Source organism: Cryptomeria japonica, chromosome 1, assembly GCF_030272615.1.
Source record: "Cryptomeria japonica chromosome 1, Sugi_1.0, whole genome shotgun sequence".
Classification (NCBI taxonomy): Eukaryota; Viridiplantae; Streptophyta; class Pinopsida; order Cupressales; family Cupressaceae; genus Cryptomeria; species Cryptomeria japonica.
The window spans coordinates 444913608-444985696 of NC_081405.1; the positions used below are offsets into that span (position 1 = coordinate 444913608).

General features: G+C 37.4%; 2 protein-coding genes across 3 annotated transcripts; both read left to right on the plus strand.

Annotated features, from left to right (window-relative positions):
• The first annotated feature begins 29819 nt into the window (after nt 1-29819).
• Nucleotides 29820-33016, plus strand: LOC131066539 (microtubule-destabilizing protein 60). Its single transcript, XM_058001320.2, has 8 exons — nt 29820-30177; nt 30266-30302; nt 30562-30651; nt 31511-31630; nt 31749-31847; nt 32277-32336; nt 32434-32528; nt 32629-33016. The coding sequence occupies exons 1-8, from the start codon at nt 29927-29929 to the stop codon at nt 32711-32713; spliced, it is 837 nt and encodes a 278-aa protein (XP_057857303.2). The 5' UTR covers nt 29820-29926; the 3' UTR covers nt 32714-33016.
• A 2983-nt stretch (nt 33017-35999) lies between these two features.
• LOC131066524 (microtubule-destabilizing protein 60) lies at nt 36000-39495 on the plus strand. 2 transcript variants are annotated; one of them, XM_059207354.1, is made up of 7 exons: nt 36005-36476; nt 36565-36601; nt 36874-36963; nt 37861-37980; nt 38681-38740; nt 38838-38932; nt 39030-39495. In XM_059207354.1, exons 1-7 carry the CDS (start codon nt 36226-36228, stop codon nt 39112-39114), a joined length of 738 nt encoding a protein of 245 aa, XP_059063337.1. In that variant the 5' UTR covers nt 36005-36225; the 3' UTR covers nt 39115-39495. The 2 variants fall into 2 exon arrangements, with proteins under 2 accessions (XP_059063340.1, XP_059063337.1); XM_059207357.1 differs by lacking the exons at nt 38681-38740; nt 38838-38932; nt 39030-39495 and adding an exon at nt 38152-38326 and having other exon boundaries at nt 36000-36476.
• The last annotated feature ends 32594 nt before the right edge of the window (nt 39496-72089 follow it).

Sequence of the window (72089 nt, forward strand, 5' to 3'; positions counted from 1 at the left end):
CTGGAGAAAGGGTATGCTAAAAATGGGAGACCAGACTGTTGAAATTGATGAAGACCTTATTGCCCAAGCCATGGGCCTCAGAAGGGAAGGACACAACTTCTATAGAGACAAAAAATTCTGTAAGGAGGCCATTGACAGATATCCAAAAACCGAGAAGGAGAAAAAATGCTTGGTGAAGTTAAGTAAAACTTACTACCCCCCCTAGGGATTTTGTTAAACCCTGGTGGGAGGTCCTTTTTGTTTTAATGTGCTACATTACATTAGATGGTAGGTTTACAAAAGTTTATGGCTACCATTTTGTCTTGCTGAATCATTTTAGGCATGATGAGAAGGTTAATTTTCCTTATTTTCTGCTATGCTCAATGAATGCCACTATTAAGGCCTACAAAGAGAACCATATGGGGGATACTGCCATGCATCAAGCTTAATGGTCCTTATTTATGACCATCCCAAGGCCAATCAAATAGCCCTCCTGCAACCCTCTATAGAGTCTGAGGATGATGGGTCTGACTCTATCTTTTCTGTGGATGAGGAGTCTGATAGTGACCCATCGAGTGATTCTGAGGAGAGCTTGGATGTTTTGGATTGGAACTGGTAAGAAGAGGAAATACATTAAAACAAGACCTTCTTCCTCTAGGGGTAAAAAACCTAAAGGCAAAATCCTCCAGATTAGCCCTTCCTCGGAGGAGGTCTCTGAAGACTCAGAGAAGGAGAACCCTCAAGGTTCACTGAAAAAGAAAACTAAAGTTCACACCCAGACTAGAAATAAGCACAAGAGGAAGGAGGAGAATGTGAAGGAGCTGGAGGTTTATAAATAGGAAAGGACCTCGAAAGCCGAACATAACCTAGAGAAGGTGACCACGGGCGAGGTTCTTAGGGTTGAAGACACAACTACTATTTGGGACACCCCAAAAAAGGAATAGGATATCCCTGATAAGGTTGATCCTCCCCTTAACCCTCCTCCAGAGGGTATTCAAGGTTTCATGGATACTATAGAGTGGCTAATAACTAATTACAAGAAAGCTATGGATGACAACAAAAAACTCAGCAACAGAATTCAAATTTTGGAAACCATCAACACTGGGGAAGGGAAGACTATGGCTGATTACATTGAGGACCTGAAAAATACCATTGCGAAAGCTAAAAAACATAAGAGACTCCTTCAACCCCAGATTTGAGAAAATAGAGAAAGATCTGCTGGAAAGGAAAAATATTGTTGATGCTAATGATCAAACTATCTCGAGTACCACCAGTAAAGTCAGCAAAATTGAGGAGTGCCTGAAGAGTATTGCTGAACAAAGTTTAAGCATCCTGAAGATTTTTGCTAGCAACACTTATACTCTCATCAGCAAATTGGACGAAGAGAAGGAGACACTGGATATTGACCCGAACACTGAAGGCATAGAGGATGCTCAAGGGCCCAGACCCCAAACCAAAGGCAAAAAGAAAAACCTAACAAGGACCTAGAAGATCTCAAAACTGTTGGGGCCACCTATGACTAGTTGGTGAAAAAGGCAGAGGAGCTGCTGAAGACTATAGCTGTGTAGTGCTTTCCTTGTTTCTTTGTTGTTTTTATCTTTAGCTATCTTTTTGGTTTGCTGGCTTTTTTGCCAGTCGTTTTGTAAGGGGTTTATAAACTCTGGACTTTTTATTGTCTCATCTTAATCTCCTTTGTTAAAGGTTTTGGGTCCTGAAAACCCGTTTTTCTTAATTAATCAGAACTAAAATAGATGCAACTTGCATAAATACAAGTGAGGGGATTTAATAAATAAATTAGATTTATTTATTTGCAAGGATTAATTTAATTAAATGTAAATTTAATTAAAAAAGGAGAAAGGGGAATTAATTAAATAGAGTGATTTATTTAATTAAAGGCTAGAAAAGGTTTAGGTGAATTTAATTAAATAAATTGAGTAATTTATTTAATCAAATAGATGAAAATGAAAAAATTAATTGAATAGAATTTAATTAACAGGAGGAATGGGGTTTAAAAAAATATTAAATATTTATTTAGGAAAGTGGTTAGATTTATATGTCTACATTTTGCCCCTCTTTGAAGTGACGTGTGTGCACATGTTGATTCAAAGAAAATTGTTAGACATGCTTGCCAAAATTTGATCAATATGATGTTGTGTGTCAAAGTTGTTGATATGATGCTCCAGATGTAGATTTGATGAATGATATTGATGATGCCCCCTAGGGAGATGAATCAAGGATCTAGTAAAAAGTTGTCAAGTTGATGAGCATTTTTGAAGTAATTGCGATATGAGAACATTGACTACGTTGTATGCACATTAGTGATTCATCTCCAAAAAAAACTGATGTTGATGAGGTTTAAAAATAAAAAAGTGGAAGTAAAATACATGCCCCACCTATTAACCCTTTGATTTTACCCTATTAAAAGGTAAAAAGTGACTTTGAAAATCATTTGCACACTTGTCTCTTTGTGATTGTGACATTTGGAGCTTTGACCATGATGTCGATTCCACACTCCTTGCACCGATTTGAGCACGTCAGACGATACCGGAGGCCCATCGCATATGGCCCACCAGTAAGTGGCCAGAATCCATCTTCATTTTTTATTAATTTTATTAATTTTTTCCATGTTTTTCAATTTTGGGTCGGATTTTGTCGGTTTAGCATGTAGGGTAGGTTGTCTAGCGCATACAATAAGAGTGTTAGCGAATAGCAAAACCCTAGGAGGTTTAGCGTCTAAGGGTCAAATATTAGCACAGTCGGGGGGTAGGTTACCGCGTTGGGTGTTTTAGTGCATAGGGTTTGCATAGAAGCACAATGGGTAGACCAAGTAGTGCGTAGGGTGTTTTAGTGCATTGGGTAAACAGGGTAGCACAAACGGTGTGTCAGTTAGCATGTGATAGAAAGATGGCGCATAGGGTCTGTTTGATAGCACATTTGTGGTAAAGTTTAGCACATATGTGGCAGTTTAGCGCTTTGGGACCCTAATTTAGCGCGTAGGCTAAAAAGTTGGAAAAAAATTGTAGTAAGAAATGCGTCATAAGTCAAATGGATTGGATAGGTTGCATAGATGTCGATATGGGCTCATCGATTTCTCTGATATGGTTCATGATCTGATGTGAGTTCTTTTTTGTGATGATGTCTGATTTTGAAATGTAACTGGATTACGATATGAGTCTGTGGTCGATATGGATCTTGTTTTGATATGAGTTGCTGTTCGATATGAGTCAAGTTGTCGATATGAATTTGATTTTGTTATGGGTCTTTGATTTCTATATAGAATTTGATTTCGATATGGGTCCTTGAGTCGATATGAGTCTTGATTTCATTATGGGTCTTTGATTTTGATATGGATTTTGATTTCGATATGGGTCTGTTTTTTATATGGATTTTGATTTCGATATGGATCTTTGAGTCAATATGAATCTTTATTTCGATATGGATCATGATTTGGATATGGGTCTTGATTTCAATATGGGTGCTGATTTCAATATGGGTCTTGATTTCAATATGGGTCTTGATTTTGATATGAGTCTTGATGTCAATATGGGTCCTGATTTTGGTATGGGTCCTGATTTTGATATGGGTCTTGATTTCGATATGGGTCTTGATTTCGATATGGGTCTTGATCTCATTATGGGTCTTGATTTCGATATGGGTCCTAATCTCTATATGGGTCTTGATTTTGATATGGGTCTTGATTTTGATATGGCTCTAATATGATGTACAGATTGATTCACTGAGTGATGCAAATATGTTTTTGATGTGCTTTTGATATGATTCACATTCTCAAGTTGATTTGCTATTGATTTTTGATAGATTTGATGGAATTGAGAACTAATGATGGATATGTGTTGATTTTACAGGTAGAGCTTGGTGTACTAAAGTCTTAGGAGAAATTTTTGAGACCATTGGCACTTATCCCGTGCATGTCATAGGCTGAAAGAGATGTGATTGAGAGATGTGGGTATCATCTTTGGTAGACATGCCCTGGTATATCATTAACTGGGGCTACTGACAGTGTTGGCAGAGAAGTGGCACAGTGATACGAACACCTTTCATTTGGCGACTGGTGAGATGATAGTCACACTAGAGGACTGTTATTAGATTCTGCGGATTCCTGTGGTTGGAGCTTTGATACCTTATGAGCATACTGAGGAGGGTGGCATAAAGGATCTCCACTGTATCTTTCAGGTTGATGAGATTAGTGGCTATGAGATCCCATGGTAGGATTTTTTGGATTTGGGTTACGCTCCACTGCCTTCAGTATTAGCAATTTTCATTGGTGGGTTTCTGTGTCCTGACCGCAGGTCAAAGGGACTAGCCATTGGATGGGGATTGGTGTTGGAGGATATGGTGATGCAAGGACATAGGTTTTCATGGGGGTCTTGCATGTTGGCCCATCTATATAGAGAGCTCCACGAGGTAGTAAATTTGGGATACACTATTTTATCAGTTGGGGTGACATTATTACCAGTGTGGGCCTGGGAGCATATACCAATATTGAGACCGCTTGCAGATAGGGATAGGCTAGTTGGTCAGGCATATGTTTATGGGTATATAGGTGTAGTTGTCTAGCATAAGCTGGGCAAACTAGAGCACTGGCGGAGGGCATTGGATGATATTGATATGGTCATTTGGAGACCGTATATGGATTGTGAGGTGAGGGTGGAGGATGCGCTAGAGATGCCCTATGTATATATGTCGAGGTACTCGATTGGGCAGATGCCCTTTATTATTGAGCATTTTTTGCACAGCCGCATTAATCAGTAGTATGGTAGACAATAGGGGATACCATAGGGAGCATGTTTGTATGCTTGTTGGTGACAGGATGTGCCAGAGTGGGGGCCTACCCTAGATAGCGGAGTAGCTGTAGATGAGTATATGTCCCTGGAGGGACAGACCTCGGTTACGGGGCCAAGGTAGTGGATACTGGGATGACATAGGAGTTCTCAAACTACTTCATGGCACATTTCATGGCACGCATGTATGATGGCAAATTTGTTGCCAGCTTTCGACAATGATGCGGAGGAGAAGCCACAAAGGCGAGGGGGTTTCAGATGGAGAGAGGAGGATGAGGGAGAGGAGGGAGGAGATGGAGGTGGAGGAGGTTGTGGAGGAGGTAGAGGTAGAGGTGGAGATACGGGTGGAGATAGAGGTGGAGATAGAGGGGTGGTAGAGATAGAGGTGGAGGGGGTGGTGGTTTTGATATAGGTGGAGGTCGTGGTGGAGATAGAGGGGGTGGTAGAGATAGAGGTAGAGGGGGTGGTGGTTTTGATAGAGGTGGAGGTGGTGGTGGAGATAGAGGTAGAGGGGGTGGTGGTTTTGATAGAGGTGGAGGTGGCAGAGGTGGTCTCATTTTTGGTGTGGGTAGGGGTGGTAGGATAGGTGTGGGGCTAGCTATTGTGGGAGGGATAGAGGATGACATGCGACTGGCCTAGAGGAGGAGATTTGACATTCTAACTCCACTAATGCCTGGGACAGGGACATGTGTAGGTGGGACCATGATACAAGTACCCATTTAGATCAGGGTACCCACCCATTGACAGGATTATCAGATCAGAGCGTTATAGGTCTTGGTGCAGGAGCTGTAGGCACATGTGTTAGCACATCAACAAAAAATTACATAGCTGTAGGTAGAGCGAGATACGACAGTAGAGTGCTAGGGTTGAGCAGAGGCCCTTACTAACAGGTTAGAGAGAGCCTCAGCCAGTGCCCCCACTCCGGGACACACTGAGAGAGATACAATACTTGGCCAAGGAGGTCAAGTATTATAGGCATTTATACGAGGAGATGGTCCCTGAGATCATAGAGCTCCTAGCTATGTTGCAGAGGCGTCCACTCGATTTGGCTATAGTCATACAAGGACAAAGAGTAGAGGTGTTATGAGGCCTACTTAACGTGATCAATTTGGTGGAGATCCAGGAGCTGGGACATCTGCTACCAGACCGTTTGCCTCAGGAGATAGTCATACCTGAGAGACTTATTTTTTTGTATTGATCACTTTTTTTGTATTGACAGACATGATATCCCTTGTACATTTCGATATATATATATATGGCTTTTGATTTTCTCTTATTCACATGTGATGTGTTATTTGATGATGAACATTATTTGATATGATGATACTATAAGGACTTAATGTTGATTATGTATTTGTGTTTACGTTGATATGAGATGTGATGTTATCTGAATGTTATGATTTGTGAGATGTATCTTGAAAATGAGATGTATGATAATGATAATGATGTGAGATGTATCTTGAAAATGAGATGTATGATAATGATAATGATGTGAGATGTATCTTGAAAATGGGATGTATGATAATGATAATGATGTGAGATGTATCTTGAAAATGAGATGCATGATAATGATAAGGATGTGAGATGTATCTTGAAAATAAGATGCATAATAATGATAACGGGATGTATATAATGCAAGATTTAACATGATATGCAATCTAATGCAAGTTAAAAATCATATGCAATTTAATGCAAGTGTATGCAACTAAATGATCGCTTTAATTATGTCACTGTCATTCCTGTTTAGTCACTTGTTTGTGCTCTTTTTGTCATCATTGAGCTTTTGATATGTTGAAAGTTAATGCAAGAATCATGGTATAATTGAACCATAATGACCTGAGTATATCTTACATGGATTTTGATATTGCAAGATGACACAAGTGTCAAGGTATAATTGAACCAAGATGACCTGAGTGTTGCTTGCATAAAACGGACAAGAGTTAACCATTTTTATGTGCAAAATGGAAAATGTCTTCAATGATATGTTTCCAATCATGTCTTGAGACAAATTTGCACCATATGAATGATCGCCTCATAGACAGAAAACCAAAGAAAATACCAGACTCCTTCGTTGCTTCTCTAGCATAGTGCATCCTCGAGTAGCTCAAGAGATCTAATGATTCAAAAATAAAGATACAAATAGTCAAAAATTCATGCCAAATGTAAGAAAATCATAATTCAGAATAAATCATCCATCGTGTGTGTGTTAAAGTTTCAATTGGATAATGATCCTGTTTTCTAGTCCGATGAGCAATTCTGACAATGGTTTCCCTACTATGTTGCAATCCTTGTTTGTTGTCTGAATTCTACAGTGAGATGAATGTTGCCCCCAGTTATGGAAACTCGTTGATGTGGATATATATGTTGATCACCAAGCCATGGTGAGATCTGATATGGATAACTATTTAGATAATCAAGGACAGTGACTACGTTAAGTATGTTTGGGATAACGCTACTTGTATAAGTGTTCGGTGATGGATATTGGCTTAGACCAAATGGATCAAAGATATGATGTGAGTAATAATACATAGAGGAGTTATTCTCTCACAAATAGTGTTTGTTTCTAGGTTTTCACCACTTGTTTTTATTTCACTCTTTGATATGTTTTTCATATTTTTGTATTTTTCTGATTTTTTTATTTTTTTGCTTTTTGGCTTGATCTATGCATTGGACAACTCAAGTGTAGAGCTTCTTCATATATATGTTGTTGGTTGGTTCATTGAGAACTTCCCCTTCTGAAGTTGACAACTGATATGCTCCTGATCCATAGGCTAATATGACGACAAAGGGTCCCAACTAGTTAGGTTCAAATTTCCCCTTCTTTTCTCGATCTTGTTGATTTTTGGGATTTTCCTTTAGGAAGAGATCACCAAATTTGAAAGCCCTTGGGATAAATTTTTTATTATAGCTTCTGCACATTCATTGCTAATATGCCTTGGGATGATCATAGGCACATTGTCATTTTTCATCAAGAAGCTCTAGTTCCTGCAACTTGTTTACTCGATATTCCTCATCTGGTATGAGGCCCTTCAAAGATACTCGGAGAGATGGGATTTATACCTCAAGAGGTATAATTTATTTTGATCCATACACGAATGAATATGGTGTATCCCTTGTAGGTGTCCGGATACTGGTCCAGTAGGCTCATAGTGTCAGATTGAGTTGTACATGCTAATCCTTGCCAACACCATTTACTATTTTCTTAAAGATTTTCAAGATTGTTTTGTTTGATGCTTCTACTTGGCTATTTCCCCGTGGTTAGTATGGTGTGGAGAAGCAATGTTGGATTTTGAATTGTTCACATACCTCTCATACATCTTGATTCTTGAAAGGATGTCCGTTATCTGTGATGATGGAACTAGGAATTCTATATCTGCAAATGAGATAGTTGAGGATGAATGATGATATTTGTTTTCCGGTTATGATGGTCATTAGGACCACTTTGATCCACTTGGTGAAATACTCTATGGCGGTGCTAACGAATTTATGCCCATTTGAAGAGGAAGGATGAATCTTTCCTACCAGATCAAGTCCCCATTGACAGAAAGGCCAAGATGTGGTGAACGGTTGTAGCTCTTGTGTTGGTGCATGTATGAGGTTGCCGTGAATTTGACATTTAGGACATTTCTTAGCAAATTGATAGGAATCTCTTTCCATTGCTGGCCATTAATATCCCATTCTCAGAAGTTTCTTGGTGAGAGTAGGACCACTTGAATGCATACTTCAAATACCTTTCTGAAGCTCATGTTAGGCAGAGTCAGATTCAAGGCATCAAAGAAGAGTACCATCTAAACCTCGGCAGTAAAGTGTGTTAGCAGTTAAGGTATAATGAGCGACTTGTCAGATGAAGCTACATTTTTAGTTGCGAGATAGGTCGGGTGGGAGAGTATTTTTTTTGAGATAATCATAGATCTTCCTGTATAGAGGTTAATCTGAACCAATTAGGGCATGGATGACTTGGGATATAGAATTGTCATGGGCTGGGAAAACATTTGCTCTACCAGGAACTTGTAACGACTCTATTTATCTGAAATTTTTAGTAGTGAGGCAATAGTGGCCATTGCATTGACAACTCTATTGTCCAATCTTGGAATTTGCTCAAAGGTGATGTGCACAAAGTATTTTTTGAAGTCATCCACCATTCTCTTGTAAGACATTAGCTTATCATATTTTGTCTGATAGTCACCATTGACCTAATTGATAACTAAATGATAATCCCCATAGACTTTCAATTCTACGATTCACCACTATACAACCACCTTGATTCTGGTTACCAAGGCTTCATATTCAGCAATGTTGTTGGTGCATGGAAATATTAGTCTATAAGATCTTGGAATTGTGTGCCCCTCTGGAGTGACGAATAGGATGTCGGAACCTGATCCATGTTGTGTGTAGGATCCATCAAAGTATAGGGTCCATTGCTTGGGGGTGATAGTGAGTACATCCAGTATTGGAAATTCCACTTGTAGTGGTTGTTGGTCTGGTAATGGTGCTTTTGCCAATTGATCTACAATTACCTGTCTTTTGATAGCTTGTCATTCTATGTACTGAACGTCGAACTCACTTAGAATCATGACCCATTTAGCCAATCTTCCTATGAGAGCGGCCTTGCTAAGTAGGTACTTGAGAGGATTGATTTTTGCTACTAGCTTGATTATGTGGGCTAACATATAGTGGTATAACTTTTGAGAGGCAAACACCACTGCCAAGAAAGCCTTCTCAATGAATGTATAATTGAGTTCATATCCATTTAAAGTCATGTTGATGTAATAGATAGCCCTTTCTTTTCTTGCTAGATCTTCTTGTGCTAGCAGTTCCCCTAATGATACTTTTGTTATTGATATATAGAGAATGAGTGGCTTGCCTGCTATTAGAGGTACCAGAATTGGAGGATTCATCAGATATTGTTTGAGTTGGTGGAATGATTCTACACACTTGTCTTCTCATCTAAAAGGTATATTCTTATGAAGAAGATGATTGAATAGGAGACATTTATCTGCCAGCTGAGCTATGAATCATTTGATGGATTGCAGTCATCCCTGCAGAGATCATAATTGGCTAATGTTTTTAGGAGGTGGAATCTCCATGATAGAGTGAACCTTTGTTCGATATACTTCAATACCCTTTTCTGATACAATGTAGCCCAACAATTTGTCGGATGTGACCCCGAAGACACACTTCTTAGGGTTTAGTCTGACCTTGAATTGCTTCAATCATTGAAAGATTTTATCTAGTATGCCTAGGTGTTGTGCTCGAGTGAATGATTTAGCTAGAAAATCATCCATATAATCCTCCATGAAAGTATGCATCATATTGTGGAAGATTGTTGTCATGGGTATTTAATAATTTGCACTAGCATTTTTCAAGCCAAAAGGCATGAATTTCCAACAATATTGTAGCGTCGTAAATTGTACGCACTTGCTAAAGCAGTACAATTTCACACCTAGTTTAGCACCTGCCTTGGCGTAGTTTGCATTTTGCATTGCATTTCTCCTTTAGCACTTAATTAATCAAATTAATTAGGTCTAAGGTCCTATTTCATCATCTTCCACATTGTAAAGGTGGGCCCTTTCATTAAAGTGTGCCCCTTTCTTTTTATTCCTCCAATACATCATTTAATCAAAAACCCTAATTAGGTCCTATTTTGAACTTGGGGGCTTGATTTTGAGGGTCAAAACATCTCGAAATCACCTGTAACTTCGGGATTCTCTCTAAAATCATCATATCCGACGACCCTGAAAATTTGGTGAAAAGTTGATGGGACCGTGGCGCCCGGAGTGCACACGGTCCTGGACATTTTTCCCAAAATTTTAGGAGCACGATCCAATCATAAAATAAAGCTTAACCCCAAGAAATTGGCAGGAGATTCAATCTCTAAGTCGGCCAAAAGTTGAAATTAAGACCTAGGGTTTCATATATAAGAGCTCTCTTTCTTCATTTGAAAGGATCCGGAATTTTTGGTTTCAGGGACCTTCTATGCAGCGAAAGAGTAGATCTTTGAAGACTTCAACAACATTCAACATCCATCTATCAAGCATTTATCAATTTCATTCATCCATTTAGGGCTTTGAAGGCATTGAAGAGCAATAAGGGATCACCGACTGAAGATTGGCTTGTACCCTCCCTTGGGGTTGGGTATGATTTCATGTTGTTTTCATGTCTTTGCATAAGTCTCATTATATCACTTGTATTCATGCTTTAGATCTCTTTACATCTTGATTTGGAGGATTTACATTATCATTTACAAGCAATTAGGGTTTACTTTCTAGGTTGCTCTAGTTTGCTTACTTGCATTTTAGGATCTTGCACACACACAAGGTCTGCACACACACTACTTTTACAATACAACTTGGCTATTCGTGGAGGTGGAAATCACCAAAGCGGGGGTTTGACTAAGGCAAAACCCTATATAGCCGCCCAAAACACCTTTTCAGATATAAGTGCAGATTTCGGGATTCAAACGACGCCGCAAGTTGCAGATCCGAAAGAAGCAGACGGAGACCAAACCATACACCAAGTTTCAGAGAAAAAGACTAGGACAGGGGCACTAGGCACCCTGGTCCCTGGGACAGGGGCGCTGGGCACCCTGGTCCTTCTGTCAGACAGTATTTCCGACAGTTTTCCAGGTTGCAAAATAGCAGTTTCAGGTGCAGTTTCAGGAGCAGAATCAGGACAGTGGCGCCCGCGCCCCTGTCCCAAACATTTTCACTCAGATTTTAACTCCAGGTATGCATCTGTATTCTTGTCTTTTCCTTGTGTTTGCAGCTTTCCATTGTTTAACTTCAATTCTGCAATTTTGTTATTAGTTCATACTTGCACTTTCAAGTTAGGAATTGAACTTGCATCATTTTATCTTTCAATTACAACAAAGGAATAGAAACCCTAATAGGTAGCCTGTGGCTCTCTCTTTCACAAAAAGAAGTAGCCAATTGTGTGATACCTCTAGGCTCTTTCGTATTCTGCAATGTGTGTCAAAAGGTAGGATTAGGATATGTTAACCTAGTCTCGCTTTTTCCCCTACACAAATATGTTCCCCATGGACAGGTGAATGCAGTTTTATCTTGATCCTCTGGGGCTATCTTGATTTGGTTATAGCTAGAGAAGCCATCCATTAATGATAACATTGTGTTCCCTGTTGTTAGATCCACAATAGTGTCGATGCTTGGCAAAGGAAACCCATCCTTCAGACATGCTTTGTTGACATCCCTAAAGTCTGTGCATATTCTGATACTTTTGTTGGGTTTACAAACTGGTACAATGTTTGAGATCCATTTAGCATAGTCTATAGGTCAGATGAATCTGACATCTAATAACTTCTTTAGTTCTCCTTTGACCAACAATGCCACATGTGGATTCATCTTTCGTAATTTCTACTTGATAGGTTTAGCTCCAGGAGAGATGGATAAGTGATGCATGATTAGATATGAATCTACCCCTGGCATGTCAACATAAGACCAAGCGAAATTGATTTTCTTTTCCTTGAAGAACTTGATAAAATCTGGTTGTTCTATTTATGTGAGTGATTCTGCCAGATGTATGGTTTTGACTGCTTCTTCAGTGTCGATATTTATTGATTGAGTTGGCTCAATCAATATTGGTGACCTCTCCTGGTAATGTCCAGGAAGAGTGTCAAGCCTTCCATCTTTAGGTGCCTCAAAAAGGTTTTCACCTTCAGATACATCTTTTATTTTTACTTTTTTGCAATCTAATACTCCCATTAGATGGTTTTCACCATTAGATCTATTGTTTATTTTATTTTTATGACTGAGAGACTTGGCACTCTCCTGATTGCAGATATTGTTATTTTTTTCACTAGTGGAGCATGTTTCTGGGTTGACTGAGCATAGGTATTGGACAATGGATTAATTGTTTAGGAATACTAGTATATCATGATGTTCAAGTTCTTCCTAGTCTATGAGATCAAGACATACAAGCGGTAGGGAGTCATTTGATGGGTTAAGATTAGCTGTCGTAAGTGTCATGATGGAGTCATCATTATAGTCATTTGGGATACTAGTGAGGTCTATGATATTGTTGAGGTTTTCTATGGTATTCTCTTCGATATTTCCTTGTTTGTATTGTCGCTTTTCGTTCTCACTAGCCTCATAGATATGTCATGGTCTGAATTCAAGTGGTCGAGATCCTGAGCCTCGTCCCTCCTGAGAAATGGGTTTGTATGCATGGATTGTATCCACCTCAATATCTTTAGTAACATCAAAACAACTATCCCACTCATATTCATTGGAATTAGTTTCAAAATCACTGCCTCAGGTTAACTCGTTGTATTTGACAAGTATGTTGTATGGTGAGAAAAGATCATTGATGATTGACACCAGTTTAGTAGCTTGTTCTGATTCGAGATCGGTGCTTGTTTGTACTATTTGAATTTGTTTGTATATTGTTTCCCTTCTATGAGTAGCAATTTCTTTAGGTGGTGGCTCCACCATGGTTTGATCAGGTTCTTGCACATGATATACTTTTTAATAGGAAACTTCCTCCTTTTGAATAGAGATATCTTCTTGTTGTTTCTCATTTTCTCGATGCTTTTTTTCCTTCATTATCTTTTCTGCTACTTGGTGCAGTGCTTCTTTCCATGAGTCTTCCTTATATTTTTTCTTTTCTCTCCACTGAGGTTTTTGATGATGATTTTGCTTCTGCACAGGCAAGATATGTTGGCCATACCCAAGTCCTATTTTGTCTCTTGCAAATTGTGAAGGAAGTTGCAGGGGTTCTATAATGCCTTCTTGGCACTTGCCAATAGGTCCTTTTCCTTTGTATCCCATTCGTTGCATGATCCAAAAACCATTTCCATACTATTTTGGTTGTACAACCACTTCTATGGTAGCAGGTGTGACTTCTTCTTCATCCTTATATAGCCAACTAAGGATGTCTTTATCTTCTGATTCTTAAACCAACGTGCCCAGTTGGATAAATTTAACATCAAAATTGGTGATGGGTGGTGTTGCCTGATGTCTTGATGTGGAAGGTTGTCCATAAGATTTTGGTAATGTTGGTAATTTAGATAGACATAAGGGTTCAAAAGAGTACTCCCCCATGCCTTGGTCCTTTATTTCCATCTTTCCCTTGAAGTTCATGGATAGGGACTTTGGTTCTTCTTGATGGTTGGATGTTGAGGAAGCTTGGGCCTCCCTATTGTGTGGAACCAGACTATCTTGAGCTGCCCCCATAGCATTGCAATACTAAAACAGATTATTATCTATAGATATTGAAATTTCCTGTCCATTGTAGGGGAACTTGATACATTGATGGTACGTGGAAGGCACCGCTTGCATTTCATGGATTCATGGACAACCCAATTGTATATTGTATGTCAAGTCTATTTCCAAGACTTGGCACATGGTGTCTCTTTGTGTAGGACCTACCTGAAGGGGTAATATTATAGTTTCTTTGGATGATCTCTCTTCATCATTAGGCTTTGATGGTGATTTAATTTTTGAGATCAATAGACTACTTAGAGAAGCCCAATACACAGATACACTTGAGAGTACAGATATTGAGACCAACTCCTCCACCTATTAATACTCTTTTTACCCAATGTTTATAGACTAATACCTCGATATGTAGTGGGGTATTATGTGGATGATTCAAGGAGACATCATCATGTTCAGAAAAAGATATGTTGTGTGGCAATGTCATATGGACCACCATGGCTTGGAATTGATCAATATCCAGATTATTTGGAATGGTTGTTTTGATAAGTGCTTTCTCAACGATATCTTTGTGTTTTGGGAAAATTTTGAATAACTCAATTATAGATATCTGAGCAGGAGTTCTTTGTTGTTGGTCGACCAAGTTATATTGAGTCTTGGGGAGAGTTGTTGATGTTGAAGTGTTCCTTTACAAGACATATTTCGGCACTCTTGTGGTCACATTTATCGATGTGTGTTCTTGTTTGTCTTTGATTTTTATGACATTCACTTGATTGTCATATGTCGATATGTGATTGATTGTGTTTTTGTATATGTGATTTATACGAGATCCTTTGGTATTTTTGGATGTTGATGCTCCTCCTTTGTCATAATTGGGAAGAGGATTTTTGAAAGCTTCATGGTCACTATTGGTTTTATGACCATCGATCATTAAGTTGCCCTTGTTTATCATGTCTTTAACTATGTTCTTCAGCATCATGCAATCATTTGTGTTATGCCCTTTGTTTCGATGAAAATCACAATAATGTGAGTTATTCCACCAAGGTGGTTTGACTTGGGGTTCAAAGTTTCTTGTGGTTGGTAATGTGATGATCTTATTTTCCAATAGCTCTCAAAATGTTCATTCTAAGGTTTGTCCTAATGGCGTGTATATTCATCGATATGGGAAAGTATTAGTGTTGCTTTTTTGGTTTGTATTGTTCCCTTGGTTATTGTTGTTATTGTTTTGATTGTTCTTGTTGTTGTTTGACATTGAAGCTCCTTGGTTGGTATTTCACTGATAAGTGTTAGTGCCTTGATTAACACTTTTTTTATCATTATTGGATGGTGGGTTGCCTGATAAAGTCAACACTAGTCATTTAGACATCACATTGTTGGCATCGATTACCCCATCATTAACAATGTTTTGTTCCTTGTCCAAAATCTGGACTTGTCTAAATTGTTGTTATTGTTTGAGAAATTAACACCTTCCTTAAATAACTTCAATGTTCCTTTCCTGATTGAAGATTCCTCTACTTGGATACCATTTTCTATCAATTTTGTAAAAGATGGTATGCATTGTAGTTTGAGTTGGTAACTCATCTCACTATTTAGATTGTCTATGAAGATTTCCATCTTTTCCTTTTCAGGCACATCTTATGGATATCTTGAAACCATCCGCCTCCATCGATGTAGAAACACCATGAATTTTTCATTGTTCTTTTGTTTCGTGTTACACACATCTAGCATGGTGATCACGTGTTAGATGTTTTAGGAGTATTGTGTTATGAATTTGTTTACCAACTCATCAAATGATCTAATGGGAGGTGTAAGCTTTGACAACCACTCCATTATTTTCCCTCCAAAACTTCTTGGGAATAATCTCATTAAGTATGTGTCATTGTGAGAAAACTCTAAGCTCATGGTACAAAATTTATGAATGTGATCACGGGGATCACTCTTACCTTCGTATTTGTCATACTTTGGTATATCTGAATTTTGGGGGAAAAGGTACCATGTTCAATCGCCTATCAAAAGGATAAGGACAAATTTAATCCAAAGAGTATTGTACTGTGGTGTTAGACAGTTCAAATAACTGGAAGACAACTGAGAGAGGAGGTGAATCAATTGTCATAGATTACTAGAATATTTAGTAATTAAAACTTTAATACCGAAACCCAAAACATTAATATCGAAATTCTTAAACCAAATACCACAATAGGAATTAAACCAATTAAGCATAAACAATAATCAAAGAATAAATACCATCCACATGACACCAAGATTTATACATGGAAAACCTAGTAAAGGGGAAAACCATGGTGGGAAACCTACCCACAGTCAGGTAATACTTCTATAGTAAGTATGTGAATTACAATTGAGGGGCCTGCACTTACAAGAACGCCAATGACCTAGAGTGCACTGCTCATCACAAAAGGAGTCTCACTGACTACATATAAATCTAGACTACAATCCAGAAGAATGAATGAACTGCAAAGATAACATCTCCTATGCCTGAGTACAGTTCCAGTTAAGCTCAATACCGAAGGAATAAATCCTCTTACATAAACCCAATTCGATCTCCAATGATCGACCAAATCCTCTGCTTGAATGATATTACATTATTTGCACTACCATATCCATATCACATTGGACTTATATCCTAATCATGATATACAATGAGATCTTACAACATATATATACAAACCCTTGACCAAAAATAATCAGGTTAGCCACAAGACAATAAACTAATTACATAATTAAAAATCATGTCAGTGTTAGACCAAACAAATAATATCCAACACCTAATATATCCCGGAAACACATCAAGAGGTCCAATACTCACATGTTAAATTAAGTCAGTCCATAACCTAGATCAACTGGGACCCAATATAGGTCCACACGCTAAAGAAATGATCTCCATTCGCCAAGTCTCGAACATGATCACCATCAACATCATGAATCCATACCAGAAGCTGCACCAACACCACTTATGCATATCATCAAAGATCTTCAACAAATCTGTACTGGTGAAACCCTCACAGAGCCTCAAACCAAACTTCCAAGCAATCAGGATAGCATCCGATTGCCAAACCAAAACCAACCAACTAAATATGAACATGAGTAAGCCAATTCCATAACCAAGTCATAACAAAGCATACTGGATCATGTCGGATCCAAACCAACCAGAAACTACTCAACCTACCGAGACCAAAAGGGTGTCAGTAAAGCATCCAAAATAGCTAGTGTTGACATCAATGACAAAACATCAATGCAACACATAATCATTTCCTCCAAATGACCAATAATCTCCCCCTTGGGCATTGATGGCAACACTAGATGTGAAAAACATCTAAGTACCAAGAAATGCCAAACAAGTCTCCCCCAATGGAAGACAACCAACAATCTCCCACATAAAGATATAGCAAATGAAGTTCTGAATCAAAGACAAAAATCCCCCTACGAATAATATATCTATAAAGATTTGAATTACACATATATATTTCCCACTAATGTATACAACTCCTTAAGTTTTTCTTTTTCACATAAATATCATTCCTCCTTTGACATCAATGCCAGAAATCTGACATAAATATCAAAGCAAAAACATAAACCACTAAAACACAAAGCTGACTATTCCTCCCTGAGCAGTAGCATCCCCACATCAGTGCTGGAATGAATAATATCTTTGATTATGCATATCGAACTGATGCCGAAAAGCATCAATCAGTTCTCTGTCGAAGGGGCAAAAACCCCTAACCTATCTCTCAGGTACTCAAATGGTTCTTTAGGAAAACGTTTAGTGAAAATATTTGCAATCTACTCTTTAGTGTTCACATAAACTAGTCTAACTTCATTTTCTTCTACCTTCTCCTTTAAAAAGTTATACTTGATAGATATGTGCTTTGTCTTAGAGTGAAATACTGGATTCTTTGATATGTCAATAGTAGCAGAGTTATCACAGTGAATAACTACCGGTCCAGTGCAATGCACTTTGATATCCTTCAACATTTGCTTCATCCATAGAACCTATGTACAATTAGTAGCAATAGGAACATACTTAGCTTCAATAATAGATAAAGAAGTACATGACTATTTCTTATTGATCCATGAAACCAACTTCTTTCCAAGAAAGAAAGCTCCACCGGAAGTACTTTTCCGGTCATCAACATCTCCAGCCCAATCAACATCTATATATGCACATAAATTAAAGTCATCATCCTTAGGGTACCATAAACCATATTCTGATGTACCTTGCAAGTATCTAAAAATCCTTTTCACCGCACTCTCATGATTTTCTCTAGGATCACTCTGAAATCTAGATGCAATACAAACAAAATTCATTATGTCAGGCCTAGTTTGAGTCAAATAAAGTAGACCTCCAATCATATATTTGTATCTTGTAGGATTTACCGATTCAGAAACATCTTTCCTTATTAATTTCTCACTTGTAACCATAGGAGTACTTATCGGTTTAGAATCTCCCATACCAAATTTCTTCAACAATTCCCTAGCATACTTAGTTTGACAGATTAAAATACCTTTGTCAGTTTGAGTAATCTGCAAACCTAAGAAAAATTTCATTTCCCCAATCATAGACATTTCAAATTATTTCTCGATGTTTTTAGAAAATTCTATGCATAACTTATCTTCACCTCCAAAAATAATGTCATCAACAAATACTTCAATAATCAGTATATCATCATAAGTGATCTTATAATATAAAATACTTTTATCAGTACCCTTAGTAAAAGCAAGCTTCAAAAGATATTTATCCAACCTTGCATACCAAGCTCTAGGTGCCTGTTTCAATCCATATAAAGTTTTCCTTAACCTGCAAACCATGTCTATATCATCTGATAGTGAAAAACTATCAGGTTTCTCAATATAAAATTCCTCATCAAGATCCTCATTCAAAAATTCTTACTTACCATCCATCTGATAAACCTTGAAGTTTTTATGGGCAACATAGGCAAGAGATAATCTTACAGCTTCAATCCTAGCTACAAGTGGAAAAGTCTCACCATAATCAATTCCTTTCTTCTAAAAATATCCTTTACAAACCAATCTAGCCTTCTTCCTTACAATTTGACCATATTCATTCAATTTATTCCTAAAAACCCATTTAGTTCCAATAACATTCTTATTTTTAGGTCGTGGAACCAAAGTCCATGTGTTATTCTTTTCAATCTGATCTAATTCTTCTTCCATAGCTTTCAACCAATATTCATCTTTACGTGCCTCAATTATTGATACCAATTCAACTTGAGAAATTAAACATACCTCATTAGCTTCCTGTCGTATTCTTGTCATCACTCCATTGTTCTTATCCCCAATGATCTGATCTTCTGAATGATTCAATCTCACATACCTAGGAGTCTTCTGACTCTCTTTTCCTCTTCTCGATTCTTCAGTTACTGTTGAATTTTCTGATACTGCCGAAGTAACTGGTTCAACACTCTCCTCTGATAAAGATGCTACTGGTTCAGATATAATCATTTCCACTATTGGTTCCTACTCATAAACTATGATTTGACTTCTATTTAGCTCATCCACCTTGACATTAGCACTCTCCACTATTCTCTGTAATCTCTTGTTATAACATCTATATGCCTTGATTTCATTATAATAACCAATAAATATGCCTTCATCATATCTAGGATCAAATTTGCCAATAATATCATCTCTCTTGATATAACATTTACTACCAAAGATTATGAAACACTTAACTATAGGTGTATTGTCAAACCATAATTCATAAGGTGTCTTACCGGTTTCTCCTTTGATATGTACTCTGTTGAATGTATAAACCATTGTGCCCATTACTTCTCTCCAGTAGATATGAGGTAGACTAGCTTCCATCATCATTGTTCTAGCAACATCCAAGATAGTTATGTTCTTCCTTTCCACAACTCCATTCCGCGTGATCTCCCAAATATCCTTGCCAAGACATCGTAGATGAGTCTCCATCCAAATCTTCCATACTGTGTAATTTGTTCCATCAAGCCTAGGAATATCTCTTCGAAAGATAGCTCCAGATGAATTGGATGAACATGAACTGTTAGTCGCCATAGGATCTTCCTCAAGCGGTTAAGCTTTCTGTAGAGAGGACTAGAGCTTTGATACCAATTGTTAGACGATTCAAATAACCGGAAGACAACTAAGAGGGGGGTGAATCAGCTGTAATGGATTACCAGAACATTTACTAGTTAAAACTTTAATACCAGAATGCTTAAACCAAATACCAAAATAGCAGTTAAACCAATTAAGCATAAACAATAATTAGAGAATAAATACCATCCACATGACAACAATATTTATACATGAAAAACCCGATAAAGGGAAAAACCACAGTGGGAAGGCTACCCACAGTCAGATAATACTTCTGTAGTAAGTATGTGAATTATAATTGAGGGGACTGCACTTGCAAGAAGGCCAACAACCTAGAATGCACTACTCATCACAAAAGGAGTCTCACTAAATACATAGAAATCCAGACTACAATCCGGAAGAATGAATGAACTGCAAAGATAGTATCTCCTATGCCTAAGTATAGTTTCGGTTAAGCTCAATACCAAAGGACTAAATCCTCTTACATAAACCCAATTCGATCTCCAATGATCGACCAAATCCTCTACTTAAATGATATTACATTATTTGCACATTACATATCCATATCTCATTCCTTATATCCTAATCATGATCTACAATGAGATATTACAAATATATATATACAAACCCTCAACCATAAACAATCAGGTTAGCTACTAGACAATAAACCAGTTACATAATTACAAAACATGTCGGCCTTAGAACAAACAAATAATAATCAACACCTAAGATATCCCAAAAACACATCGATAGGTCCAATCCACATGTTACATTAAGCCAATCTATAGCCTAGATCAACCAGGACCTAATATAGGTCCACACGCTAAAGCAATGATCTCCATTCACCAAGTCTCAAACATGATCACCATCAGCATCATGAATCCATACCAGAAGCTGCACCAACACCACTTATGCATATTAGCAAAGATCCTGAACAAAGCTCTGCTAGTGAAACCCTCATCGAAACCTCAAACCAAACTTCCAAGCAATCAAGATAGCATTTGATCACCAGACCAAAACCAACTGACTGGATATGAACATGAGTAATCCAATTCCATAACCAAATCATATTGGATCATACCGGATCATGTTGGATCCAAACCAACGAGAAACTACTCAACCTACCAGGACCAAAAGGGTGCCGATAAAGTATCCAAAACAACTAGTGTTGACATCAATGACAAAACATCAATCCAACACATAATCAATTCCTCCAAATGGCCAACATGTGGTTCCTTGTTGCATGTCCCGCATTTGTCTTTGAAGTGTTTGGATTATTTGTGTAAGAGAAACCATGGGTGCATTTGTCCTTTGATGGGGAGCTTCCCCTCGTTCATTAAGATTTTTCTGATTGTAGGCATGGTCTTGTTCGTGAGAGTTGTCTTGTTTATGGGTGTGATATTGGTTGCGTATGTTTTCTTGGTCCTGTGCCTCTTTCTCTCTTGTTGTTCTTGATAGGCATGGTTTCTTGCTCTTGTTCTTGAAATTCTCTCATCTATATTCCTTAAGTGTTCTACGTCGAAATCCTCAAGAATGTTGACTCCTTTGCTAGTTAGCATGAGTAGATATTTTTCTTAATCTGCTTCTATAAGTCTTTCTACGATTTTTTGGAAAGACGTGTTCTCTTGAATTTCCTGGAGATGTTCTTCGATGATCTTTGTTTCTCCCATTTTGCATATTCATCAAAAGGATTGGAAAGTCTACAACCCATACTTGATTCTAGTTGTGATTTCTTCTTTTTGTTTCTTTGAGATTGAGTGACAGGGGGCATTAATATATCTCTACCATAAAGAATTCTTCTTCTTCTATTGGGGTTCTTGGTGGAGTTAATGGCTCAGGTCGAGCTTCATTGTAAGTGATAAGAAACTTTGGAAATAAAGAGGGGTTAATCCTTCCTCCACTATTAAGGCATTGGTCGAATGCCTCTTTCTAAATGTAAGCCCTACTTCTCAAAGGCTCTTTGTCAAATTCATTTGTTTTTCCTTGGATATACAACCACATATGACGCAATAATGCACGACGTGACACAAAGATTTGATAGTTGATATAGAGAAATTTATTCCTTTTTATAAGTGCCTTAGAACTAGTTTGTCTCTTCTTCAACTTGGTCTTTTGATGAAGACTTCTTCTTTTCAAAATATGAGGAGTGGTCATACACAAATGATCAATGTTTCATGTTGATGTTTGGATATGGATACTTCATTTGGAAACTCAAGTTTACTTTATCAAGTAGAGGTTTAGTTTGATTCACCTCCATTACAAAGTGTGTCAAATGATATGAGTCAAGTTTCTTGGTGTAGAAACTTAATTTCACAACTTGAGGACCTACCTAGGTATTGTTTTGATAGGATTTGTTGGATGGTGGAAATTTTGATCACTATTCTGATACTCTTTTATTTTGTTGGATGAAATCAGATTTCAAGCTAGTTGAAGATTTGAAAACTATTTCTAAGAGTGCTTTGTTGGATTCATAATTTTCTCACTTATGATTCCTTTTGAAGTTTCGTTACTAGATTTTTTAGAGGACCTAAAAGGGTATCCAAAACTGTTGATAAAAATTTCACCAAGTGAAGGTTTGCTCTTTGTTTTTCACTAATATTAGCCATGCGCTAAGACAGAGACCTGATGCACTAAAGGATGCTCTCAAAGCGCTACAAAATGTTCCAGATGCGTTATGCTACCTCTCAAATGTGCTATTTTATATTGTTTGATAATATAATTACTGGATAGGTTGTGCGCTAATATATCCCTCTTACGTGTTGATGTTTGATATATTTGTGCTATAATATGCTTTGGATGCGCTATATTGATGCTTTTATGTGCTACAGTGATGTTGAGAAGCGCTATCTGAATTCTTACCAGTATGATACTGATCATGTGCTAATGTGTGTGATGAAAGTGCTAACTGTTGGTTGGAATGTGTTATTGAATGGTTGAGACATGCTAGGATGTTGCTCCTACGCGCTAACTGTCATGATAATTTTATTTTGATGTTTTGTTATGATGCTAAAAAATAACTTTTATGATTTTGATGGATGATTTTCTGAAAATGACTTGAAAACACAACAGATAGAAGAGATAACAACTTGTCTATGCTAAACAAATAGTGTATGTTATTTTGAGGATGTTTTTACTAGTTTGGATTACAAAAAGACAGATCAAGCAAACTCTTTATTCAAGGGTCATTGACAACATGATAGCCGACTAGTCTCGATACTCTGTCAGTTCAAACAACCTTGTCACCCCCTAGGGGGCACCCATTTTTTTGCCTTTTGCCAGAAATTAACCCAAAGTGAATTGTTTCACAATTGGGTAGTTATCTTGGGAGATATATGGTGAGTGATCTTGGGGGTGGATTCTTCCCCACCCTTGCAATATGATATTGCTAGTGTTTGATAATTGACTCAGCTCAAAGCTTCTAATTCTATGGTTTTTAATCAAGCTTTCATTCAGTCTTCAATGATCAACTCCCTCAAGGGGGCTTCCCAACCTTTAGAACAAAGGCTTTACATATCTTAAAGATACTGGGGGAAGACTAATCACTGAGCAAAACTATTGGAGGTAACTTTCGTCAGCCTCCATATTTGACTATAGTGGGTTGGAACACTTGGCGGTAAAGTCGTATCCCAATTAGGTCATTCCCCTCTCACCGGCCTTAATAGCACCCTAAGGGCAACTCAGGAGGCAGGCCTTCTAAAGGATTTAATTGCTTGAAGTAAAAGAAAGCATAAAGAGTGGTTTGGCTTTTTGGTCACCCAATTAAGGGGAGAGCATATACCTTCCACTTTTGAGACAAGGCAAACAATGTTCTTTTTATCCCTTAAAGCAATTATGATCTATCTTCTATTTGAAGATGTTGCTCCAACAAGCATGGTGTCCTTTTTAGTCCCGCAAAGCAATTTGTTTGTTTAATCTAGGAAATGAAATCTTGGTCAACTTAAAATAATGCACATTGTTTGAAAGTGAATTGCTTTGTAAGAAATGGACAAGTTGATTGTTTCTTTTAATCTTGCAAGAAAATGCAGATTGTTCTTTTTACCTTTTGCAAGAAAATTGAAAATTTGTTGTTCTTTTTAGAGCCCAAAATGAATTTTTTTCCCCTAATCTTGCAAGAAAGAAAATGTGAAGTTTGTTGTTCTTTCTAAATGTGCAAATTTGATTCTTTATAAACCCAAAGAAAAATGTTGTTGATTTTAAGCCCAAAAGGAATATGAGGTTCTTTTTAATCTAAAGGAAAAATAAGTTCTTTGTATCCAACATTAAAAATCTAGAAAGAAATCATAAATCCTAATTCTGACTCCTCCAACCTGCAAGAAACTGTTAAAATCTGCAAGGAAAGAAGTTAGAAAATAAAATAAAAAACATATGGTTGGCTAACACAAGCCTAATTTTTCTACCTTTGTTACAAACTTTTTTTTTTCTCTGTCAGAGCCACATGCTAAACTTTCAGGCATACACGCCACAAAATTGTATTAAAGCACTAAAATAAAACCCCTACGCGCTACTTTGATGCCCAAATGCACTATACTGATAATCCTATGTACTAAGATATTAGAAAAGGTTACACGCTAAAAAGAAGTTTAAATGCACTGAGAGATGGTTCCTATGTGCTAAACAGTGCGATGAATGCACTAAGGTTTGCCACAGATGCGCTAGAGTATGTTCCAGATGCACTAAAGGAGTGTTCCAGTGCATTTGCAATCCTTAATCTACACAAAAAATGATGTTATTTTTGGGGATGAGCCCCACGGTGGACACCAAAAATGTACGCGAGAAAATGCAGTGACCAAAACAAATAACTCGAGATCAGAATACCCACATACCAATGAGACTCTTGGTGCAAGTATATGAACTAATTCAATTAGTTTAACTTCCCAAGGGATGCCCCATTGTTCTCTATCTCACAGGATCCCTAAAGCCAATGTTTTGCTCTTAGATCATTGAGAAAGTGACTTAGGAATGACAACTCCAAGAATGAGTGATATTTGATCTACATGCATGAATGCATTTCTAAGATCTATATGATCTGTTAAAACTATGATGATTAAGCTTAAGATGAAGATAGTGATATGATAAGAGATTAACAAATTTATCCTAACATGACATACTAGCCTAGCATGAATATTCTATGATATGAAAAATGCTTCTAAATGCTATTATGATGATTTAACAAAGAGAGGTTAAAATTCTTAGTTAATTAGGATATAATGTAGATGTATAAAGATTTGGAAATTTTTTAAAATGAAAAATGAGAGCTCTATTTATAGGGAAAATAGGGCAATGGATGGTTAATATTGAATAATCTTAACAAGGGATAGGATTGAAAGTTATCAATCCATGTTCACAATTCTCACCAATGAAATGGTGACAATTGTCAACAAGAGGTTTCTTGAGAGGAGATGCAAGAAGCATTAAATGCCTGAGAAGACATGAAGGTTACCTTAGGAGATAAGGGTTAAGGTTAGGTTAGGGCTATCCAATGGATAAAGCCTTTACCCAAAGGGTAAACTCTTGTGCAAGGGTTAATAGGATAGCCATGGTCAAAGCCATGAGTGCTTGATGAGACCCTTGAGTCAAAAGGATGGTTAAGTTAGAGGAAAGTCTCTAACCAAAGGTCAAAGATTAGTTAACCATAAATGGTTATGTAAGAGCCTTTAATGGTTTGGAAGACTTTAGAGGTTAACCATTTGAAGACACAAAGCCTTTAATGGTTATTGAAGACTTTGGAGGCTTTGAGAAGTGACTTCCCTTTGCTTAGGAATGTGACAATAAGTAGGAGATGAATTAGGCTAAATTGGAAGTGATTAGAAGAATCTAGAAGGGGCTTAGGAGGCAAGTGGGAGATGTAGGAAAATGCAAGTGGATAAGGGAAAAGGATTCTAATTAAAATAAAATTACTTTATTTCAACTAAAATAGATTCATTTGCATAAATACAAGTGGGGGGATTTAATAAATAAATTATATTTATTTATTTGCAAGGATTAATTTAATTAAATGTATATTTAATTAAAAAGGGAGAAAGGGGAATTAATTAAATAGAGTGATTTATTTAATTAAAGCCTAGAAAAGGTTTAGGTGAATTTAATTAAATAAATTGAGTAATTTATTTAATCAAATAGATGAAAATGAAGAAATTAATTAATAGGAGGAATGGGGTTAAAATAAATATTAAATATTTATTTAGGAAAGTGGTCAGATTTATACATTTATAGCTATATCCCACAAAGTCATAAGAGATAAATTTTGGATTTGTTAGACATAGGATAAGCTCTTATCCAAGTTCCAAGATAATTAATGTGACACATCACAAGATGTGTATAATCATACCATATACCAAAAATCATAAGGAAATGTTTGTAGCTATCTAACATAATGTTCAATAGTGCCATGTGATTAATATTATACTATTGCAAGTGGATACTGATGCTTTGGACATGGTTGTGAGATGTAGTCCTGTTAGGACTAACTTATTTATGCTTTTAATGGTCAATAAATCTCTTCCTAGATAAGAGGAATGAGTGTTAGGTTGTTATAGGATGATTTATTATATTGAAGACTATATATATGAGTTCGAGTATAACTTGAAAAGGTTAATACTTTAATGTCTCTCTCTAAGTGCAATTTTGTATGAAAGTAGTGTGTATTCCTTTTGAATATGAATATCAATACGATTTGCTAAAGTAATTATCTGATCTTGTCAATTATTTGAAGAGTGTACTACCCAATGAAGGGCCACTTGAGGTAACACATCTTTGAGTTTTGTTTATGCATCTTAATTAGGTACTTCCATTTCATTGGTATATTTCATGTAGCTATAGCATATTATTCTAGTTATCATAGTCATCATCCTATAGCAGCGTTGTAACCTTTTGTAGCATAGTGTAAGTATTAATGGTAAATGCTTTACCCTAATTATCCTCTTTGTCGTGTTTTGATTTTAATGTACTTGTTCTTGTTGCAATATTTCATTATCAGTTATTATCATTTTGAGCAATTACTTTCTTTCACTTTAATTTCTACAATGATTTCTATTAACATAGGATAGTAGCCTAGGTACAGTCATAATGCACATATATTGCAAACTCATTTTAAGTATACATCCCTAGATTAACAATTTAAGTGTAACTTATAGTCCACAAAGGGTTTCTCAGTATTGCATACTTAATCCCTAAGTTATAGAAGTTGTTAGGTTGGCTTGAAACAAGTGGATATAAGAAGTTCTACAAAAACAAAGATGTCTTTTTCAAATGGAACTATGATGCCATAATTTGCTTCTTATATAATTTCACATCACATACACCTTCCCATAGTTAAATTTGAAACAATTATGCTCAACGTCTTGATCTTAATCTAAAACATTACTAATTTTGCAAGCATACCAATTTCTTGATTGTTTGGCCTTTGAAACCTTCATTTTGCCTATAACACTCATTTTTTGGACTTCATATATGGAATTCTCTCATTTTGAACAACATTTGCACATGCTTCTATGATTTTGCAACCATTCTCTACAATTTCTTCATTCACTCTCTTATACAACAATGTCTTGAAGCTTTACTATTAGCATACTGAGATCATTATTGAGGCTTTAAAGATTGTTGCTACTTCCTTGTGGCATTTATAAGCTTCTTGTCTTTTCTTTCTTAAGGAGTGGTAAACTTTGAAGCATTCTAGGCATACCATCTTATTTACATATGGTAGAATATCATTCATATTTCTATTACATTTCTTTTATCAATTTATTTGTTTTAGTTGTTTGCGGAGGTGAAAACACCAAAATAGGGGTTGCACGACAACAAGCCCTTATATAGTGGCCCCAAACAATTTATTTGTTCTTCTGTGTGTAGGTGTTGAAGAGAAGTTGTCTAGTAAAGATTTCTAAGGTTGTTCAATGTTCTTGATGATTTCTCTCCCTTTTCTATTTCATTTCGTAGCTTAATATAATTTAATATATTTCTTTCATTAACTTCAATCTGTCAAATATCTTATTTAGTTGTACTTTATCATTCCTCACACCTTGGATTTTTTGTAGATGGTTTTGTTATCTTTTTGTCGATAGTTTTTATCTCTATTTGTATAGGACATCAACACATTGCATTGTCATTTGTGTGTCTCACAAATATTCTAGACAAAGATGTTTGTAGACTATCTAGAAGACCTCTGTAGCTTGTACTATTTGCTCCTAAAGTCCTAAGAATTTGATTTATCTTTGTTCACACTAAAACCTAGATTTTGTTAATTAATTAGATACACTCAAAGGTCACGGTTTTCTTTGGATTTATTTGAGTGGAGGGTAGGAATTTGAGCTCTTGAAGGATTAATATGCAAGCTTCATAGTAGTTCACTTTTCTCACAATATAGGAACATATGGGTCTTCACTATCTAGGTTCCTCTTCTTGTAGAACTTTGAATTTTTTGAAGCAAATTAAGAAGCAACCAACCTAATTGTTACCTCGTTGTCAATTATTTTCAACCAAATGAATTATTTATTTGGCTCCCCTTTTCCAAATTTCATTATTCCATCCTACGTTTCTCTTATTAGAACTATGATTCTTCCATATACCCTTAACTTGTTTTATTCCCTTCATTTCAAACTAAAACTTTATTTTATCCTTTGAAATCAAGAACCTTACATTTATCACGTTCATGTGTTTCTATGAGAATAACAATATCATTCACCTCTACTATGGGCCCTAACCCTAGTCCTCTTCTCCAAGGGAAACCTCTACAATTCCAACTTACTATGTGTAGATACTCATGTAGGGCCTCAAGCCCCTATTCATTATGTGATATCCACTCACCGATTTGATATTTTTCCATTTTTAAACCATGTTGACTTTCTTACATTTTTTTTGCTAATTTCACTTTCTCTCATTTTTTCATTCGATCTTCTTGTTGAATACAAACAAACCAAATTAAAAATTAAATATTTCTTGAAATATAAGAATAAAATAAAATAAAAAAAGAAAAGAAAAGAGAATTCACTATATGTATCTCTACCCCTATGCTTTGGTAATGCTAGTAGTAGTTGCGCATTGAGATGCACAATGCCCTTATCTGCTTCATATGAAAGAGGTGGTACCCATGAAATTCTTGATCTTACAAAATATATACATATATAAATTTTTTACACGAAGCAATCATGTTTCACTCCTAGACAGCACAATGTCGTCGTCCTCTTTGGTGACCTTCTCCCATAGAGTGTATTTTTGTCTTTCTTTTGAACTTGTCATGATAGTTTGATGAAGCAAGTCAGCTGACCGCAGCACACTCATCGTCCGCCTTGCACTGACGGTAGTTTGAGAGTCTCCATTAATAATGGTTAATGAAGATGTAACCTTGTACCGTTTAGTAGGTGGCTTTTATTTTATGTTATCGAACCTCCCATTGATTTATTTAGATTTAGATAGACGGCACAAGATTCAAGATAAAACAAACACAAGATAAGAAAGTGTTTCTCAATCATTTTTTTCCCTTGCGAGTTACATTTCTTGTTGTATAAGTACGGAAATCTTGACATTGCATTGATGCGTAAGTAGTTACTTATATCCGTGCAAATTGCTGTCTCCGTGAAGGAGGGGTTACTGTTGTGCAGGAAAAATAGCCGCGATACGCGTTTACTTTAACTTGAAGCTCATGTTATTCTTCTTCATCCTAAACTTGCTGTAAAAGTGAAAGCTGAAGTAATTGAGAGGCGCAAATTAATCCACAATTGGAGGGTGTTAGCGATATGTAGCCGTTGAGAAATTGAAAATACGTAAAGATGTTGATGTCCCATTCCGCGCCACCAGAATACGAAAATGAATTTCAGCGGGTGTTTGTTGAAGTTGGAGGAGAGAGTTATAATATAAAAACCCTCTGCCTCTGTTCCCGCTTCTGCAAAAACAATGGCTTTGGCACTGGAAATGGAGGAGAACTGCAATCCCAATTCGGGTTGCCAAGCATTCTCCGTTTCTATCTATCAACATAGTCATACCACCCACAATGCAAATGCACCCAACTGCACTGTTCCAAATTCACCCAAGGATTTTGAGAGCTCTTCATCTCTCTCAGAGTCTTCAGAGGGCAATGAGAGCACTAGTAGTGGGAAAAGGGTGCGGAGGAGATGGGTGTTTCCTGCCCAATATCAATGCAGCAGGTACCTCCTTGCTCAAACTCTTTTCTTACTTATTGCACGTTCAAATCGTTTGTTTAAATTAATCAAGTGGGTGTTCGTGTTTAAGCAGTTGTGGAAGTACAGAGGCGTCCAGGAAGGGAGTTTGGGTAGTTATTTTCATTTCCTCTTCTTTCTCTGTTTTATATATAGTATATCATCATATAATCCCGATCACTGTTCTGTTTTTTTTATATTTTGTATATGATCTTGATCACTGTTGTTTCTGGGTTCGGTTGTGTCCATAACCCATTATCAGAATGATAAAAAATTCCAGTAACAGAGAAAAATAATCCCAAAAAATCTAAAAAATAACAGTTCTGATATCATTAAAAGATATAACAAGCTTTCTTGTGGTTTGTCTGGCAGAAAAAGTTGAATTCCCATGAAAGAGCAGAGAAAGCTGACAAGCGAGTTGTGAAATTGACAAGCGTAAAGCCATTTGAGCTCAAGACACAGGTAACGCACTTTTCTGGGTAAAGACTAATTGCCTTGAGTTGCATGCAAATATTCTCTTATGGGTAACGTACTTTTCGAGGTGAAGACTAATGGCCTTCAGTTGCATGCAAACATTCTTTTGTGGTGAAGGCTATTTTTCATCGTTTCATTCTACCTCTATTATTTCTGCCTGGTTCCTGTCGTTTTCTCCTGACTTATATATAGGTAATACTGTTGATCTTTGTCTTTGTTTTCGTGGGAGCTTCTTCAGGCATTTAAGCTCAACTGATAGATGTCAAGATGAATTCCATGTTGGGAGATTGGTTAATACTGAACTATCATATGTCCATTATTGACAAAACGACCTTGACGCCTTTTACTTGGGCGCTACTTAACCTTCTTTTATTTATTTAGAGTGATCTCTTGGACTACTTGAGTTATTTGTTTAATTTTATATAAATTTTGTTTGATTATAAAAGATAATTTAGAAATTTAAGCAACCAAATAGGATCATTTTTTGTTAAAAAAATAATATTAAGTATTGTAGTAATTAGAAATTAGAAGTTATACTAGAAGTCATATATCTTATATATAATTGTGAATAAAGATGTAGTTTGTACACATAATGTGTTGTTTTAGCTTTCTAACATATAACATATTTTTGTGGTATCCATGACTGGAAAAGAAAACTGAAGGTTGTTATAATTTTGTATAATTTTCAGAGTGCTTATTTCCAGTCTATTTATGTTTCTCTTAGCCATATTTTAAATGCATCAAGGTTATTGTAGTTATATGCTTATTGGCTAAAGAAAAGTATCATTTAAATTATTTATTGTAAGTACACATGACAGTAATTTTAGAAGCTCTTCATGATTTGCAGCAAAGGGGTCAGTTGAAGGAGCAAGAGTTTATGAAAAAACTAAACAAGATGCTTGCTCAAGAAGAGAAATGTCGTATCCCAATTGCACAAGACTTGCCATTGACCACAGATGAACCACAGGTGCTCTTACTATAAAATATCTATTGAAAAATGTAATTTAAGAGATCAAACATGCACTCATGATTGCTTGCATTATTAACCATAAATCAATCATTTTTACTCCTTTGAAAAAAACCAGATTTTGCTAAAGCCAGCAACAAGAGGAAACACAAGGCCATTAGATGTAAAGCTTTATAGTGAGACAAGAGCAACTTCACGAGCTAAATTTGATCAAATGGTAAGCCTCTAATTATGCATTTGAAAGCATTTAGGAATACTCTTTATTTGTTTATGCAATGAATCTTAATTTACTTTTGATCGATTCTAGTTATTAAATCCTTATTCATATTAAAAAATATAAATTATAAGACTACATGTACATTAGTTTGTTAAAAAATTAATTTTAGGATTTAATTTTCTCTCACTAGTTTCTATTACTTGTGTTAATTTTGGCTCATATTTTCCTCCTTAAGTTCTGCATATGCAAGATGAATTCCAAAAAATTGCTTTGATGATTTCTTATGAAGATGGGATCATTATGTATAATGTAATTTTTTAGTTTATTTGAGTTTCTCTCTATATCAAACACTTGTAATTTTTAAAGCACATATAGTTGATAGGATATATTCTCTGGATTTTTTGTTAAACTTGGTGGGATACTTATTAGATTGCAGAAAGACAATATTATCTAGAACAACAAAGGCTAGAAGAAGAGAGGATACAAAAGGTAAGTCTATAAAAGGCCTCACTTCTTTTTACGTTTATCCTTCTCTTAAATGTCAATATCTACACTTAAAGTGTTTTGATTATGATAAAATTAATAGGCACTTGAAATGGAAGAAATTAAGAGAATGAGGCAAGAAATGATTCCTCGAGCTCAAATGATGCCTTTCTTTGATCAACCATTTGTCCCACAAAGGTTTGCTCCTAATTTTATGTAGAGATTTTAATCTATATATATTATCATTCTTATGTAAATATGCTATGTTTTAAATTCTTTTTGGTTTTGTATTCAATAGGTCCACAAAGCCTCTCACACTTCCAAAGGAGCCAAACTTTCACACAACTTATACCAAAAGGGCTGACTGGGGCTTATGCATGTGAAATACTATAGGGTGTGGCATAGAATGACAAATCATTATATATGTTGGATAAGAATGTAACTCCAAATAGCTTTGATGCTAATTTTAGAGGCACGTGTATCTAAATGAAATGAGTCTAATAGGGATTTAGTGTGATATTGCCATCCATTCAAAGGACAAAAAAGATATATATTATAATATCTCCCACATTTTATGTATAAATAAGTAATGTGGGGGTGCATAAGAATTGATTATGGTTGTGTCATAATGTAATTTTGTGAAATATTATATCATTTTGAGGATACAACCAATGGCTGGTCAAGCATTTTAGAACACAATTCTTTCTTATCTTTTCTAAAATGATACTTTGGAGTGGTTATGCTACTCCAATAAATATCTTGTTGATAACAAGTGTGGACATGTTTCTTATTTTTATTGATATGTGTCAATGGATCTTCCAACTAATCACATCAAATAGATTTGTCAATATAAAAATTGAAAGATCCTATATAATATAAAGTATGAAATTCACATATATTATAAAGAGAAAGTGAAGAAATTTAGTTAGGAGCTTGAAACTTTCTACTATCCACTATTGTAATTAAACAATGTCATAATATATTGACATTTACACTTTAATTATAAATATATGTAAAAAAATTAAATTTAATATTTTTATCTTATTTTTAAAATGTATAAAAAATAATAACACACATATTAGTTAATATCAAATATATTTTTCATTTACAAGTAATAGTTAAATACTTAAATGATCATTCAAGTAATGATTCAAAGATAAAGTGGAATACTTAAATACAAATATCACATATATCTCGAGATCATTGTGCTAAAATTTATAAATCATCAAAGTTAATAAAATTACTAACTCAGTTATTCTTTTTAAAACAAAAGCTCTTGCTCCCCAGATTCAAACTCTCATCTCCTACCCTTGGTTGCATGGAGCAATGATTCTCTTGTATGTAAGTTGGTAGTTGACATTTCTAACTCGGATCCTAGGTCCCTTTTTGAGAAAATGTTACCAGTTGTCAATGTTGCTCTTGCTATCCCAAATGCTTCTATTAACTCCCCTCTGAAAAATTCCTTTGCAGACCTTATCTGCAATCCCTTGAAGGGGTCTTCCTCCAAGTTGGTAAAATTCCTTCCCTGTGACTCCTTTGTTCCAGAGGTTGTGCTTGGTCACGAAGTGCTAGATTGCAAGCATATCCTATTTCAAGAAGTTGGTGTTTATTGGCAAATTTAATCATTTGTGGTTGTCTCTCCCTACACTACATTCATGGGTTTTCGAGCACTAGAACCTTCTCATTTCAGATAAAGTTGAAATTTACCCTTGCACTTATGGATTATTTGTTATTTATTTTGACTCTACTGAAGATAGAGATGTTGTGATGTTCATGGGGGCTTGGAAATGGGATTCACATGATCTTTCCCTCTTCTCTTGGTCTCCCTCCATCAACACTTTGATAGATCCTATTGAGTTTTCCCCACCTTCCCCTCCACTTCTGGTGCAATGCTTCATATGGGTTTATTAGCAATACATTGGGTAATTTTATCAAAGTTGATCCTAGTACTAGGCTTTTCTCCCATACTTCCTACACTAGGATTTTAGTGGATTTGGACCTTTCAAAGCCACTTCCTACTTAGATCTCACTCAAGGTTGGTGAGATGTCTTGGAGACAGATCCTAGAGTACAAATGGATCCCTTTCTAGTGTAGATATTTTTTCACTATTCAACATTTAGCCTCTATTGTACCTCGTGGCTCTCGCCTTCATTGCTCTCCTATTTGGTGGAAGGAATTCGAACAACACCAACTTACAGTGTTTCCTATGGATTCAAACTCTAGGTTGGATTCTCTTCCAAACTTCACTCCCCCTCTTGGGCTATTGTACCTGCTTCAATTTAGATCGTGCTATCTCTGCTCCTATGGCTCCTACTTGGGTGGCCCCTGTTTTGATGGTTTGCATTGCTCCCACTTCGGTCACCCCTACTACTGTGGACACAAATTCATCAAATCATGCTACTATTGTTCTACTAATTAAGCCTTTCTCCTTGCATGATTGCAAACTAACTAGTAAGAAAATAACGTTTTCCTTATTGTTTGTGCCATTCAAGAGTTTGCTAGAAATGGCCCATTTGACTTCTCTAAGATCATCTTGAATCACGATTCTTGTCCCAAAAATACCTAGATAAATTTGTGAATCTCCATCAAATTTTAGCTTTAATCTATCAAGATGAGGAGGGTAACATTTTAATATTATTTCTAATTTGTCGTATGCTTCTTCATAATTTTACCTCCCTGACAGTAAACTGTTGTCAAGAATAAGGCATCAAAAGTGCAGACCAGGTTACTGGTTGATGAAGACAAACGTGCAGATCTGAGGTGCAGACCTGATACTAATTAGTCATCTACATCAGCCCTAAAGTGTGGCCATATTAGACCTCATATTTTTTCTTTTCTTTTCATCCGTGTTAAAGCCTTGTGAGATTTTCAACTTTTCAATTTCTCATTTGCAACACATACCAACTCGTGAAAGGTTTTAGACCGTCATTTTTTTCATTTATATAAAAAAGTGTTGAATATAAAAATACAATTTATTTGAATATAAAAATGCAATTTATTTAAAATTTAGATAGAAAAAAATAAACATATTAAAAATACATTACATAATTTTTTGGAAAAAAAAAACACAAAATAAATTAAAGATCAAAACACAGATTAAAAATGTAGAAAAAAAAAATGATTTTAAAAAAATTGAGAGGATATATATATGAGAGAGAAACATCTTTTTACGAGCATTCACGTTTCACTCCTACACATCATAATGTTGTCCTCTTTCGTGGTCTTCTCCCTTAGAGCGTATTTTTGTCTTTCTTTCGCATCTGTAATGAGAGTTCTATGAAGCACATCAGCTGACCGCAGCAGATACATCGTCTGCCTTGCACTGACGGTGGTTTGAGAGTCTCCATTAGCAATGGTTAATGAAAGATGTAACCTTGTACCGTTTAGTCGGTACCTTTTATTTTATGTTATTCAACCTTCATGGATTAAATTTAGATAGACGGGATAAGATTCAAGATCAAACAAAGACAAGATAAAAAAAGTGTTTGTCAATCAGTTGTTACATTTCTTGTTGTATGAAGCACGGAAATCTGATGTGAAAGTAGACTACTTATATCCCTATAAATTGCTGTCTCCGTGAAGGAGGGGTTACAGTTGGGCCAGAAAAAATAGCCGCGATCAACGTTTACTTTAACTTGAAGCTCATGTCATTCTTCTTCATCCTAAACTTGCTGTAAAAGTGAAAGCTGAAGTAATTGAGAGGCGCAAATTAATCCACAATTGGAGGGTGTTAGCGATATGTAGCCGCTGAGAAATTGAAAAGACGTAAAGATGTTGATGTCCCATTCCGCACCACCAGAATATGAAAATGAATTTCAGCGGGTGTTTGTTGGAGTTGGAGGCGAGAGTAATAGTATAAAAAGCCTCTGCCTCTGTTCCCGCTTCTGCAAAAACAATGGCTATGGCATTGGAAATGGAGGAGAACTGCAATCCCAATTCTAATTGTCAAACATTCTCTCTTTCTCTCTATCAACATAGTCATACCGCCCACAATGCAAATGCACCCAAATGCAGTGTCCCAAATTCAGCCAAAGATTTTGAGAGTTCTTCATCACACTCTGAGTCTTCAGAGGGCAATGAGAGCACTAGTAGTGGGAAGAGGGTGCGAAGGAGATGGGTGTTTCCTGCCCAAAATCAACGTAGCAGGTGCCCACTTTCTCAGTCTATTTTCTAATTTCTTGCATGTTGAAATCGTTTGGCTCAATTAATAAAGTGGGTGTTTGTGTTTAAGCAGTTGTGGAAGTACAGAGGCGTCCAGGAAGGGAGTTTGGGTAGTTATTTTCATTTCCTCTTCTTTCTTTGTCATTTTTTTTTAATATTGTATATATTACGATATAATCTGATTACTGCTGTTTCTGAATTCGATTGTATGAGAGATTTTACATGAACGTATCAAATTATATTATAAAGTTTATCAGAATGATAAACCAAAACAATAATCTCAAAAAAATTTGAGTAATAAAGTAATAAGAACATATATTATGAAAATCTAATATCACCGAAAAAAAAAATATAATCTTATTTCTTGTGGTTTGTCTGGCAGAGGAAGTTGAATTCCCATGAAAGAGCAGAGAAAACTGACAAGCGAGTTGTGAAATTGACAAGCGTAAAGCCATTTGAGCTCAAGACACAGGTAACGCACTTTTCTGGGTAAAGACTAATTGCCTTGAGTTGCATGCAAATATTCTCTTATGGGTAAAGCCTAATTTTCATCCTTTCTATTTTTTCCGCTTGGATACTATCGTTTTCGAATTGTTTATATTTGTCTTCGTTTTGGGCGTGAGCTTCTTCAGTTTTTAAGGTTAACTGAATGATGGGAAGATGAATTCTATGTTGGCAGATCGGTTAATACTGAACTATCATATGCCCATTTTTGACAGAAACGACCCGGACTCCTTACTTGGGCGCTGCTCAACCTGCTTTTATTTATAGAGTGCTCTCAGACTATTTTAACATTGTTGCTTAATTTTATATATAAAAAATTGATTACAAAAGATATTTTAGAATATTTTATAATATGAAGTTGTTAGCCGTTTCAAGAATTGATTTTTATTTTTTTTAAATAATTAGGGGTTGAAATGTAAGCAACCAAATTAGGATTATTAGTTGCAAAATGCTTTTAAAAAAAAATACTGGTTTAATAAAGTCAATTAAAAAGTATCATGAAACTTTTGTATTAAGTATTGTAGTGATAGCAAATCAAAAGTTATACAAGCAATCATATATTTTAATATATAATTGTGAATAAAGATGTAGTTTCTACATATAATCTGTTGTTTTAGCCTCCTAACATAAAACCTATTTTTTTATGGTATTCATAGATAGAAAAGAAGGCTAAAAGATCCTTATAATTTTGTATAATTTTTAGAGAATGCCTATATTCAGTCTATTTATGTTTCTCCTAGCCATATTTTATATGCATCAAGGATTATTGTAGTTGATATACTTATAGGCTCAAGCAAAGTATCATTTGAATTATTTACTACAAGTACACATGAAAATGATTTTATAAGCTACTCATGATTTGCAGCAAAGGGGTCAATTGAAGGAGCAAGAGTTTATGAAAAAGCTAAATGAGATGCTTTCTCAAGAAGAGAAATGTCATATCCCAATTGCACAAGAGTTGCCATTGACCACAGATGAACCACAGGTGCTCTTACTATAATATATCTATTGAAAAATGCAGTTTAATAGATCAAACATGCATTTTTATGATTGCTTGTATTATTAACCATAAGTCAATTTTCTTTACTCCTTTGAAAACTAGTAGATGTATTATTAACCATAAGTCAATTTTCTTTACTCCTTTGAAAACTAGTAGATTTTGCTAAAGCCACCAACAAGAGGAAACACAAAGCCATTAAATATAAAGCTTTATAGTGAGACAAGAGCAATTGTATGGGCTAAATATAATGAAATGGTAAAGCCTTTAATTATACATTTAAAAACAACTAGGAATTAACTTTATTTCTTTATGCTATGAATCTTAATTTACTTTTGATCAAATCTAGTTATTAAATTTTTATTTCATATTAATGAGCATAGATTATTAGACTATATGTACATTAGTTGGTTAATAAATCAAATTTATGATTTTATTTTCTCTCACTAGTTTCTATTACTTGTGTTAATTTTGTCTCATATTTTTCTCCTTAAGCTCCTCACATGCAAGAAGAATTCCAAAAGAGTTGCTTTGATGATTTCTTATGAATATGGGATCATTATGCAATGCCATTTTTTACTTTCTTTGAATTTCTTTATGTATCAATTACATATAATTTTTAAAGCACATGTAGTTGAGAGGATATATGTTGTGGTTTTTGTGTTGAACTTGGTGGGCTACTTATTAGATTGCGGAAAAACAATATTATCTAGAGAAACGAAGGCTAGAAGAAGAGAGCATACAAAAGGTTTGTCTATAAAAGGCCTCACTTCTTTTTACCTTGATCTTTCTCTTAAATGTCAATATCCACATGTATAGTATTTTGATTATGATAAATTTAATAGGCACTTGAAATGGAAGAAGTTAAGAGAATGAGGCAAGAAATGATTCCTCGAGCTCAAATGATGCCTTTCTTTGATCAATCCTTTGTCTCGCAAAGGTTTGGTCCCAATTTTATGTGGAAATTTCAATCTATATGTATTATCATTCCTATATATTACTATATTTTAATTTATTTTTGGTTTTGTATTCAACAGATCTACAAAGCCTCTCACACTTCCAAAGGAACCAAACTTTCACACTACTTATACCAAGAATGCCAATTGGGGCTTATGCATGTAAAATATTATAGAACATGTCATAGAATGACAAATCATTTATATGTTGGATAAGAATGTAACTACAAATAGCTTTGATGCTAATGTTAGAGGCACACAAACCTTAATGAATAGGATCTAATAGGGATTTAGTGTCATATTGCCATCCATTCCAAGGATAAAAAGGCATAATATAAGGTCTCTCCCACACTTTATGTACAAATAAACAATGTGTGGGAAATGATGGAATGGGGGTGAATAAGAATTGATTATAGTAATGCCAAAATGTAATTTTGAGAAATATTATATCCTTTATAGGATACAACAAATGTCGGGTCGAGCATTTTAGATTACAATTATTTCTTATCTTTTATAAAATGGTATTTTAGAGTGATGCTCCAAGGAATATCTTGTTGATAACAAGTGTGGACATTTTTTTTTTTTTATTGATATGTCAATGGATCTTCCTACTAAGCACATCAAATATATTTTTCAATATAAAAGTTGAAAGATCGCATATAATATTATCATGAAGCTCACATATATTGTAAAGAGAAAGAGAAGAAATTTAATTAGGAGCTTGCAACCAAATCCACTATCAAGCACTTATACCATGTCATTATATATTGGCATGTACACTTTAATTATATATATGTAAAATTTTAAATTAATGGCACAAATATTAGTTAATATTAGATATATATTTCCTTTACAAGTAATATTTAAAATATCATTACTTAGCAAAAAAACAAGTTGAAATATTCTTGAAATCATTCAAACATAAAATGGAGCACTTAAATACTAATATGGCATATATTTGGAGATCATGGTGGTAAAATTTATAAATCATCAACGATTAACTATCATCAAATTAATTCTATTAGAGATAAGGATATAGCATAGAGCTAAGCTAGGGTATCTTTGATTAGTAGGACACTTTCTAAGGATCCATTAATGTTTGATCTTTTATATTTTTATTTTATTCTTTTTAGAAAAACTTTAAATTCTAGTTCAATGACTTATCATCATGACCATTGAACTTAATTTAATTTTTTATTTTAATAGGTTGATTAATTTATCTAATCAAACAAAATTAATATTATTCAAGTGGATTTTTTGTTTCTAGTAAAAAGGATGATTCTATTGATTTAATTATAATTAAGGGAGAACTTCAAGATTCTAAGTTTTCATTAATTCAAATTAAATATAATTATATCATGCTTGAGGCCCATCTTAAGGCTCAATAGGGTGCCTTTGTGGTCTTCAAAGATCATGAGCAAGTTGAATCTTATGAGTATGTTTCCCTTTTATCCTTATGGGTGGAGGCTTGGGTTACTAAACTAGTTTCCTTTTTATGTTTTATTTTTTTATGTTGAGCTAGGGGATTCTAAGTCTAGGCTTGGTGGTCTTGGTCTCAAAAGAAGCTTTTTGTTTCCCCCTCCCCTATCTAAGGTAGTGTTGTAGATTGTGCTTCAGTCTCCCTCTTCTATTTTGTCCCTTATAGATAACAAGTACATTCTTGAGGTTGTTCCCTCTCTCTATCCTATTGTGGACTCCTACTAGGGGTTTCCTTCCTAGGTGGAGGCCCTCTTAGAATTTGAGGATAGTTTTTGTACTCCTTTTCTATATTTTAGTTCTATGAAGGTCCTCCCTCCTATGGATGCTCATTTTTAAAATTATGTTCTTTGTCTCCCAAATGCTTGAGTGGATAAAGTTTTGGCTGGCCCTCACAATACCCTCACTGGGAGATTCATGGGTTGAAAACCAAAGATAGATGCTATTTTGAATTGGGATTCTAACTATTGGGGTGCTTCTAGTCTATTGAGTATGAATACTATGATGAGTTAGAGACAAGATCTTAAAGCATTAAAGACTCCTAGTTATAAATAATAATAAAATATAGGTGCCTTTTATCTTTTCTCTCTTAGAATTATAGTATTACCCTTCCTAGGGATGTATCCACCCCACGAGTTTATGTTGAAAAATGTACTATCTATTTTTAGTAACCTATGTTAGAAATTTTAATTTTGAGCCCCAAAGATCAAGGTTAATTTAGGGTGACTTATTGAGGTTGTGGTAACTTTGGGAACCCAAGACTAATTATTTATAGCTCTCTTATGGAGTTTGTTTTTTATTAAAGGAAAACATGTTTTGAAGGGACCTGAAACCCTAACACAACAAAATAGTCCAACAAGAGGGAACCAACAGTGAGATAGAAATTGGACAACATCAAAATAATAGCAACAAAAATAAGGGAAAAAACCCCCAAGACCTTACAATTTTTTAGTAGGCTTTCATTATTTTGAATCATATCCTCATTAATGCTCCAAACCCTATTGACAAAACTATCAATAGGCATAACATCTTTGTCCTTATTACAGAGTCTTATGGCCAGACCTAGTATAGAACCAGAGGCCACCCCAGAATCCTTCATTTGCTTCTTCGATTTGACACTGGTTGTTGAGGAGTTGGGGGCATTCTTTGAAAATCCAACTACCAACTCTTCCTAGGCATCTAACTTCCTAAGCCCATCCACATTGTTCTGTATAGAAAATTGACTGGCCACCACCACAACCCTTAATTTATCATGGACTCTAAAAATATCATTCTCCAAAGTTTTAATTCTTTGTTCATGACCTTATTTTAATTCCTTAACCCCTCTTGTTAACTCTTGTGTAGTGGCAAGGATTTTTTCAACAATGTTTACATCAATAATAGGACCATACCTATCCTTTAGGGAATTAATTTCTGAAATGATCCACATAAGGAATGATGACCGTCCATGGTATTCTTAACTTTATTTTCTATATTCAAACTATTGTAAACAAATAATCCATTTTCCACAGGGGTATCTTTCCTTGTGTGGGTTTCAATATGGATGTCCTTATTGATCTCATTAATAATGGGAAGCTGTAGAGTAGGGTCCTCATTATGAACAATATCTTTCTTGGGTTTTTTCTCATAGGAAATGTGGGAAGCCAAAGGGACATTCCCCTTCCCCTTAGTCAAGATAGGGGAAGAACCCCCCACTTTCCTTTTTCCTTTCACATCATTGTTAAGGATAAACGAGTCAAGGACATATTCATCAAAAGGGGTGTAGATCAAATCTTCATCCTCAAACACAAAAATTTTAAAGTGGGTCTTAGCTTCCCTCTTAGGGTTTGTACATTTTCCGAAAGAAACCCCACCATCATCCCCAAAGGGTATAGCTTCTTTTCTCAAGGAATTATCTATTAGAAAATCATTAATATCTTTCTTGGCCCTAACCATTTTGAGGCTCTAGTTCTAAATAGAGATTGCTTTAGCAAATTCCATAATGAGGAGAATTAAGCCCTCATGCAAAACAAGAAATGAAGGTTTCTTCCTATGCATCTTCATACTATGAGACAAAGATGAAAAGAGATAGAATGATAGAGAAATGCATTTGTCATGCCTAAAGTGATTTAGATTACAAAATGATAACTGAAAAGGTTGTAGTTTTGGCCATCAAGTGTCACATACCTCATGATAACTTCAACAATTTACGCCCACAAAGGATTAATGGAGGCCCTATCATAACCACCATCTACATTCTTTCTGACTTTAGCCCTCTCTCCCTTTTCAAAGAATATCATCAAATCTTCGTTTAAGCTCTTTGTATCCCTGTAAAACTTTCTTCCCTTAACCGCCATATAGGAGATCTCAACAACAAGCTCTTTAGACACCACAAGATCAATACCAAAAACCTTGCTAATCCCTTCCTCCCAACCTTCCACAAATGCCACAGTAACCTAAGGATCTAACCCATGTAATTTTTCAATATGGGAAGTGACACCTCTCATCAATAATTCACTCCATACACCAGCAGTCTCTTGTCATTTTCTTTAGAGAATGGGTTCAACATAGTTCTTGTCTCCGCCCATTTTGTCAAGAAGAGAATAGAAGAGATAGACCAACAAGAAAATAAGCCAGAAATGATAAATAGAGCTCATAAAATCTTTTGTTTAAAAACATGCCATAATGATGAGTAATGTTTTCACCATGCACCTTTGCACGAGTTCAGATTTAGAATCCATCATTTCTAATACTGCCTCCACATTAGGAGCCCTTACCATGATTTTGAATCAAAATTTTAATTTCTTGGGGGACGGTGTCATTCACCCCCCAATATTTCTCACTAGGTTGCACAACTCCTAAGTTTGCAAACCCATCCACTACTAATTTCCCTTCTCAACTAGGTTGCAGAATTCCTGAGTTTGCGAACCCATCTGTTGGCGGCAATATTGTACATGGAAATAAAACTAGTTAATTAAGTTGTAATTGTGTTGGTTAGTTGGCAACCGAGGGGTGGCAGTTGTGGTGCGACGGTTGGCGCTCGCACCCCTCGGCATCTTTATATACTTCCGAATGTAACTTGTGGGAAAAAAATGATGATGAATGGAATAACATATCTTATACTTGTCTGATATCTATGGTGTTATTATTCTGCATTACGTGTTTTATCTCTGTGCTTTAAGTTATTCACCCAAGAGGGCAAACATTTGGCATCATTGCCTAGACGTACTCGGGAACAAAAAACACGAATGGTGCACGGACATGATGGGCCTACCCATTGGTGAAATAAACCCAAGGCTAACGACGCGCAAATAGAACTTTACACAGGAGAAGACACGGCAACGGGAGAATTTTCAATTTTGCTCTAGGTAGCCATCTTGACCTACGTCTGATGAGAGGCAACGGAGGCAGAAATCCCACCAAGTGTCGTGTGGACAGTGTTGGAGGTTCGGGATGGTGCCAGACCGAGAAGGAATTGAATCTTGAATTTTCTATATTCAAATACAAGTGTCATTGAGATGAGTTGTATCTGAGGAAATGTATTGCGAATTATGGAAATGTACGGCAATTAATGCCCAATCAATTGAATAAAGATAGAGAAAAAAAATAGAAATGGACGAGTGGGAGGTCACGCAGAGGGCCTTGATTCTGGAGTAGCAAGTAGAACAAAGGCGTAGGCTAAGGAAGCTTGTCGAGGGACGATCGGCCAAGGGGTTGCTCGAAGGGAACCCAAGAGGTGTCACAGAAGTTGCAGAGGCAGAGATAGATGGAGAGAATTACACTCTCTACACTGTCATAGGGTTGCCTGAAGGGAACCTAGGAGTCAGGGAGGGTGCCGAAGGCGACCTCTACAGTTCGCTTGAATACCACCACCATAGGGTAAGAAGTCGCGAAGAGTTGGTGGAACAAACAAGGCGAAATCTAAACTTGATCGACGCTACCAGAGACCTACTAAAGAATTTGTCCATTTCAGAGGACAACCGGAGGGAGACGATCGAAGGTGATGGTACGACCGATGGTGCAGAGGGAGCACAAGGGTACCGTATGAGAGGCAATTTGTTTAGTTCAGGGTCAACAACCTTCTCCGGAGGATCTACGAGTGGAGGATCAGGTGCAAGAGGCGGAGGCAGACCAGGTACAAGCACACAAGGCACCAAGGGAGCGAGACCGAGCGGTGGGATGGCCAGTAAATAGAAGTTGCCAAAGTTCAACGACGAGGGGAAGGAAGATCCCATCCGCCATTGTCGAACGTGTGAAACCATATGGTCAGCGAACGCTATTACTGACCAAAATAAATGGGTAACGCAGTTCCCAGCCATGTTACGTGGAGTTGCCATAGATTGGTACTCCGATGTGGACAAGCAAAAAGTGGCTACGTGGGCCAACCTATGGAAGGAATTCACGGAGGAGTTTCAGTTGCTCTGTGATGACAATGAAATTGTAACGGAGATATATAGTACCAAAAAAGGTACCAAGGAGACAGTACGGGCATACAGTAGGAGGTTGAAGGAATTGCTAGGTAAAATGGAAAGCCAACTAGCAGAGGGATTGAAGAAATAATGGTTCGTTGAAGGATTGAAATCCTCCCTACCTAAAAAGATGAAAATTGTACCCCTGACGTCATATGACGATGCCTATAATAGGGTGATGGACCTAGAGAGCGAATATAAAATGTCAAAGAAGAAGAAAAGTAATAAATATTCATCTGACGATGATGAAGACTCTAATGGGGAAAGCAGCAGCAGTGGCGAATTGAGTAAAAAGGTGCACACTCTCCAAAAGGACATGGAACGAATGCTAAAAGAATTCAAAGCCATGAAGGGGAGTAAAAGTAAGACTGAAGAAAACGACATGTGGTATACCGACTATAGGAGTGACAAACACACCAAGGGGTCCTGCCCCAAGAAGGCTTTCTGTGACATTTCTCAGATTGCAGGACATTTGACAAAGGAATGTCCCTACAATATGAAAACCAGGAGGCAACAAGTTCTCTTCATGCAAGAGCAGCCAGTCGTCGAAACTTCATAAACCAACACAATGACATCATCTGGAGGTTACCGGGACAACAAATGCAGTGGTGGAAGGAATAGCAACAATAACAATAATGGAAGTCGTATCCAGTATGACGTCAAGGGCCGGCCAATTATCCAATGTAGGGCCTGTAATCAGTGGGGGCACTTCACCTGTGATTGCATGAAGGAAGCCACCCCTTAGCACCTCTGCCGATGGTGTGGGCTAGGTGACCATGAGGATGCAAATTGCCCATAGGCAGGGGTTAATCTCCTCAACATTGAGAAGACTGGTGATAAAGAAATACTAGCAATCACCCGCGCCCAAACGAAAAAGGCCACTTATCCCGACCCCCATATGGAGAAGGAGAGATTACAGGAGGCAAAGGCCAATATTGAATGTGAGATGACGACCGAACGATGGGACAACGAGGTGGTGAGTACATCATCCCGTACGAAAGCGGAAAATAACATCATTGGGCAAGTACTGTAGATGGAAGTACCTATAAGGGTAAAGGACCTTCTAGAAACAATGCCACAGTTAAGAACTACCATTTTTAATTCCATACAAACCATTGCGCAGGCACCTTTGCGTGCCACATGAGCGGAAGTTCCAGTCAGCCCCTCGGCTGACCCAGTGTTGTTGGCCTTGAATAGTGGTCGGCATCCTGCTGTAGTAGAGATGGGAATTCTCAGGGCTATCCTCAAAGACACTATCATGGACGGAGGTTCGGGGGTGAATGTATTGCCAGAGGATATGTGGAAGAAGCTAGGCAAGCCAAAACTATGGCCACCCACGTTCAACTTGGTAGGTGCAGACCAACACGGCATCGAGCCACTCGGCACCCTGATGGCCCAGCCGGTCACCATTGGCACGCAACCTTTCATATTAGATTCTATGGTAATCCCACTCAAGAAGAAGGGGTACGATGCCATCTTAGGCAGAGGGTAGCTGGTTGCAGCAAAGGTGAACCACGACTGGAAAAAGAACACCCTTTCTATGGAGAAAGGGGGGTGAAAGTACATCGTTGATCTGAGGACCCAAGTTGTTGACGAGGAACCGACATCATCTTCGGAATCAGAGGGTGAAGGAAAAGGATACCCAAGGGACGAAGGACGAGGCTATAGGGAGCCCAACGACGAAGAGATTCTCAAACTAGGAGAATGCTCCAAGGATGAGATAGGGTCATTGAACAGGCTCTTCCACTAGCAGATGGAGGATTATGAAATGTTCCAGAGCTACAGGCTCAAAGGAGAGGAACCAGAGCAAGCAACAAAGGAGGTGAACCTACCGAAATACAGATAGTATTGGAAGGGAGACACCCCAAACCTTGATGACGTAGATAATCCCAAGTTTATTGGCAATGATTGGAACCTTGTGTGGAAGGCCGCAGCCTTCAAAATATTTATTATTCTTCTTCTTCTTATGTACGGGAAGGAGACCGTGGTCCCTGTAGAATTTGTGGTTCCAGGTCTTCGGATGGCCATTAAAAATAGATTGGCCACCAACGGGCCCAAATTGAAACCCTACCACGCAAAGCGCGCAGGGGACCTAAGAGGCTGGACGGACACCCAAGAGCCCGGAGGGGGACCTGAGAGGATGGAAGGGGACTCGAAAGGCCAGGCAGGTGATTCAAGAGGCACAGGACCACAACAGGAGACTATCGGGCGAGGAAAATTGAGAAGGATGAAGGGCGATCCCAGTGGCATGGGACCCAAGTCGAAGACTCTCGACAATTAGATTATATATTAGAAAAAAAAAAAGTAAAAAAAAAGTCATGGGGCCACCGTACAGTGACCGCACCGGTGGTGGGACCACCGAAGGTGGAACCACCATGTGGTGGAACCACTGTCCGGTGGTCACACTGACAATGGGGCCAACAAAGGTGGAACCACCATGTGGTGGTCACACCGAAGGTGGAACCACTGTGCGGTGGTCACACCAATGGTGGGGCCACCAAAGGTGGAACCACCATGCGGTGGTCACACCGACGGTGGGGCCACCAAAGGTGGTCACACTGGTGGTGGAACTACCATGCGATGGTCACACCAATGGTGGGGCCACCGGCAGTGGATGCCATCATGTGGTGGACACCCATATGCCGCACTTAAAATAAACCCCCGCACCACGCAACCCACACAAGGAAAAAGAAGGAGAAGGAAACCTCGTGGAGGTGTCAGTGCTGTTGTTGACTGTATGGGGACATTACAGAGGAAACACACAAAAAAAAAAAGATGACGACGACGAGATTGAAAAATGATTCGATGACATCTCGAGCCTGGACACTAAAAATATTGGAGTGTAGAAGAAGGGTTTTGACATCATAAAATATCACAGAAATGATGCGCGCCATGGAATTTTGTGGGGTTCTGAAGGTTGTAAATTGGTGTTGGCAGCGCACCTGGGGCATTGCCCCCAGACCCCGCGAGGGGCACTTCCCCTTGACCTCGTTGGGGCACTGCCCCAGACCCCGCGAGGGGCGCTGCCCCTCGACCCTGCTGGGGGCGCTGCCCCCAAACCCCCAGTTTATTTTTGAGCTATAGAATGCCACGAGAAGTGTTGTGATTGTCCGTACTATGAGAAAGAAGCTTGTAGCTAAGCATTAGCAGGGAAGCCATAAACCATAGAGGGAGACAGATTTGGAGGTTGGGAACAAACAGAGTTTGAGGGAAGGCATTGCAAGTCCACGCAGTTGTATGACACCAGGGAGTTATTCAGTTCAGTTATTAACCTTTGGGGAGTGTGATGGAGGATTTGAGGTATCTCCTATCCTTTGTGCCAGTGGGTTGTGGCCACCTCCAGGCATGAATGGTACGCTTTGAGGAACTTGGAGTATGTCTCGGCTGGATGTGAGGTTGCCTTGGTGGATGCAAAGAGGGCTCAGGAGGAGCTGACCACCAGGCTGGAGGCAGTACTAGCGTGAGACGTAGCTCAGTGTACCCAGTAGTTGGATGTCAGGAGGGCAGTGTGGGTGGCTATCGAGGAAAAATTGGCTAGGGAGACAATATCATTTGAGTAGCAGTTGGTGGAGGCTGAGACTGAAAAGCATGTTTTGCAGACAAGTTTGGTTTAGGTATAGGAGGATGGTGATGTTGAAGGAAGCAATAATGGTGAAATCCGCACTTGAGCACCGGATGGTAGCAGCCAAGGGTTTTCAGGCAAGGACACAGCAGGTGTATAAGTTCCAAGCTTGACTGGCATCAGCAATTCTATTTAATGTCATCTTTATTTTGTGTTAAGTCGTCCAGAGATGACTTCTTTTCTTTTGGGGGGGATGATGTTGGTGGCAATATTGTACACAAAAATAAAACTAGTTAATTAAGTTGTAATTGTGTTGGTTAGTTGACAATCGAGGGGTGGTAGTTGCGGTGCGACGGTTGGTGCTCGCACCCCCTCGACATCTTTATATACCTAAACCAAACTTATACTTGTCTGATATCTATGGCGTTATTATTCTACATTACATGTTTTATTTGTGTGCTTTAAGTTATTCACCTGAGAGGGCAAACACCATCCACTACTAAATTTGCTTCTTGATAAATATGTGAGATCTTATACATTTGAAAGTAATTTAATAAGCTTAAACACTCCAAAATCAAGGTTTTTATGGTCCAACTAGGGGTTTTTGCTTGTGGAGTTTTTTGAAGTTTTTGTAAATATTTAATTTTAAGAAAGAAAATGAATTTTTAACATAGAAACCCACTAAAAAATATATTATGCTCATTAGGATCATGCCTATAATTTTTAATTCTATCAACCCTAGTAGTCATTTATTTGATTTTATTTATTTGGGAGTGAATAATTTGATAGAATACCTTTTAAATAAACATACAATGAAGTTATGTAGATAATCTATTGTTGGCATTATAATGAAATTGCTTATGTGTTTGTTGGCATTGTGTTGTCATTGATGTCAACCGGTGTAGGATGGCTACTGATAGAAGAGATGTATGTGCAACACTATCATTGATGCATATCAGATGTGATGTCTTTGATGTCACCTAGCCTAGTAGGTCACCGGTAAGGGATAGAATGACATTCAGCACAATGGCCATTGATAGTTACTGATACACAAGTTAGTGTTTGACTTGTGTTGAAGATATGGATAGGAGATCGGTATGATATAACAATTGGTAAATGATGACATCTGTAAGAGAGAAAGATGTTGGTTGGTTGATTGTGATGAAGAGGGGGAATGTTATCTAAATTACATCAACACTGGGGGTGAAGTATGTGTAGGCCACTAGTATGTTGTGTGGATGTCAAACAATAGGACTCCCACCAGATAAAGATACAAACACCATTTCAAGAGATGACTGACAGTGAATGTGCCCCAACTGGATCATATGTGCTTGTTTGAAGATATGCTAATCAAATAGGGAAGCTACATTGGTGTATTGCAGGTTGCAAATGACAAGGATCCACTCCCATTGGTAAGTGGAGTTTATCTCCTATTACCCATGAAATATATCATATCCCTCTGAGAGAAGGAAGTTAGAGGAAGCAAATGCAGGAGATTGGATGCATAGAATGGATGACAAATATGAGTGATGAGGAATCCTCCTAACCTTAAGATCAGAGATGTGTACCAAATTTGCAAAGGTAGACATGTTAAGTTTCTGGTATAGAGAAGGAAGGATATTTTTTCCATCTTGGCAAACTAGTTAAGAGGAGGACTAGTCAAATGATGAAGAGGGAAAAGTTGGAACAACTCCAGAAAGAGGACATTGCCAGATTGAAGATGGAGTTTGTTCAAGGTTGATGACATGGTGTTATCAAGGTGGTTACCAGTAAGTATGTCCATCGGTAAAGCTGACAAGGTGTAGAGGTGTTAATCTCTCATTTGATGAAGATGTGCATGAGGTGTTTTGGCAAGAGTGATGACTAGTGAAGGTGTTCCACTAGAAGACAAGAAAGGTGCAAGGTTGATAGTAGACTGGTTAGGGTATAACCAATAGGGTTTATGAACTGATAGCTGAACCCAGTTGTGTGGTTGGTTAGTGATCCTATCCAAATCAACATAACCAACCTAGCAAAGGTGGATGCTGACAAAGGGACCACGTGGAGGTGAAGTGGCATGCATGCACAAGTCGGTGGAAGTGTTGTCGGTGAGGTAGGTGGTGACAAGTCAAAATTTATGTCGACTACATGATTCATGGGATGTGTAGCAGAGGTTTGCAGCTCCAGGTCAAACAGACAACGAAGATCTAAGACAGACTGATTGAGAAGATAGAAGTAGGTGAAGGAAACTGCCAAACCATTCTTGGTGATCGACCAAGAGATCAACGGATAGATTAAACATAGATTGCTAAATATAGAAGGCATGTTCTGGAAGGCATGACAATGGCGGTATTGATTGATGAGTTGCAGATCATCAATCAAGGAGATCAGATATGATGAAATCTGATTGGATTTGGTTTTCCTTGAGGTCGATGAAGAAACCCTAACCGCCTAAAGTTTGAATTGGTTTTTAGTGGGAAGACTTGTTTATAAATATGCAAGTCAAAATCAATGAAGACTATTGTTGCTACATGAGAGAGTGAAGAAGTGAAGAGAACCATTTAATCAAGTGCTCAACATCGATCATTGTAGAGATTGGGTGTGTGAGAGAGAATCAAGTTGAAGAGTTCAACCAACGAGAGTGAGGCAACTGGTGAAAGGGTTTAGTAGAGGTTTAACCAGTAAGGCCAAAGAAACCAGAAAATTGAACGAGTGCATCACTGAAGACAATCAATAGTGGTAGAACCAGCAGGGAGGTAGATGAGACTAAAGTGGTGAAGAGTGAGTGTTTGAAGAGATTTGGTAGGTAGGAAATAGGGTAGAGATAAACTGGAAAGCAGAGGAACCGACAATGAGAGTTTGGTTTGACAGCTGATCCGAAAGGCAAAGTTAGAACCAGTGTGTAAGCAGGAGCAAGTGAATCAAATCAGAGAGAGCAAAGAACTAGTAAGGTAGAGGAAAAGTAATACCTGCAAGGTGAAGCCTATTAAGTGGTTGCAAGACTCACTTGTAACTGGACTACTACTATTGTATTTGATAATGTTCATTGTAGATCATCGAGTTGGTGCTCAGTGAAGGGGTTGGTGCTCCTTGGGTTGGTTCCCTAAATTGGGGGTTGGTGCTCCTTGGGTTGGTGCCCTAAACATTGTAATCAGATTCCCATTGTGAGGCTAGATTGGAGCAGTAGACTCCAACAACATTTCTCACTGAGTTTTTTTCTCATCTTGGGTTTTCCTCATATATACAAGTGTTATGGGCAGCGCTTCTATGTGGTTGCATTGTGTAATCTCTCTTTATCCTACCGGTATGTTAACTTAGCTTTAGATTGTTAACCCATAATCATTCTTAGTGTTAAAAGGATAAAAAGTGGAAACCATTGATTCATCCCCCCTCTTAGTGGCATCTTGTGTCGAACAATTGGTATCAGAGTCTAGGTTCCCGATTGATAAGATTTCTCCAGCTTGTGTAGATTTTGGATTAAGGACACAATGGTCTGTTTATTGCCAATCCCAACTCTGGTATTTGATGGTGTAAACTATTCCATTTGGATTTGTAGAATGGAAGTCTACTTATCCTCTCTAGGGTATGATGTTTGGATGTCAATTGTTAATGGTCTTTCTAGTCATGTCAATCCTCCCACCAGTCCTGAAGCAAAAAGAAGATCTAAGTGCAATGTTGTAGAAATGAATGCTATACTTTGTGGGTTATCAGATGATATCTACTCATAGGTGGACAGATGTAGATCGACAAAAATCTTATGGGATAGATTGAAGAAGCTCTATGGAAATGAGCCTACTACTATAGAATCAACTTATGAAGATAGGATGAGAAATGTAGATGATGAAGGCAGATCTGTTAGTAGCCACACCAATGATGTAGAATAAACTCACCTCTTCATGGCAGAAGAATTAGAAGATGAGAGACACACATCTGAGAATGATCATGCAGATCATTCCTACCGGCGAGATGTGTTTGGCAATGATAGTGAAGGTGAAGAAGAAGAAGAAAAAGTTGATCTTGAAGGAGAACTTGTAAGTGCACTTGAAGAACTTAGTAGAGTGAGGAATGAGTACAAGTTATTCAAGAATGTTGCAATTGTAGAGCAGAACCAATTGATCATATGCCTTGAAGAATCTGAGAAATGTGTCTCAGAATTAAAGACTTAACAAGAAGACACTAAGGTGTGCCGGTGTTAGCATCTGAGCTAGAAGTAAAGGATACAAAATATCAGGAGCTGGTAGGAGAAATAGAGGTTCTCTGAAATAACCTTGAGAAATTTCAGGATGAGATCAAGGTAAGAATCTTGTTTGATGGAAGCAGTGATGCCTTCAACAAAATGTTGAAAAAGAAAAAGCATGCCAAGGATACCAGTGGATTAGGAAGTGGTGCTGGTGAATGCTCCACTAGAAAGAATGTCCCCCATAATGAAATTTTGCATGTCTCCTCAAATGGAGATAACATGGGCCAGACCTTCAAAGTTAGAGATGCTCCCTAGAAGAAGGTTGATCTAACCACAACTGGTAAAGACATGCAGAAAAGGATGAAGATCAGTGTTGCAAGAAGGAGAAACAATTTGGATCCCAAAGGAAAAGGGAAGATGGGAGAAGGTAGCTTCACCAGAAGTAAGAACATGAGAAGACAGCAAAGAAGACCTCCTATCGGTAGAGGACAAGGAAATACTACTAACCACAAGACAAAGCAAGTGTGGGAAAAGAAGAAATCAGAAGGAAGAGCTGCAGAGCGTGGACAACCCAAGATCCATTATTGGAGAAGAAGAAATCGAGATACTAAACCGGTAAGATCTCCTCATGCTTGGCAAAAAAAATTGTAGGTCACAAGCCTCCTTTCTCTGGTTATTGTTTTGCATGCAAGGAATATGGCCATAGAGCAGATGAATGCAGAATGAAGTCTATAAATAGACAGTTTTCTCTTCCTAGAGACAATATGTAGCATCGTAAATTGTACACACTTGCTAGGGTGGTACAATTTCACACCTAGTTTAGCACCCACCTTGGTGCATTTTGTATTTTGCATTGCATTTCCCCTTTAGCACTTAATTAATTAAATTAATTAGGTCTAAAGTCCTATTTTATCATCTCCTACATCATAACGTTGGGCCCTTTCATTAAAGTGTGCCCCTTTCAATTTATTCCTCCAATACATTACTCAATCAAAAACCCTAATTAAGTCCTATTTCGAACTTGTGGGCTTGGTTTCGGGGTCAAAACATCTCGAAATCACCTGTAACTTCAGGATTCTCTCTAAAATCATCATATCCGACGGCCCTGAAAATTTGGTGAAAAGTTGTCGGGACCATGGCGCTCGGAGTGCAACATGGTCCCGGACATTTTTCCCAAAATTTTAGGAGCGCGATCCAATCATAAAATAAAGCTTAACCCCAAGAAATTGGCGAGATATTCAATCTCTAGGTCGGCCAAAAGACGAAATTGCGATCTAGGGTTTCATACATAAGAGCTCTCTTTCTTCATTTGAAGGGATCCGATTTTTGTTTTCAGGAACCTCATATGCAGCAAAAGAGAAGATCTTTGAAGACTTCAACAACATTCAACATTCCTCTATCAAGCACTTATCAAATTCATTCATCCATTTAGGGCTTGGAAGACATTGAAGAACAATAGGAGATTACCGACTGAAGATTGGCTTGTACTCCTCCCTTGAGGGTTGGGTATGATTTCATGTTGTTTTCATGTCTTTGCATAAGCTTCAATATATCCTTTATTCATGCTTTAGATCACTTTGAATCTTGGTTTAGAGCATTTACATTATCATTTACAAGCAATTAGGGTTTACTTTCTAGGTTGCTCTAGTTTGCTTTCTTGCATTTAAGGACCTTGCACACACACTAGGTCTGCACACACAATATATTTTACAATACAACTTGGCTATTCGTGGAGGTGGAAATCACCGAAGCGGGGGTTTGACTAAGGAAAAACCCTATATAGCCGCCCAAACACCTTTTCAGATATAAGTGTAGGTTTCAGAATTCGGACGACGCCGCAAGTTGCAGATCCGGAAGAAGCAGACTGAGACCGACCTTCCCACCAAATCTCAGAGCAAAAGACTAGGACAGGGGCGTGGGGCGACCTGGTCCCTGGGACAGGGGTGCTGGGCGCCCTGGTCCTCCTGACAGACAGCATTTTCAGCATTTTTGACAGCTTTTCCAGAGTGCAAAAACAGCAGTTTTCGGAGCAGTTTCAAGGGCAGAATCAGGACAGTGGCGCCCGCGCCCCCGTCCCAAACATTTTTAGTCAGATTTTAACTCCGGGTACGCATTTGAATTCTTGTTTTGTCCTTGTGTTTACAGCTTTCCATTGTTTAAGTTCAATTCTGCAATCTTGTTATTAGTTCATACTTACACTTTGGGTTAGGAATTGAACTTGCATCATTTTATCTTTCAATTACAAGAAAGGAATAGAAATCCTAATAGGTAGCCCATGGCTCTCTCTTCCACAAAAAGAAGTAGCCAATTGTGTGATACCTCTAGGCTCTTTCATATTCCACAAGTGTGTGTGGTTGAAAGTGAGATTAGGGCATGTTTGCTTAGTGTCACTTTTTCCCCCACACATTTTGGTGAACCCGACGTGAACTCCAATCTTCTCTAATTATGATTTATGTTTTAAAATTTGAGTGTTTATTCTATTTCAAATTCAAATTTGTATTTACAAGTTTTAATTTCTTGCAAGATTCAAAAATTTAGAGGAAATTTTTGCTAATTTTTCAATTCAAAGTTGAACTTGTGGATAGCTTAATTGGGATCAATAATTTCAAATCTGATTTAGGAACTCATTTGAATCATAATTTTCATTTTCTAAATCTACATTCTAAGTGCTTGCATTGGTTAAAATTAAATATTTCCTTCTATTTTGCATGTGTTATCATTTGAAAGAGGAAAATTGTTGTCATGATGCATTCATTTCATAGATGTGATAATGGGTTAGCTTCCCTTGTTTCAATTTTTCCTTCTCCTAAAGAACCTCCCCCTATCTATAACAACATTTTAGTGCCTAAAAGAGTTTCTTATGATCCCTTTGAGACTCTCCCATGCTCTACGGATGAAGACTTTAAGAGTGATCTTGACGATTCTCCTAAAATGTGCCCTTCCTATTTAGCTATCCTAGAGGAAGAGAATGATATCATAAACACCTTTCTTAATGTTACTTCACCTTCCCTACATGATGCCTCTTTAAGTGAAAAGGTATTGATGGACATTGACTTATTTTCTCCTAAAGTTGGTCCTTCCAATGGGGGCATGTTAGTGCAGCAAGAGGTTATGAACACTTCTTTCAAAGATCTCCTTCCTAAGCATGAATCTTTGGAGAAATATGTTCATGTTCCTCCTAAAAAACACTCCCTTCATGAGGATCCTTTTGTGCAAGAAGATGACATTATCCTTACATTTCCTAGTGGTGGCATTTCCTTTTCCAACAAAATTCCAACTAGAGATGATGAATTAATGATAAATGCTTACCCTTCTCCTAAAGTGTGTCTTACCCATAAGCATCCCTTAGAGAAAGAAGATGAAATAATAAGCAATTTCCTTAATTCTCTCTCCCCTAAAAATCATATTGAACATATTTTGATGAAAGAGGATGAGTTTAACACATCTATTGATGCTCTCCCTCCTAAGGATGAGGAATTAATAAACAATGTTATCTCCTCTCCCGAAATTGACAATACTTCAAACATTCCTTTCAACAACTTCGCTATTTGGGATGAACCATTAGAAGAAGGTGTAGATTATTCTCTTCCCCATGAGAGAACCCTAGCCAAAGGGGATGAAAACTCCCTTGATAGTTTCTCACCTTCCTTGAATCTCAATTATTCTCCCCCTCCTCAACTTGGTTCTACTCATAAGGAAACCCTTGTTCAAAACAAGATGGTTAACATCTCTTTCAAAGATCTCCATCTCAAAAGTGAGACTTTAGAGAGCAATGTTGATCCTTCTCCTAGAGAGTTTATTCCCCATGTAGATCCTTTGATGATAGAGGATGATATGACCTTTCCTAGTATTACTCTTCCTACTAGAATATCAATGCCTACCCCTTGTCTCTCTCCTAAAATTGATTTAATTCGTGATGAGATTTTAGTGCAAGAGAAGACTATCAATAATTCTTCCAACACTTTTGTTCATTCCTCTAAACCATCCTCAATCAATTTGATACATGTGAATGAAACACCTAACAAACCTCTCTTCACTGTCCAAGGTGCTTGTCCTTCTCAAAATTCTCAACCTTTAAATAAGCCTATCTTAGTGGTTCAAGGTGGTTATGCTAATGATTCTTTTTGCACGCCTAAGACACCTATTATTACTGTGCAAGGAGGTTATTCCTCTAAGAGCCCTTATGAGTATGCTAAGCAATTGGCTAGAGAGAGTTATCATGCGGTTGCCCATACCTATAACACAAGAAACAATGTGCAACCTAATCCTCCTCCAGTTATCCCCACTTCTCTTCCTACTTCCCAACCTATTCTTCCTCAAGCTCCTCGTATTTCACAAGTTCTTGGTAAGGAATATGATCTCATAGAACAACTTAAAGCTACCCCTGCTAAGATATCCCTTTGGGATCTGATCCAAACTTCTTCCGCTCATCATGGAATGTTACAAGATGCCTTGAAAGATTTGAATGTTCCTCCACCTAATACATCTAGTAATATAGTGTCTTTGGTTAACTCTGTGATGAATCCTAAGGCTCAAATTGTGTTTACTCAAGATGAGTTGCCTACTAGTGAAATTCAACATCAATATGATCCCTTGATGATTGTGGTTATCATAAATGACACTGCTATAAGACGAACACTGGTAGATAATGGCTCTGGCCTTAATGTGTGTAGCATTAATCTATTGCATAAGATGAATGTGGATACATCCCTTATTGAGCCTGACTCTCGTCCCATTCGAGGCTTTGATAATGTGGCTAAGTCTTCATTAGGTATTATCACCTTACCCATCACGGTGGGACCTGTTACTTTGCCTACTCCTATCCATGTTATGTCGGGAAATCTAACATACAACTTGTTATTAGGGAGACCTTGGATTCACAGTATGCAAGCTGTCCCCTCTACATTGCATAGACAAGTTAAATTTATTTATAATAATAAGACATATACCTTGATAGGTGATACTAATTTTCAAACTTGTTTGCAAACATCTACTTCCAAAGGGAGTTCTTCTAAGCCTTCCTCTGCTAGTAATGACTCGTTAAACAAGATACCTATGGATGAATCATCACCCTCTGATAATCAAAATTCTTTGGATGAGTCTGAAGCTCCTGAAGAATATCTTTCTCGACTTGAATATACACATAAAAAGGCTTTTGATCCTGAGAAGGTTCTCGCAGAAGATGATTGGGGATCTCTTGACTTTAATCCCACCTTTGTAGGTGAGTATAGGGTTCCTCCTAGAGAGTTTAAATTTAAAAAGAGGGAAGAAACTAAAAATCAATCAATCTTACTTGAACCTATGAGCAATAATTTTGTGGCCGCTTCTCAAACTTCTTCTCCTCACACCTCTGATTATGAAGAGTTTGATTCTTTGTCTTATGAAAAACCACCTTCTCTTCCTGAAATGGCTGATCGTTATGGTCGTGGTTTTCGCATTTTTGCTAATCATGGGTATCATGGAAATGGTTGTGGCGCTCATGAACAAGGGATAAAAGTTCCTCTAGAGACTAATTTTCACAATTATGCCTTTGGACTCGGCTATAATCCGTGCAAACGTACCAAAGCATCTAAAAGACCATCTCTCAATGTGAATGCTATATTTAGTAGTGATGATGATCTCACTTCAACTAAATCATCTTCTACTTCTATCAACTCTCATTCCCCTCATAAGGAAATCTTGGCGATGAACAAATCTCTTTATGATTCCCCTCAAATTTCTAAATCCACTTATGAATCATTATCTCCTATTCATCATAAAGTCCTTTCCTCCAAGGATAAGGCTCTAATAAATTACGCTCATCCCTCTTCTAAGATTTCTTGTGACTTTTCTTCTTCAATTTTTATCATTTTATACATGTTCTTGATCTCACTTATAGTTGAGCATTTAACATGTCATATTCAAATACCTCATTTAGTCTATCATGTCTTTAAATAACATTAATGGCTATTATGTTGCTCATCATTATGTGACATTGGTAGCTCATTTACTGGGGGCTCATTGTCATTCATGATGGTACAATTTCAAGTGCAATCATATTTTTTTGAAGCAACATAATAGCCTAATTTTCTTGTTCCTATGGGGACAAGAATGATTTCATACATCTCTTCTTTTGCTGATGTCCAAATCTCTCCCTAGAAGATTGTGTAAGTCCTTCTCATTGTCCTTATCCTTGGGAGGCAATGATCTATCCTTATTTTTATCTAAGGATCCACTTTTTCCTATTTTGTGGATGGTGAACTTTATTACTTGATGTTATTCCTTGTATGCATTTGTTGTTGTTTGTTCAAGGATTCTCTCTTACAAGAGGTGTAAGTCCTTGACTACAACCTCTTTTGCACTTGGTAAACTACATCCATAATGAATTCACTCTCCCAATTGGGTTAAAAAGAGCGTCATCCTTCATTAAGAATCACTTTCACCTCGCAAAAGAAGGAAGTATTGCATTCTTATTCTCTTCTTTGTCTTATTCTAGAAGATGTTATATTTGTCTAAGACAATTCCTCTCAGGGATAGGTGTCTTTTGTACAAAGATCTCTTCTCCTCTAAGGATCTCCTTTACACGTACTACAAGATATCCCTTTTCAACTATCTTATCCTTGCTTAAAGAGTGTAAAACTCTCTTTCTTGGATCTATGACATTGTTGCATTTTTGGGGTATCTTCTTTTATGATGAAGGTAGGTATCCTTGTTCTACTTTACTTATGACATAAACATTACACTTTTTGAGCAATGGGTCATTCTTGGAACCAGAGCACAGACTCTTAGAGCGAGATGTCTCCATTTTTCTTTTATGCAAGGTGATTATTCTCGGAACCAAAGCACAGACTCTTAGAGCGAGATGTCATGCTTTTGTACTATACATATACAGGTTGTAGCATACTCGGGCATAGACTCCTACGAGGTGCTTCTAACCTCCCTTACACACACATGCACGAGGTTGAGTGGAACTAGCGGCATAAGGCTAGACTTTCTCACTCTCCTCCCTTACATGGATCACCTAGACAGACTCTAGGGGCTAGTTTTCCATGTCCTTTTTCACATGGATCACCTAGACAAGATCTAGGGGCGAGAAGTCCATGTTTTTTCTCTATCACTATTCTTCTCATGGATCACCAATGTGTGTATTCATGCTTTTTTCCTTTCTTTTCTTCTCTTTGCATTTTGTTTCCATTTACATCCTTCATCTTGTGTTAGAGAACTCTCAAATCCTCATACTCTTTGTTGTGTTTGAATTGAGATTTAGTCCTCTTTCTTACCAAATGATTCTCCATTAGTTTTTGATCTCATATCAAATCTTCTTGTGAGCATTTGTCATCAATATTCTTTAACAATTCGAAGTGGTAAACATGATACCCTGTTTCAACTCACTAAAATTAGCAAGCCGAAACAGGGGGGGGCATATAGCTACCCTCGAATTTTCATCACCTTCCTTAGTAAGCATTAGGTGATTTTGTGATCTAACGTGTGTTTTGTAGGGTGCGGTTCCTAACTGTGTACTGCAGATACCGCTGGGGGCTTCGTTCGACAGACTTATGGATATATCCTTTTTCAAATAATGTTTACTTTTCTGTACTTTAGCTTGCATATGCACGTAGTGTTCATATGACCGCTAAAGTGGGGGCTAAATGTAGCGTCGTAAATTGTATGCACTTGCTAGGCTGGTACAATTTCACACCTAGTTTAGCACCCACCTTGGTGCATTTTGTATTTTGCATTGCATTTCCCCTTTAGCACTTAATTAATTAAATTAATTAGGTCTAAGGTCCTATTTTATCATCTCCTACATCATAACGTTGGGCCCTTTCATTAAAGTGTGCCCCTTTCAATTTATTCCTCCAATACATTACTCAATCAAAAACCCTAATTAAGTCCTATTTTGAACTTGTGGGCTTGGTTTCGGGGTCAAAACATCTCGAAATCACCTGTAACTTCGGGATTCTCTCTAAAATCATCATATTCGACGGCCCTAAAAATTTGGTGAAAAGTTGTCGGGACCATGGCGCCCGGAGTGCAACATGGTCCCGGACATTTTTCCCAAAATTTTAGGAGCGCGATCCAATCATAAAATAAAGCTTAACCCCAAGAAATTGGCGGGATATTCAATCTCTAGGTCGGCCAAAAGACGAAATTGCGATCTAGGGTTTCATACATAAGAGCTCTCTTTCTTCATTTGAAGGGATCCGATTTTTGTTTTCAGGAACCTCATATGCAGCAAAAGAGAAGATCTTTGAAGACTTAAACAACATTCAACATTCCTCTATCAAGCACTTATCAAATTCATTCATCCATTTAGGGCTTGGAAGACATTGAAGAACAATAGGAGATTACCGACTGAAGATTGGCTTGTACTCCTCCCTTGAGGGTTGGGTATGATTTCATGTTGTTTTCATGTCTTTGCATAAGCTTCAATATATCCTTTATTCATGCTTTAGATCACTTTGAATCTTGGTTTAGAGCATTTACATTATCATTTACAAGCAATTAGGGTTTACTTTCTAGGTTGCTCTAGTTTGCTTTCTTGCATTTAAGGACCTTGCACACACACTAGGTCTGCACACACAATATATTTTACAATACAACTTGGCTATTCGTGGAGGTGGAAATCACCGAAGCGGGGGTTTGACTAAGGCAAAACCCTATATATCCGCCCAAACACCTTTTCAGATATAAGTGCAGGTTTCAGAATTCGAACGACGCCGCAAGTTGCAGATCCGGAAGAAGCAGACTGAGACCGACCTTCCCACCAAATCTCAGAGCAAAAGACCAGGACAGGGGCGTGGGGCACCCTGGTCCTGCCAGGATAGGGGCGCTGGGTGCCCTGGTCCCTGGGACAGGGGTGCTGGGCGCCCTGGTCCTCCTAACAGATAGCATTTTCAGCATTTTTGACAGCTTTTCCAGAGTGCAAAAACAGCAGTTTTCGGAGCAGTTTTAGGGGCAGAATCAGGACAGTGGCGCCCGCGCCCCCGTCCTGGACATTTTCAGTCAGATTTTAACTCCGGGTAGGCATTTGAATTCTTGTTTTGTCCTTGTGTTTACAGCTTTCCATTGTTTAAGTTCAATTCTGCAATCTTGTTATTAGTTCATACTTGCACTTTGGGTTAGGAATTGAACTTGCATCATTTTATCTTTCAATTACAACAAAGGAATAGAAATCCTAATAGGTAGCCCGTGGCTCTCTCTTCCACAAAAAGAAGTAGCCAATTGTGTGATACCTCTAGGCTCTTTCGTATTCCACAAGTGTGTGTGGTTGAAAGTGAGATTAGGGCATGTTTGCTTAGTGTCACTTTTTCCCCCACACACAATATTGTTACCTATCAGAGGTGTAATAGGTTTGGCCATAAAAGTTATGATTGTAGAAGGATTAACGTGTAGTCATGTGGTAACCATTATAGCAGCTATGCTTAGTATGATAATGGGTTTAGAGCATTTGAAAGACAAAATGTTGCATGGAACAAAAGGAGAAGAGGTTTTGCAATTGCAGGATCAAGAGGTCCACCGATTCTAGTAGTCAGTTGCATGGAACAAAAGGAGAAGAGGTTTTGCAATTGCAGGATCAAGAGGTCCACCGATTCTAGTAGCCAGTTAAAATGGCATGACCAAAAGAAGGTGGTCAAACTAGTTTGATAGAAGGTCCTCAAGACAACGGATTGGTATGAATGTAGTTCACTACTATAGAAATGCTTCCAGTCATGATGCATAATCTGGTAGAGCAAGGATTAATTAGAAAAAGAAGGTAAGACCTACTCTCAAGTCTGAAAATGGGAAGAAAAATGAAGCCATGCAGGTGTGGAAGAAGAAGAAAGTAGAACCATGGACCGAAATTGTGCATTCAATGCACAAGTGATATCTCCTAAGGCTTAAAGAAGATGCAAGACCTTAGGGGGGGTTACTCATTGATTACATTATTCACCTCCTCAATGAAAATGGCAGTCAAAAGGATTATTGGCTATTGGTATGAAGGAAGGAAATGAGATGGTAAGTGTGTGTAGTGGTTGCCTTGGCTACACACCTATAGATTAGAGATGGATCACTGCTGCATGTTTCAATGGTTGGAAAATTTACAATTAGAATCAGATGCAAATTGACACAAGAAGACAAGAGTTACAGGAAGGTGCTCTGGTAGTGATGATGGACCGGTACAAGAAAACAATATGTGCAGGATGTTACCGATATGAATGCTAATAGGTACTTGTAGGCTATGTAAGACAATGAGGTTCGAGATCATTGCATTAGCCCTGGTAGCATGGAATGAGGAGTTTATGTCTCAGGTGGTATTGGAGAAGACCTGAATGACATATGTTGGCCCAGTTGTTGATTATGTATGTATGCATCCTTTGTGGGCTAATCGGTTTGATTTATGGAATGATGAGGATATTGTATTGTATTATGTACACCTAAGATCATGTTATATGTTGTGGCAAAAATTGTGGAGATGATAGATCATTAGATTGATCGCATATGCATAGCTCAATCAGTATATGGTGAATATTGGAGATCTGATTTTGGACCTGACCAACAATGTGGACCTGAGTTGCATGCTTCAATGGGAGTTGACAACCATGTTTTCTGACTAGTATCAGACTTGCTGGACATAGAGAGTGTGCAAGTGTCTTTGGTGGTACTTGTATGTTTGTGTCTTTGGTGGTATCCAAGATTGTGAGATATTTCAATGCCTATTCAATTGAAATCACAACTGTATCACCGAGAGAGTTTCTTTCTAAGAGGGAAAGTTACCTACACAAGAGAACATGCATTTGGTATCGAAGAGATACAATTGGTATTGGTGTTAGCCTCAAAACTTGATAGCAATATTTTGGGGTCAGAATGGCTTCTGCATATCAAGGGAAGATGATGTAGTTTGATCGACAAATATGTTGTATTCACTGGCACATGTGCCTTCAATTGGTCTCAGTCTTGTCTATGCATGTGTTTCTAGTTTGCATATACACTTGGTTCCTGGGAAAAAGGTGTTAGTTGGTGGTTGAGCCCTTCATCTCAAGTGTTGTGATTTGAGAGGATGTAACAAATGATGGTTGAAGGAGGAGAATCATCTGGTAGCGAAAAAGGGGAGAGAAAGCTCTGTCAGTGCCCTTTTCCATTGTTGTCAAAGGGGGAGAGAGATTTTGTAGTATGCCGCATACTACATGTGAGAATCCATGGATCACACAAAGGAGGAGAGAGAATATGTAGTATGTCAGATACTACATGTGTTGACATCAATACCAAAGGGGGAGATTGTTGGCATTGTGTTTTCATTAATGTCAACCAGTATAGGATGGATTCTGGTATAAGAGATGTATGTGCAACATTGTCATTGATGCATACCAAATGTGATGTATTTAATGTCACCTAGCCTAGCAAGTCACTGGTAAGGGAGAGAATGTCATTTAGCACAATGGCCATTGAGAGTTAGTGGTACACAAGTTAGTGTTTGACTTGTGTTGAAGATATGTATAGGAGACCATTATGATATAACAATCGGTAAATGATGACATCTGTAAGAGAGAAAGATGTTAGTCAGTTGATTGTGATGAAGAGGGGGAATGCTATCTAAATCACATCAATACCAAAGGTGAAGTATGCGCAAGCCACCAGTATGTTGTGTGGATGTCAAAAGGAAGGACTCCCATTGGATAAAGATGTAGTCACCATTTGAAGAGATGACTGATAGTGAATGTTCCCTAATTGGATCACATGTGCCTATTTGAAGATATGCAACTCAAACAGGGAAGCCACATTGGTGTATTGCAGGTTATAGATAACAAGGATCCACTCCCACCGGTAACTAGAGCTTATCTACTATTACACATGAAATGCATCATATCCCTCTGAGAGAAGGTAGTTAAAGGAAGCAAAGGCATAAGATTGGATGCATAGACTGGATGACAAATGTGAATGATGAGGAAGCCTCTTGACCTTAAGACCAGAGATGTATATCGGATGTGCAAAGGTAGACATGTTGAGTTGTCGGTATAGAGAAGGAAGGATATGTTTTCCATCTTGGTAAACTGATTAAGAGGAGGACCATTCAAATGATGAAGAGGAAAAATATGGAACAACTGCAAACAAAGGACATTGCCAGATTCAAGATGGAGTTTGTTGAAGGTTAATGACATTTTGTCATCAAGGTGGTTACCGGTAAGTATGTCGACTAGTAAAGCTAATAAGGTGGAGAGGTATTAAGCTCCCATCTAATGAATATGTGCATGAGGTGTTTTGGCAAGAGTGATGACCGATGAAGGTGTTCCACCAAAAGAGAAGAAAGGTGCAAGGTTGATAGCAGACCGATTAGGGTATAATTGTAGAGTCTGTAAACCGGTAGACGAACCCGATTGTGTGGTTGGCCGGTGATCCTATTTTAACTGACATAACCAACCTAGCAAAGGTGGATGCCGACAAAGTGGCCACATGGAGGTGAAGTGGCATGCATGCATAGGTTGGTGAAAGTGTTATCGGTGAGGTAGGTGTAATACCCTAAAAATGGTCATCTAAACCATGTGCCTCTAATCTCGACAACATCACCAAGGTCCTAACCAGAGGCAATTAAATCAATCTTGAGCACAAAATTAATTCTTCAATCATCAAATATCACATGGAAAATCAATAACTCAATATTAATTAAATATTTATTTAATTAACTGAATCATTCCAAGAATATCATTTTGATCAATAATCCTATTTAATTTATTAAATATCCTAGCATATTTAATTAATTAATAAATTTGTCATTTATCACAAAAGAGGAATTAATCACAAAGAAAGAGTTAAATTAAAAATAGAATAAAAGAATTGAGTTGAGAGAAAGAAAACTTGAGATATTATTTCTTCTTCTAAATTGAGAGAACTTGAAATCAGAAAAGCTATTAAATTGAATTATTAATCATTCTCCAAAATTGGAACTCAAAGCTTTTGAGAAAAAGAAGTTCAGTTGCATTGAAAAGACTATTTTCTTGAATAAATCAAAGAATTGCATGGAATTACCTATTTTTATCACAAGTGCATGGAATTAATTAATTCTATCACCAATGCAACTCGAACTTATAATTTGAATGCATTTCAAGTAAGCTATAATTGGAATCTATCTCAAGGTTAACTAAATTTGATTTCTCAATTATTTCAATTAATCCTAAATTGTGCTTTTTCTTGGTCTCTCTTGTGAATTTCTATAAATTCAGCCTTCAGCTCTCATTCAAAACACCCTGGAGATTTATTGTTATCATATAGTTTTTTCTCTGGAGTCATTGAAGATATTGTGCTTGCTTTTTGAGATTATTGCATATTAAATTAATTTCTTCTTTGCTTGAATCCATGATTTCTTGAATCTTTCATCCATATAGCTTATTATTCATCCATCTTGCATCCATTTAGCTTAATATCATGTTCATATAGATTAAATCCTTCGTCTTGGTGTAGTCTAGTCACTGGTATTGCTTATACAAATCTAAGAGCAATCTTATACTCGCATCTTTTAGAAGGCAATCAGTCGATTTGTAATGGTTTTCATATTCATGCTTATATCTGTCTAACCATACATGTAATGATTTAATTGAAGTGTTGTGTCTTGCAGCTTATAGACTTATTTCACTTTTTCACACACACATCTCTGGTACCCACTGTGGGGCAAAAGACTACTTTCATTTTGGCCTCTAAGACTAACTTTTTTATTTTTTTTTGGATTTTTGACTTTCGGATTTTTGTCGTACAGTTGCAGTGAAATATAGTACAACATATCTCACATGCTAGAATGACAAACTATAGGTATCGTATGATCTAGTATGGATTATCATACGACTAGGTGAGAATTGTCATATGGACTTGTATATTTTGGTAAAAAAGCAAATTTCATTCTTTAGGCTCTCTATTCAAATTTGATTATACTGACGCTAACCCAGGCTTATTATCTATCTATCTGAGAAATTTGTATATCCTAATTGGTTTTTGCAGAATGTCTATCGAAGAATATGCTTGTCGCACAAAGACAATATGACTATGGATTCATTGTCTTTGTAGGTTGCCTGACGAGAATTGACCAAACATTGTGTATTCTTTAAATTCATTTTTAGGCACCTAAATTGCTATTTGGTTAAAGAACAAATCTGTATTTTGTGTTTTAAGAAAATTCTAAGAGGTAGGAGTGTATGCTCTTGTCTTTATAGACAATCAGAAATATAGACCCTTGAGGCATTTTCTTTAAGTTTAAGATTTGTATATCTTTAGCGGGTCTACCCTCCCTAGGAGCTAATAACTCTATAGCCATTACGGCCGGTGAGAGGGGAATGACCCAAATGGGAATGGCTAAATGCCAAGTACTCCAACCCACTATAAAATAAATGTGATTTGATGAAAATCAAGTCAACGATAGTGCTCGGGAATAACTCTCCTTTGTACCTTCGGGTATATTAAACCTTGGTTTTCAAGGCTAGGAGACCTCTTAATTGATTTTATACCTCAACGCGCTGAATGGATCCCTCACTAGTTCCAACTAAAATTAGAAGCTACCCAGTTCACCTCCGAAAGGGGGATAATCTTTGTGCAAGAGAGATAGTAACTCTCTCAAGATACTTGTCATTTCATGCCCCCATTAGCATTTGGAGTTGGCTAATACAACATTGAGAATCCATTGCATGAGACTCAGTGGTCGTATTCTGATTAGCTATTGGGTGTGTACCTGAGTCTACAAGCAAAGGTTTTCTTCTCTCACCAATTTCCGTAGGGTTTGCATGATGTGATTGGAGTTATTATTCATATTACGTGTTTTCTGTGTTTTCATCCCTAAAACTAAAACTAGAATACCAAAACTGGAGAAAACAATAAACAAACTCAGTGATCAAAACTTTGTTTGTGTCAAAATTAGTCTATCCTAGTCGAAAATTTGTCTGTGTTAAAACTAGTCTATCCTAGTCGAAACTATGTCCGTGTCAAAACTAGTCTATCCTAGTCGAAACTATGTCCACCTCAAAATTGGTCATAATCAGTCATTAAAAACTAATAATTTTGCCTCTGTCCAGTAAACAGTCATACGAGTCTTTTGATTTATCATCCTACTACATATATATTTTCGTATGAGATTCCATCAATCCTAATAGTCTGTCATTTGAGCCTGCATTCTGTGTCATACGATACTTGATTATCTGTCATCATGTTTAGGGAACTGTTGTTTTTGATGAATACTAAGAGGGGGGGTGAATTAGTATTCCAAAAATCAATGTACTTAAACACTTTACTAGACTACCAGTAAATTGGTAAAACAGTTTAGCAAACAAACAGGTTAGCACACATGCAAACCAAATAACAAATAATGCATTCACCCACAGAAGCACAAACACCATAACACAAGAGATTTTGACATGGAAACCCAAATGGGAAAAACCATGGTGAGATGGAACTCAAAAGTAACTATCTGTAGAATAGGAATCAGACCAGTTAAGGTCATATAATGTTCTTTACCAGAACAGATCCTGTTAGGAATCTCAATCTTTGTTAGGAGATAAATCCGATTAAAGACTACCTTGCTAGAGGATTTTAGATCCACAGATGTGAACCACCTTGTTAGAGGATTTACAAAAGGCTTTTGGGCCTACCCGGTTAAGGGCTTCAAACTTGTCGAAGATGTGAGTAATCAACAAGTGAGTGATCTAGCTAATAGCACAGATTGCTTGGTTAGATCTTTGATATCTCGTTCCTAATGCATTCCAGCATTACTTCAGTCTTCAACACATTCACACTCTCTCTAACTCATCAACCACCTTAAACCCTAGCAACAACTTAAAACCCTAGACATGATGTCCTAATAAAAGAATCTGATTTCATGTCAGTCCAATAGGATTAAATTACAATTTCCTAGGTTCAATGCATCTAGATATATTCTGTAACATGACACAAAAAGCATCGTTAAAGTGTCGGCACCATTAAACAATCAGTGGATGGTAACTCATCACAAAGTATTACCGGTTCCTACAAAATATTGGTTGCCAGTTTGACAAAAATGAAGACTAGGAAATATGTGTTCTGCTACTTTGATCTTTTGTACTGCTTGAGATCCTCGAATCGCTTGGGGTCAACATACCGCTTCAGACCAGTAAAAACATTCTGCAAAACACTGATAGTCTAAAGACTATAATGCATCATACTAATTGGAAACAATTACCAGTTGAGCATAACTCATACATGTAAAAGTGATCTCAATGCAAGTGTGTGTCCATCAATGACAATCACAACATAATCATCAAAAATGCCAATAATCTCCCCCTTTGGCATTGATGGCAACACTTAGGAAAATTTTGACATCTAAGTGTTTTATAACAAAAATATGCCATAATCAAAATTACCCCCCCTAAGCATATACACTATCTCTTTTGCTGAAAATACAATGTATACTTCTTCTTAATAGAAATAACATGAAACTATACATCAAAACATTCAAAATTTATACTTCTCCCCCTTTGCCAATAATGACAACAGACCAACCCCTGTTTCATTAGTATTAAGAGAATAAGAGTTTATGACAATAAATAATAAAACTTGTCAAAAACTGATTTAAAGTCCTGCAAAAATTGTTTCATAGATAAGGACTAGGACTCAAGTAGGGAGGTAGCCACTTCTTTCTCTGTCTACATCTGGGAGACCTGTTCTTCCATGGCGTCTATTATGATCATCTCTTGAGTCACTGTTAAGGCATCCATATTGAGATAACATTTCTGAAGTATTTGCAGGCGTGGGAGTAGAACCAGTTGTAGTTTCTGCAAATCTCGAGTCCAGTTGCTAATTTCCAACTCTATTTTGGCAGACCAGATATGAAACCGATGAACAGTTTGCCCATAAGCTATAGAAGAGTCATATGGCAGCTTGAAGGTGCTCATGTATAATTGCAAGTCAGATTGTAGCTTTTGCTTCTGTGCAAGCACATCATCCATAAGAGATGGGGTTGGCAAATCTTACTCAGTAGTAGATTCCCCTCATCCAAAGCATTCCTTATGTCTTTTTGAGCTTTTTGCAGATTGGACTGGAGCTCATTTAGCTTCTTCACTAGGGCAATGTTGAGAGCCTTTTGATTCTCTTTCTTGGCATTTTCCTCTGCTACCTCTTCTAGGCTCTGCACCTGATCATCCACTACGGTGCATAGGAGCTTCAATTGTGCCAGTGATGAATCAGTATTGGGGAGGTTTGTGTTGGGTAACAAACTGGTAAGAGTGTCCACCGCAGCTTGGATCACATCTTGCTCCTTCCTCCTTATCACTTCAAGACATTCTCGAGCAACCTTAATGCTCTATAGCAGCTCCATTTCATTTGCAGACTAGAGATCAATAGGATTGGTGAGGTTAGCCGGTTTGTCTTGACTACCAGTTGCCTTTGGAGTCCCCATTTGAGTGCTTTTTGCCACTTCTTCTTTCTCTTCTTCCTTCTTTTCCTTCTCTGCTTCTTTTTGCCGCTCCTCTTCCTTTTCCAAATCTGCTTTCTTCTTCTCTGCTTCCTTTCTCTTCTCATCTTCCTTATCCTCCTCTGCTTTCTTCTTCTCCGCTTCTTTTCTCTTCTCCTCTTCTTTATCCTCCTCTGCTTTCTTCTTCTTTGCATCTTCTTGTTTCTTTTTCTCTTCTTCCTCTTTTCTCTTTTCCTCCTCTTTCTTTTTCTTCTCATCCTCTTTTCTCTTTTCCTCCTCTTTCCTTTTCTCCTCATCCTCTTTTCTCTTTTCTTCCTCTTTCCTTTTCTCCTCATCTTCTTTCTTTTTCTTCTCCTCCGTTTGCTTCTTTGCTTCCTCCTTTTTGTCCTCTGCTTCCTTTTGCTTTTCTACCTATTTTTCCTACTTCTCCTATCTTGTTGCTTCTAATGGTGCATCCTGAGTATCATTTTCACCTTCTAAGGCATCTACATCAATGGGGTCCATTTGTTCTATGACCAGTTCTTCTTCACTATCATACACCTCATCCGGTTTGCTAGTTTTTGGTTCTCACTCAGCTTTTCTATTGGCTTCAGCCACTTGATGCATCTTAAGGGCTTCTTGAGAATGAGTATGTGTATCCTTGATCACTTCTTGACCCTTTCCTTCTAGTAACAGGAGTCTTCTTCTTCTCATGAAGAAGTGGCCTTTGTATTTATTCATAACTTCAAAAAGTTCTGAATTGGATACATCAAGAAAATGTTGAGCAAATATTTTCTCCCTCATTTCCTATTCCTTTTCTATGGCAATGTGCCATTTATTGTCAAAAGAATTGTAGAAAGAATCTAGTGTCTCAGATCTAATTTCTGAAGGTGACCGGTCATTAACACATAAATACCCAATGATTTCCTATTCATCTGCTTCCTTTTCATCATCATTGAAATCATCAAAATAATCAATCAAATCATTCAACACTTTTCTCCTAATATTCTTTATAGTTCTTTGACAATGTGTCAAAGGTTTGTAGGAAGAAATGTCAATATTTACTGGTGCAGATGATGCCAGTTCATTCTTTGTCTTTTTCTTTGTTTATCTTGTCTTCTTGGGTTTTTCTTCAAACACAGTTTCTTCTAAGTCCGGTGAATTATTCCTTATCTTCCTCTTCCTCTTGAAGACTTTGGCAGGTACCGCTTCCAGTTTCTTCTTTGCTGGTGACCGCTTGGTCACTTTGGGACTAGCTACAGTAACCAGTGCCAATGCCAAAGGCACTACCTTTCCTTTCTTTTCAAAGGGTTCTACAACCGATGCAACTCTTTCCAAATAGGTGTTGGTTCTCTTTTACGTAGGATCAAGGGGTGAGGTGATTAGGGTAGAAGCATACCCATCAAACATATCATACATCACCTCATAGCCCATAGGCTCCACTTCTTCCTATCTGGGCTCAACGGCCTCCATTATGCATTCATCCACATTGATGATAAAGCAGATGTCCTCTTCATATTTCTTGACAATGTCACTAGATATCCTCATCCTTAGGCTCATATTGCTTCTGAACTCATCAAAGTACTTGTTCAGAACTTCAGGGTAATCGGTTCCAACCGCTTGCAAGCTCTCTTTGATCTACTTGGTAACCGGTTGGTTGACAGACTACTAAATATCTCCAACTCCTCGGAAATAACCTTGGAAGTAGAAGAATAATCCTACCAGTAGTTGTCCAAACTTGAATCTTAGTGCATTGTCCTGTTTGATTGCCTTAAGATTCAACATAAGTTGTCTTTGCATACAGGTGCACAGATCAAACGATGCATCCTCCTTGATCATCTTGTAAGTGGCATTTACCGCTGTAGCAGAGACAAAATTAATTCTGCTGGCAGAGAATGTTTGGTAGCCTATCACCATGTAGGCATACTTGACTAGATCATCCTTGATTGAGTTGACGGTCATGCCACGTGAGTTGCTCACTGAACCGATGAGCTTGGACATTTCAGTCTTGCTGACCTTCCTCAGAGCTGGCACTTCCCCTGTATTGCAGAAACTGGTGATGGCATGAATCGCTTCCGGTGTGATATCATGTGTTATCTCAAGATACATCTTGTCACCATGAACTCTGCTTAGAATG

Coding starts and splice junctions, on each gene's coding strand:
- LOC131066524 (XM_059207354.1), top strand. CDS start 36,226: ATGGCTATGGCATTGGAAATGGAGGAGAACTGCAATCCCAATTCTAAT. Junction 37,981..38,680: donor TGACCACAGATGAACCACAG/GTGCTCTTACTA, acceptor GCTACTTATTAG/ATTGCGGAAAAACAATATTA. Junction 38,741..38,837: donor AAGAAGAGAGCATACAAAAG/GTTTGTCTATAA, acceptor TAAATTTAATAG/GCACTTGAAATGGAAGAAGT.
- LOC131066539 (XM_058001320.2), top strand. CDS start 29,927: ATGGCTTTGGCACTGGAAATGGAGGAGAACTGCAATCCCAATTCGGGT. Junction 30,178..30,265: donor GCCCAATATCAATGCAGCAG/GTACCTCCTTGC, acceptor GTGTTTAAGCAG/TTGTGGAAGTACAGAGGCGT. Junction 31,848..32,276: donor GAGCTAAATTTGATCAAATG/GTAAGCCTCTAA, acceptor GATACTTATTAG/ATTGCAGAAAGACAATATTA.